General features: G+C 33.7%; 1 non-coding gene and 1 pseudogene across 1 annotated transcript; both read right to left on the bottom strand.

Annotated features, from left to right (window-relative positions):
• Positions 1-26,979: 26,979 nt before the first annotated feature.
• LOC116421285 lies at positions 26,980-37,934 on the bottom strand (annotated as a pseudogene).
• A 33,760-nt stretch (positions 37,935-71,694) lies between these two features.
• On the bottom strand, positions 71,695-71,799 carry LOC111719007. The gene has a single exon (XR_002769333.1). It is a non-coding gene; the product is annotated as a U6 spliceosomal RNA (small nuclear RNA).
• Between the last annotated feature and the right edge of the window lie 290 nt (positions 71,800-72,089).

Here is a 72,089-nt window from a genome sequence, read left to right as displayed (position 1 = left end):
ATTGGCTCAGGAAAAAAAAAAAAGAAAAGAAATATTCATTAGTGAGAATCAGTGAGAAAGAATACTGACACAGAATCAGAGGGGTTTGAATTTGAATCCTAGGCTTCACTTGCTATCTGTTGGAGCCTGGGCAAAGACTCAGTTCTCATTTATATAAAATGAAAAGGGTAGAATTAACCTATAAAGTCCCTTACTAGAATCCCATGAACCAATAAGGATCAGAGAAACACCAGGCTGTGGCTAGTATCTTCAAATCTTTGAAGTTTAATTAATTAGTTGGCAACAGTTCCTATGGTCCATGCTCTGCTATGAAACATTCACTGAACAAATCAGATTGCAATCAATAATCACATTCTCCAGGTGTAAGATGAATTTTCAAAGGGGTGAATAATAGTGTGCAGAGTTCAAAGCTGGCTCTGCTATTATGGATAGATTGCTTTTTAGACTTTGTCAGCAAACAGGTGACTGAGTCATGTCTAACCAGATTTATGATTGTGAAAGCCTCACTGGGGAAGAGTTAACTACAGAGTCTGGAAGCTGGGATGGTGACAAGGGACAGAGTCATCAGGGTAGAAGTAAAGAAATATCCCTAGTCTTTCTGGGCCAGGGCCTGTCTGGAAGGCAAGTCAAAGGTGTTTTTTCACCTCAGTTGCTCACCTGCAGAAGTGAGATAAATGGTATAGCAGAAATAATTTATCAAGGACACTCCATGGTGCCTTCTACAATCCACTTAAACGAGTCATTCCACTAAACAGATGGCTTGAAGATTGCTGAAAGACCTCCCTTCTTCTTGAAAGTAAGGCATTATGTCAGAACACCTCAGTAAAAGGGTTAATATTATCTGGGAAATAGGACATATTAATATACATCAGTTTATCAGATTAGCAAACCACAGCAATTTTTAATGCAGGAAGAAACAGGTTTGATCAAGTTGCATAGGCTGCTATAGGGCGCGCCTGAGGAGCACACCATTACAGTCGTGGAGCAAAGGAAACCTGGGTTAGATCAGTAGCCTACCTTGTTCCCTCCATCATTTGGTCTAATAAAGCTGGACTAGAAAAACAAAAGTTTGATACCATGCCTGAGGAAACTGAATAGATTCTTTTTGATTGTTGTTCTTATGGAGAACAAGCATTTATTAAATACTATGTGCCAAGCATTATGCTAAATATTTTATAAATATTATCTTATTTCATACTGCCATCTAGATAATGATCTCACCCAGTAGGTTCTCTCTTAGTAATCTCACAAATTGCAAGGTCTAAAGGTTCAGATCTGTGACTGGGCTGGTTCCCATATATGTCTGTGGCTTGAAGAACTCCAGTCTGCTAGCTGAAGTCTCTCTTGATTACTTCACAGGAATCTCTCTGCCCACATTTATTTCTGGTAAATACGTGGAACAAAAGAAAGTAAATATCTTGCAGGGGCTGGAAAGAAAGAATAAAAATGTCATGCTCAATGTTCTCTGGGTCTCTCAGAAGTCATGTTTTTATCTACATCTGCAGCCAAAAACTACAAGAAATAGAGCAAAGGGCTTGGAATTCAGAAAACTCATCTTCATGAGTTCAAGTCTAGCCTCAAGTGCTTTTTAGCTGTGCAATCCTGGACAAGTCTCTTTCCCCTATTTAGCTTGGTTTCTCAACTGTAAAATGAACTGGAAGATTTAGCAAACCACTCTATTATCTTTGCCAAGAAAACCCTAAATGGTATCCGAAAGAATCAGACATAATTTAAACAAAATTTCTAATATGTACTTAAATTTAGGTTAAGGTCAGATTACATATGGGTCACTGAAGGAATAAAAATATATTATCTGTGGACTTGGATTATAAAAAATAAATGACCCAGAGAAGAAGAAAAAGAGACTTGGCATCTCTTCAAATCAGTCTATTTCAAGTGATGATCATTAAAACAAAGAAATAAGAAAACAAGAGGAGGGATTTTTGAATCACAGAGTAAAGTGATCAGAAATATAGGCAAGAGTTTGAGAGGAAGTATGTCTCAAAGAGGGAATTGCTTCAAGTTAAAATAGGTAACAAACAGCAGGAGGCTGAGAAAATCCAAGATATGATAACATAGATTGTAGAAGACCAGGGAAAAAGGATTTTATGAGACAAAAATAGATAGATATTAAATTGTTTCAAGAAAAAGAAAAAGTTGCTGCTGCCTGGTGCTTAAAAAGAGAAATGATAGAATTTGATAGTATAGGGGGAATTAGTAATTATAACTTTGAATGTTAATGAGTTGCTCAAATCAACAAGTGATCAACACAAATCTCTCAGATTAAGAGACATTCCCTGATGGATACTTAAAAGATAGAAATAGTTTTCAAAGAAAAATATAAACTTCCAACAACCATCTTAAAAAATGTTTAAAATCATTAATAATCCAGTCAATTTAAATTAAAACAATCCTGAGCTATCACTTCAGATCCCCCAAATAAACAAAACTGAGAAAAATTGTTAGAGAAGCTTTTGAAAGACAAGTACATTAATTTCACTGCTATTGAAGTTGTGAATTATTTTAACTGTTCTAGGAAAAATTTATTAAGAAAAGTTATTAAAGAAAACTAAGAAAAGTTATTAAAATGGTCCTGCCCTTTAATCCAGAGAGCTCATGTTTGGAACCATGCTCTCAAGAAGGTTATTGAGATAGAGTTTTTAAATGTACAAAAATTCTCAGAGCAATGTTTTTTGTGATAATAAAACACTAGAAATTGGATATATGTGTGTGTATACACGTGTCACATATATGTATATACAGAAAGAGCAGAGAACAGCTGAAAAAAACCTATACAAATTTAATTGAATAGTATTGGTATGATGAATATGATGAGTTCATACAAGTTTTATTATTTTTCTCGGAAATGATGGGGGGGGTGAGGAAATCAGAAACATAAGGACAATATTTTCAATATTGGACCCTGGGCAAAATCTCAGTTCCCATTTCTGTATAAGTAAAACAAGACATCAAAACATGCAATAGGCAATATTGGTATCACACTATAAAGGTTATGCTTTTTTATTAATAATGAGTGAACTATAGCAGTTAAAGAAGTATGTACTCTTAATCACAATCACTCTATTTCAAATTTTATTGTAAGAGGGGTTGTTTGGGAAATTCCTATTGAAATATTTTCCTTAAAGGCCAAAATTCTGATGATAAGCACAAACATTTGAGGAGGAAAAATGACCACTATCTCCTAGATATAGAGCTGAAAGGGACCTCAGTAGGTGGGAAGCTCAAAAACTGCAGTGAAGGGAGAGCAGCAACTACAAGAGATCAGTAAAGGGGTTCTCCACAATAGGAAAAAGGAGAGAAAGGTCCCAGATGGAGCAGTCCCAGAACTCTCTGGCAAGGGTTAGCTTAGGACAACTTGTGGCAGATGGGATATTTGGACTGCTGGCTACAGCAAAATAAAGCACTAAATGAGGCAGCCCTGCCCCAATCTAGGACCCAAAAAAGCTGAGCCTGAGCTATAAAAGGACACAGGGCAAAATAATTCCTAAAAACGATGGCGCCTACTCTTAACCATCATACTCAGGACCAAGTGCAGCCTATCCACACCATCTAAGAATCCAGGGGCAGAATCTGACCCAGTCACAGGAGCCCAAGCCAGATATGGAACATGTAGCTATGAGCAAATCAAAGAAGATACGAAATATTACGAGGAAATACTTCAAATTGAGAGATGTCTAAAATGTAAACACCAAAGAAGAGACTTTATGAAAAGTTCTTAAAAAAAAAAAAAAAAAAAAGTTCATAGAGGAAAAAAATGTCCTGATGGTAAGATTCGCAAAAGTATCTGAAAAAAAATCCAAAATAGAAAAGCCAAGAAAGAATGTCAAGGAGAATTGATATTTTAAACTATATAATGGAAATTCTTACCTGAAATTAGAAATGGATCAAACAGAAAAAGACTCAATGAGACAATAGATATTAAAAACAAGATGGAAAAAAATAGTAGAAAGAAGAAAAGAATTCTTTAAATAAAAAAAAAAATTCACAACAGCTCTTTGTAATAGTGAAAAAATGAAACTAAAAGGATAGATAACTTTTGGAAAACAGTTAAAGAAATTATGACATATTCATGTAATAGAATGTTATTGTATCATAAGAAATGATGAAATAGACAATTTTGGAGGAAACTAAGGCAGGTTCTATGCTGATGCAAGTGAAATAAATAGAACTAGGGCAATAATCTATACAATAACAATATCTTAAAGAAAAAGAACTTTATTTTAAAAAAGAATAGAAAATTAAAAAAAAAAACTTTAAAAGACTTCAGAAATCTGATCAATGTAATGATAAACTCTATTTCCAGAGGACTAAAGAGAAAACATACTTTCCACCATCTGACAGAGAAGGGATAAACTAAGGATATAGCATGAGACACAATTTTGGCCATAGCCAATATGGGTATTTGTTTTACTAGACTTGTTACTAAGCTGTTCTTTTGCTTTTAATTTTTTTTTAATTGTTCAATGAAAAGGGAAAGTGAGAAGAAAAATAAATCCTCATTAATTAAAAAAAAAAAGAATGGTGTCAGGAGTATGACTCTTTAAATTTACTTGGGAAACATAACAACTAAAGTAGGAATAGGATTGTTGTTTAAATAGATTGAATAAGAACAGATAAAAGAAAGATTATTAATTAATTCAAAATTTCTTCCATTTTCTGTACCTTTCATTTGTATTGCATATTCATGTTGTTTTGTATTATATTTTGTATATCCAAAGATATTTATGTTGTCTCCCCCCACTAGAATGTGAGCCCTATGAAAATAAAGACCAGCTTTAGCTTTTCTTTTGCCACAGTGGGACAGAGTATCTTGTGTATGGTCATCACTTAAATGCTGGTTGAATGACTGAATATTTTTTCTGTAGGTAATAGGAAGCCATCGAAGGTCCTTCAGTAGAAGAATAACATGGTTAGAACTGTGCATTAGGAAGATATTTATATGGCAGGTATGTAGAATTGGAAATGGGAGAGACAAAGCAAGGATACCAATTTGCAGATAGCTCACCGGTTTAGCCGAGAGGTGACTAATGTGGAAAAATTTTGCCTGATATCATGCGTAAAGAAATCAAGGGCTAAATTTATACTTTGGGAAATGTCCTAATGACCTTGGAATTTTCCATTACTAAGATTAAAATCTGATATTACATAGAACTAATAAGAACTTGATTTGTAAAATTTAGAGTTATATAAATTTAATATATTTATTATTGCTTATGCTAGACTGGTAAATAAGAGAACCAATCATCAATCAACAAATATTTATTAAACTCCTACAAATAAAAAACATGGTAAATAAGGCCATAAACACAACATATATGCATTTTACCAATTCTGATAATTTTTTTCTCATACTAACCTTTTGGATAAAATTGAAAACTAGAATAAATGATAATAAATCATTTAAAAGTGTTGTTGACTTTTTGTTAAGTATTTTCCTCATAAACAGACCTTTGAGTTAGCTAAGACAAAGATCATGAAGTACTAATATCACTATATTGCAGAAGAGGGAACCAAGGCCCCTACAAACCAATTATTTTGCCTGTGGTCACCTAGCTAGACAGTACCTGAGAAAGGTTTGAAATTCACATCTCTTGACTTCAAGATAATCATTTTGTAAACTAATCTATGCTACCATTACAGTTAGGTGGATTGAAAACTTATTAAATAGCAAGGCCAAGAAGTGATGGCTAATTGATCTGCATCCACCTAGAGAGAGGCCTCTTTTAGAATATTTCAAGAAGCTGCTCTTGACTGAGTACTTTTAAAATTATTTTTCTTGACAGATTTTATTTGAAAACATTCATCATTTCCCAACAAGCAATACTCCCTCAATAGGATATTTCTTTGAAATAATAATTAAGCAAACACCTACTAGGGTAATTTGACTGACAGCATAAATAGTTTTCCATTTTTCTGTTTTATTGTTTGTTATGAAAAAGGATAGGTATGTATTTTAATCATAGAAATTTGGAAGCAACATTGCCCAACATTATCTGACTGGTTTTACTGCTGCCATTTTCATCATTGCATCATTGCAATGTTTATATTATTCTTTTGTTTCTATATTATTTTTTCCAAACTCATTCATATAATTGTTCCCATATTTCTCTGCATTCTCCATATTAATAATTATTTCTTACTGCAAAACTATATTCCAAAACATTCATGTATTTTAATATGGCTGTAAATCAAGGTAGCCAGAATAAGAAAAAAAAGATAGATTATAGAACATATCTTTTCAGCAAACATCTGATATTCAAAAATCTCTAAAACTGACAAAACTGACAGTTTTTAGCATTTTTTTTTAATTTTGAGTTCCAATTTTTTTTTCTCTCATTTTCCATCTCCCCCTGTCCTGAGATAGTAAGCAATCTGATATAGGTGATACATATATAAGCATGCAAAACATATTTCCACATTTAATAATATTGTGAAAGAAGAAACAAACCCAAAGGAGGAAAACAACCATGGAAACAAATAAAGTAAAAATGGTATGCTTCAATATACATTCTTTCTCTGGATGTGGATAGTATTTTTTATCAGGAATCCTTTAGAGTTGTCTTAGATCATTATATTGCTAAGAAGAGACAAGTTGTTCACAGGTGATGATCACACAATATTGTTGTTATTGTATAAAATGTTCTCCTGATTGTGCTTACTTTGTCATTGCATTAATTCATGTATGTCTTATCAGATTTTTGTGAAATCCATCTGCTTGTCATTTGTTATAATTCAATAATATTCCATTATAACTATATAGCACAACTTATTCAGCAATTTCCCAAATGATGAGCTTTCCCTTGATTTCCAATGAATAATCTATTTTCAAAGGAAAAATGGCAGTGTCAATAATTTTGAAAGGTGTTCCAATTACTAGAGAAATGAAAAAATAAAACCCTGAAGTATTCCTTCACACTCATCAAATTTACAAAGATGAGAAAAATCAGTAATAAAGGAGCTGTGGGGAAACAGAATATTAATGTACTGTTGGTTGAATTGTCAGGTGGCCCATCTGTTTTGTATAAACACTTGGAAATATGTGGGAAAAATTACTAAACTATTCATACCCTTTGACACAGAAATACTATTGTTGAGTCTATGTAATGGCAAAAGAGAAAGCTCTTTTAAAATTACTACTACTATCAAACCAAGAAAAAAAGAGAGGGAATTTAGAAAAAACCATATGCTCAAATTGGAAATGGTTCTTAATCTTAAAAGCTTGTGTCAATTAACTATAGACTTTGAATATAAAATTTCTGATAAAAAGACATTTTCCTAATCCATTTTTCCCTTGTCTGTCTCATTGGTTTCTGTTGAAATAAAAACTTTTAAATTTTATATAATATAAAATTTTATATGTCTCTTAAACTTTCCTTTTTCCCATGATGCGTTGAATTCTTTCCTTATTCTCAGTTATTAAAGATATAATAATCCTTTCCACTCTTGCCATTTTCACTGGCTGTCTTTCATGCCATGTACTCTCTTCTCATCTTTACCCCTTAGCTTTTCTGACTTCCTTCAAGTGCCAACTAAAATCCCATTTCTACAGGAAGTTTTTCTCTTAATTCTACTGCCTTCTCCAGTAATTATTTTCTATTTCTCCTGTACATAGCTTGCTTGTACATGTATGCTTACATGTTTTCTCTCCCACTCGATTGTAATTTCCTTTCTTCATATCCCCATTGTGCCTGGCATGGTGCCTGGCACTAATTGATACTTAATAATACTTATTGACTGATTGACTCTCTGAGCTAAGCTATAGAATGACAGGGTTGAATTTGAAAGCTTATAACATTCCTTATAGCTCTAAATGTATAATCCTTTGAAATATCTTAATTGTTCCATGAAACTTTTCCTGAACTCTCCTAGTAATAAAATTTCAGATGGCATTTGACTTGATACTTTATAAAACTGTTGTGATATATTAATATGTGTTATAGTTACCTCATACAGACACTAAATAACAAAACCAGCATTTGAACCTAGGTCCTCTGATCTGTATTCTATGACACTTCCCACTGTGTTGTATTTTTTAAAAATTACCCTGTTTCTGTGTTTTAATATTAAATTGTTTTACAGCTACCATTTGATTTCATATAATAGATATAAAAATTCAATCTTTTTTTAGAGTAAGTTCATAGTTAAAATGGTGACTCAGAGTATTAATTTTGGAAACCAGCCTGAAAGGACTGACCTAGAAAACACTACATGAATTTGTTTAGGATAGAGAATTTCTGAAAATTAAAGAATGAAAAAGTTCAGAGGAATATATTTTAAGGTAAAGGTAATTTTCTATCCTAAATTACATTGTTTGCTCAAAGTTGGTCCTAGGAAAAAATTATATGAGAGAGCAGATTTTGCTTTGATTGTTTCCTAGCTCTATTTTAGAGCCTTTTTCTCTGCTCTATCCTAGGAGCTCCTGCTCTCTCCTCTAAAGTCTATCCTATCATTCTACGAAGGAATTTGGTATTATCCTGATATAAAATTTGGGCTCTCTTCCAGGTCTCTTTCTATCTGCTCACTCCTTGTAACTCTCTTTTATTGGACAACTATTCATGTCCTATCTCCAAGATAGGTATAACCCTAAACTTTGTTTAGGTGCTGTATTCTCCCAACATTTTCTGAGGTCACATGGGTAAAGAAATAGTATCTTTATGCAGGTAACTCCCACCAGCATCTCTAGTGTCCCCTGAACTCTAATCTTGTATCACTATTTGTCTCTTAGATGTTTCCAATCAGATGCCTAGTGGACATATCATACTTAATATGGCCAAGAACTCCTTATCTTTCAAAAAATTTCTTTCTAATTTTACTATTTCTGTTGAAGATTAATCACCAATCTTCTAGTCACTCATATTCTCAACATTGGGGTCACCCTTTCTCTCTTCACTTCACTCTATACAATTGATGTCCAGTTCTTGGCATCTTTTGTATCCTTATCCCTCTCTCCAACCTCACAACTATCACCCAATTTCAAACCCTCGGGCCTAGACTATTGAAATAGTCTTCTTATAGTGCTCCATGTTTCAAGTCTCTCCCCAATTCAGTCTCTCCTTTACAAATCTATCAAAGTCATGGCCAAAGCAATAACCATGTTATTCTTCTACTCAATAAGCTCTTAGGGGTACAATTTGCTTTAGGGATAAAATGTAAAATCCTCCACTTAGCATTTAAATCCCTTTATAATATGACTCAAGCTTATTCTTCTAATTGAACATTACTCCACTTCATACACTCTAATGAAACCAAATACAAACAATGTTTTATCTCTAATATCAGAATTTTTATACAAACTATCATCCCCCCTTCCAGAAATGCATACTCCCTTAATATCTGCCTCAAAACTAATTTCATTAGGGCTTTCTTGATCTCTTAAGTTTCTAGTGCTTCACTTTCCCCCAAATTTATATTGACCTGTATTATGCATTGTTTTCCTGAATAGATTAGAAATTCCTTGATGGCAAGGATTTTCATTTTGTTGTTTACCCAGTGCTTAGCCAATAAACTTGGGGGTATTTGGAACTTAATGATTATTGACTGGTTGATTACAATGAAAGATATAGCACTCTATGATAGAAATGGAATCTAATGAGATCTTGACAAAATGGAATAATAGTCCAAATCTAAGCCATAATTAAATAAGGATAAAAGTGAAATTCAACATGTATGTTCAAAAATCAATTGCACAAGTAGATGAAGTACATATGGCTATTTAAGAGTTTATACACAAAGAAGTTCAGATTTATAATGAACCACAAGCTTCATAAACAGGATGGCACAGCAGCCAAAACTCTTAACTTGACATTAAGCTATGCTCATGTTAGGTTCCTCATCTGTGAAATGAGGGAGAGGAATACATTATTCTCACCTAGACTATTAACAATGACAAAATGTTTTAAACAGAGAAAGTAATGACCCTGTTGTCCACAGCCCTGGCAAACTATATGTGAAATGTTGTGCGTAGTTCTGGATCTCACATTGTATATTGATAAGCTAGAGTCTAGTCAGTGAAACACAAATTCACTGTTGAAATGACTCAAAACCCTGACACACAATACAAAGATGGACTGAAAGAATAGGAGATGTTTAGCCTGGAGTCCAGAAGGTTTTGTTGTCTTAAGGAAAAAAGGTAACAAGCATTTATTAAGCTTTTACTAAATAAATGCCAGGAGAGGGAAATGTCAAATCACTCTATTATCTTTGCCAAGAAAACCCCATCCAGGGTCATAAAAGAGTCAGACAAGGCTGAAACAATTGAACAACATGTGCCAGGCACTATTTAATGTTTTAAAGATATTATCTCATTTACTGGGAATTCTGGGAAGATAGCAGAGTAGGTCAGAAACTTGATCCTCACAACAACCCTGGGAAGTAGTTGTTATTACTATTCTCATTTTTTCAGATGAGGAAATTGAGGCAGATAGCATTTAAGTAACTTATCCAGGGTCATTACAGCTACTAAGTGTCTGAGACCTAATCTGAATTCAGGTCTCCCTGATTCCATATCTAATAGTCTATCCAATCTATTGTGCCAACCAGGTGTCTGTCTTAAAGGATTTGAAGGGGATTAGACATATTCTATTAGGTCTCAGACTACAGAAGAGAAAACAATGGATAGCACGTGGAAAGATTTCAATTTCATAATAAGAAAAACACGCCAAAAATAAAAAAAAATATTCAGAATTGGAATTTAGCTGCCTTGGAAGAGTGTGAGTTCCTGGTATTCAGGCAGAGAGAGTTGCTGTTTCATCCTCACATGGGTTTAAATGATTTCTGAAGTCCTTTTGAATCCCAAAATGTTGGGATTTATAGGATTAGAATCTTGAGTTGTTAGTGACCTCAGAGGTCATCAAGTCCAAAGCCCTCCTTTTGTAGATGGAACCAGAGGGATTAAGCAATCGCTTAAAATCACACAGTAGCACAGGGGTAGTAAGTAGCATAATCCCATAATTAAAACTGGGATTCTATGATTCCAAATCCTGCAACATACACAATTTAAGAAAAATTTAAGTGGCACTGCCACTTTCATGGTCCTTAAGAGAATCACACAAATCCTTTGTAAAGTACTACCTGATAACTTCTTAAAGTGTTATTCTTATAAGAATTATTTGCATTTTAACTTCTTCAAAATGAAAATCTTTAATGCTCAAAGAATTTCCACCCTTTAACAGAAGAGATCATTTTGGTGACAGAGTTATTTTTGCCTGTGAATAAAGGTAGTCCACTTTGTAAAAATTCTATTAAAAAAAAGATCATTTAAAATCAACCTAAAAAAAAGGAAGAAGAAATTTTATAATTTCTCTCTTCCTTGTTTTGGAAAGAAAAATAAAGTCATTGGGAATTTTTCGCTCTTCTTACTTTCACCCCCACTTTTAGACAAAATCATAGCAGCTGGTGTTTGTCATTTTGGGCAACTAGCAAAAAAAACTTTTTTGACTAAACACAGGGAAAAAGCAGGCCCCCCAAATGACAGTCCTGTTGGTTTAAAATCTAACTCTGGAAAAAAACAATACTAGGATAAATCATGAATAAGACAGGTATAATATAGAATACAAAGAAACCATTCTTGCCTTTCAAAGAAGAGGTTATCAAATCAATACACAACACTTTGATGATCACTTAATAACTTGAGAAGAAAAGAATATCTGTCAGTAGAAGGATACAAAGAGAGATGTGGTTTTGAGGTCATGCAGTATTAGTTATTACTTAACAAGAAACAATTTTAAAATTTGGCAGTCCCCCCATGAGGTAGGCAAAACCAAAAGACATGAATAGAGGTAGGTACTGCATACAAAAATCCATCTCCCTCCTCTTCTTCCCCCTTCTCCCAGCAATAATATCATACTAGCAGCAACTAGATGGTGAAGTGGTTAGAGCAGCAGCCCTGAAATCAGAAGGACCTGAGTTCAAATATGGCCTCAAATACTTAATACTTACTAGCTGTGTGACCTTGGGAAAGTCACTTAATCCCAATTGCCTCAATCCCATTCCCCTAAAAATAGTACCATACTAACTGAAAAGAGGACATAGGGGGGAAAAAAGGCAAGAAAATTATCTAATAATAAAGATATTCCAGGAAAAAAAATAAAAAAGGCATTGCTTAAGTTAGAATAAAATGGCAGTAATGCTTTTCTCTACATATAGCTCCACCTTACAGGAGAGAGTATGAAGTATTATTTTGTGTTTAATAAAGTCTGTGTCTTGCTTCCACTTGAAAACTACACCTTGAGCCCAGCATTGGAAAAGATCTTAACTAGAAAATTTCTCATATCAGAAAAGCAGAATAGAGATCCGGGAATGTGGGACTGTGAAATAACCTCTGCACAACCACCCAGCTGATATAGAGAGATAGAAAAGGAAGTGAATGCTACTAGAACATGCATCTGTGTATAACCAGTATCCATTAATGTATAACACACATTAAACATAATAGCATCACTCTCCATTTAAAGGAAATCTGTTAAGTTTTTTTGTTGTCATTTCAAAACATTTCCCACATTTTTCTGGATTTTTAAAAAATAATTTATTAAGGTAAAGTAATAATAATATCCACATTTATGTAGCATTCTAACTTGTGAAACCTGTTATGCATATTATTTCATTTGATTTTCACAAATACCTTGTGAAATTGATGTTATTGTTATCCTCATTTCATTGACATTAAGCTATAGTAATACCAGGTTTGTCAACTATAAAATGAAGGGAGGGCACATTATTCTCAACTAGACTATTAAGAATGGCAAGATGGTTCAAACAAGTAAGGTCATGGCCAAGTCCTCTGCCCTGGCAAACTATGTGTGAAATGTTGAGCTCAGTTCTGGGCCCCACATTATAAGATGCTGATAAGCTGGAGTATAACCAGATAATGACAAGCAAACTGTTGAAAAGACTCGAAACTATGACATGCCATTCAAGGATGAGTTGAAAGAATGTAGGATGTTTAGCCTAGAGTCCAGAAGGCTCTGTTATCTTAAGGAAAGGAGGTAACAAGCATTTATTAAGCCTTTACCATGTGCCGGGAAAAGGAAATGGCAAAGTACTCCAGTATCTTTGCCAAAAACAAAAACAAAAAACAAACAAACAAAAAAGGTCACGAAGAGTTGCACAAAACTGAAAAAAAAAAAAAAATGAACTACAGAAAAAAAAAAAAATTAAGTCTGAAAGAAACTGTTTTTTGACCAGGTTCATACAGCTAAGTTCAGTTATTCCTCAACATTCCTGTGTTTAAATTTAGGGACTTCAAACATTTTCATTAATTTATTAGTAACCACCTTCTTAGTCTCCCATTGGTAAAACACATTCATAGGTATGTACAGTAGAGGAAAAAAATAAGAGGTTCAATACACACAAGTTTATGTGTTGCTGGCATCCTACTGAAATGCTTCTTGTTCACCCCACATTGTAAAGAGGCCCTATGTATTTACTTTACATTTTCATTGTTTACTTTAAAACAAGTTCTCTGTTGCAATTATGTCCTGAAAGCACAGTGTATGTCCTTGGAGTTCTAAGCTCAAGCATGCAAAGTCAATCTTGTAGCTTAGTGAACAAAGTTGTTAGATATACTCCATGCTGGAATGTAGGCATCTACAATTCCTTTGATATTAAAGAATCAGTGATTCCTTATATACACCACAGGAATAAAAGTTTTTATTCATCTACTCCAGAAAGTGTCAAAGTAACTTATTAAGTGCCCAATGAAAGGAATGAAAAAAAAATGGAAAAGCAGCTAAGTTTGTGGATAAATGAAATGGTGATCACAGGGTTGGAGAGTCCTACATCTCCTACTGCCCATGTCTTCTGACACCCTATTGTCAGGTCAGAGAAGAGCTAGGTCGAACAGGACCAACCCCAAGTTGGAGTTCTGATTTCTGATTGACAGAGCCAGGGACTCCCTAACTGAGGCATGTACTTTTCAGTGGGGAACAGTTCAACCACAGGGCCAGAGGGGAGATGACATATTTCTCCTTTCCCTTTTTACCTCTGGATTCTTGTGACATTGCAGCCTTTGCCCTTTCCCTTTTTGTCTCATGTTGCCTCTCTTTTCCCCTGAATTGTATGGCTTATTTCATGGTTACTATGTTAGGAAAACTGATTATCAGAATTAACATTTTGTTATGAAGAATCATATGCTGAAAAGTGTATTTTCATCAGTCTCTCCAGAAAGAGAGACTAGTGGTCATGGAAATCCAATCACCTATTTACCACAGATTCTATGTGTCCGTATTCCTGCTTTTTTACTTTTATGATGCTTTTTAGGAATGTTACTCTGTGACAGTTGAGGACTCACTGTAAATCTTCCTCAAATTAGTCTTCATGACTCCAAGTCTAACACTCTTCAGTACTACTTGACTCATATTGTATACTACAAATCATTAGTTTCATAAATCATTTCTAAAACTGAGTGTATAATGTAATGGAATTTGAGCAATTCTTAGAGACCCGATCTAATTAAATATTCCTTCCTCTTAATTCCCAACTTACAAATAATTTATATTCTAAAACATTACAAAATTCTATATGTTCAATTTAATTCAATATTCATTTATTAAGGGCTTACCATGCACCAAAAACTGTGCTAAATATTAGAAACAAGAAGACAAAAACTAAAGTTCCTTACCTAATGACCATCTTTTGAGGGTGATAACCCCCAATTTTTGAGGGTAATGGTTCAGGAAAGCAATAAAAGAAGATAAGAAATATCTGTGGTAGAGACAGCTAGGTGATTTAATGGAGAGAGTGAGGCCTGAAGTCAGGAAGATATCTTCCTGAATTAAAATCCATTCTCAGACACTTAGTAGATGTGTGATCTTAAGCAAGTTAATAAACCCTGTATGCTTCAGTTTCCTCATCTGTAAAATGAGCTGGAGAGAAGGAAATAACAAACCACTCCAGTATCTTGCCAAGAACCCCACAAAAAGGGATCTCAAAAAAGACAGGACTGAAAATTAACTAAATAATAATAATATTGGAGTGGAAGACTATTTGGTATGGGAAAGATTAGGAAAGTGGTCATGTAGGAGATACTGGAAAGTATATTCCTAATTTTTAAAGATATAAATGGTACTTAGATTCCCAGGCCAGCCTAGAAAAACCCAATTAAACTATAATATGTCTGAAATAAAGCAAAATCACAGAATCTCAAAATATGAAAGAATCACAGAGGTTATATAGCTTATACCTGATAAAAGAATCTTCTTCAGAGTTATCTCTGAGTAGTTATGTAGCCTCTACTTGAGGATTTCCTATGGCAAGATACTCATCATCTTATGAAAAGGCATATAATAATATAATAATAACAAAGTTTCCATTATAATTGGACCAAAATCTTCCTTTCTATAATTTCTGACCATCATTCCTAGTTGAATGGGCCCAAGCAAAACATTTAAAGAAAGAAATAATGTCCTTACAAGCCTTTTTTCCAAGTTAAACATTACTAGTTCTTCTAATTAATATGTATGGAACAGTTCCAAATTTTCTCGTGATTAGTTAAGTAAAATCAATAAGCACTTATAAAGCACCTGTTATGACCCATGTACTATGCTAAATGTTATGGGAATACAAAGAATGCTTCTCCACTGCCAGGCCTGAAAACAAGCAAACAAAAAAGCAGGCTTTGATCTCAAGAAATTCACTACCTACTGAGAGGAAATAACATTAAAAAAATGTTAAAATACATATAGGATAAGTTGGAGATAATCAACAGAGGGAAGGCATGAACACTAAAGGAGATCTGCAAAGTCTTCTTGTAGACTGTGGGACTCCAGGCAGGAGATGGAGAGTAGGAGGTAAGAGTTCCAGGAATGGGAGACAGCCAAAGAAAATGCAGATTAGGTGGATGAATTTTTTTAAGAGAGGAACAGCTATTAGGCCAGTGTCACCAGACTCTACAATACCCGGAGAGAAATAAGGTAGAAAAAGACTGGAACGATAGGAAAGGACCAGCTCATGATATGCTTTGAAGTCAGAGAAATTTGTATTTTGGAGGCCAGAGGAAGCCATGGAAGTTTGTTGAATGGAAAGGGGCAGAAAAGCTATATGATCAGATTTGTGTTTTAGGAAGATCAATTTGACAATGAAATAGAGGATGTTCTGGCTTAGGGAGAGACTTGAGGCAAGCTAATGGAACAGTCCAAGCATAAGGTGATGAGTGGAAGAGGAAAGAAGAATAAATGAGAGATGTTTTGAAGATAGACCTTGATAACAGACTGACTATCAGGACTGAATAACGGGAAGTGTGTGAGAAGGAGTGAAGAGTCAAGGATGATACCCAAGTTTCAAGGCTAGGCAACTAAGAGGATGAGGGTACTCTTTATAAGAACAGAAAAGTCAGGAACAAGCTTCAGCTTGTTCACATGCTTCCTATAATATGATTCTCAGGACTTTTGTAAGTAGTTTTTAGTCTCTTTCTCAGGTTTATCTACATCCTCTCATTGTCTAAGAGGATGTTCCAAAAGAGTCTGCCACATATTCTCTTTTGGTGATGTGAACCATTTCTATTGGTTCAGATATTATCAATATTTAGATAGATGATTGCCAAATCTATATATGCACTCCTAGTCTCATTCCTTCCTATCTTGTATCTCCAGATGCCAACTATACATCTCCTCTTTGATGTCTAATAATCTAGTGCCCAGTAGGCATAGTATTGCTTGCTTGATGTAATTCTTGCCCTTCAAATATGTTCAAAACTGAACCCATTAGCACACCCAAAAACCTATCTGTACTCCTAACTTCCCCTATTTTTGTTTATCATACCACTTTCCTCCTTCAAGTTCAAGTTCAAAATAGTAGAATCATTTTTTAGTCTGACATTATATGCAATCTTATTGATTCTACTTTCACAATCTCCTTCTCTATGCTTACCCTATTACCTTAATTCAATCTTTCCTTACATCCTACCTTAACTCTTGTTCCGTTGTGTTCGACTTTTCATGGCCCCCTTTGGGGTTTGCCATCCTTCTCCAGCTCATTTTACAGATGAGAAAGCTGAGGCAAACAAGGTTAAGGGACTTGTCTAGGGTCACAAAGCTTGTATATTTCTGAGGTAAAATATGAACTCAGGAAAATGAGTCTTCCTGACTCCAGGCCTGGCACTCAAATCACTGTATCATCTAGTCTAGACTTCTAACTGGTTGCCCAGACTGCAGTCTTCCCCTTTTCTAATCCATCCTCTACCCACCACCAAAGTGATTTCTTAAGCCTTCTTAAGGTATTGGTCTGACAATGTCACTTTTCTTTGTATAAATCTCCAGTAGCTCCTTATTACTTTTTAGATAATACAAATTCTTTAGCCTGTCATTTCGGGTCCTCCATAATCTGGGTTCCATCTGACCTTTCCAGACCATTTTACATTCTGCATTCCAGTCAATCTGTTCTACAATCTTTTTCTCAAACCTGACCTGCCATTTCTTGCCTCTATTCATTCATTTAAGCAGGTCATTTACCTTACCTGGAATATAGTCTTCTGAACTCCTCCACAGCTAGCAGTGTTGACAGCCCAGCCCAAAGATTATAGATTGTATTCAGGCAGAAGTCATCTATCTTCTATATGGGGTAAAGAGACTGCATGGTGTTCAATCTTCCTATTGAGAAGAATGGAGGACATTCTAATGCAATAATAATCATGACTATAGCCTGCCTGCTAGCATTCCCTAGGACAGATCCAGTGGAAAGTGTGCTCACTTAGGGCCTTTACTAATCTGGATTCATATCCTTACTCCGCCATTGATTCTTCATGTGATCTTGCTCTCTACGTCACAGTATCTCATCTGCAAAGTAAGACAGTGGACCCAGATGACCTCCAAGAATGTCCCATGATTCTGGTTTAAAGATATTTTAGATGTATTTTAACTCCTTTGATCTTTACAATGTTCCTATGAGGATGAATTGGAAAGTATTATTGTTATTATCTTAGAAATGAGGAGGTTAAAACTAAGGAAAAAAATCAGTAATTTGCCTAGATTCAAATCCATCTCTTGACTCCAAATTCATTGCTTTTCCAAAGGTCATAAGGGATATATGCAGTTATATGAACATACATATATACATATATGTAAATATAACCATACATATAGGCAGTGAGGTGGTACACTGGGTCTAGAGTCAAGAAGACATGACACTTATTGGCTGTGTGATCTTGGGTGAGTCATTTAATTGCTGTCTGCCTCAGTTTCTTCATCTACTAAATAGAAATAATAATAATATCTACCTTCCAGGATTGTTATAAAGATCAAATGAGATAACTGTAAAGTGCAAACTGCCTGGCACAGAGTAAGCACTATTCAAATGTTAATTATTATCATCATTATTAAAGTGCTTAGCACAGTGCCTAGCACATAGAAAGTATTATGGAAATATTAGCTATTATTATAAACATCATTATTACTATCCATAAAATATATATTTCCTTCTGCATTTATATCACAGGTCTTTCAGCTGCATAGAGGATATTAATTTATTAATTTTTAAAGTACACTCAAATTCACAGTACTATGAAAATATTAGCTTTCAACTAAGAAGAAGAGCTGCTGTGAAAATAATACAACAATCACTCATTGTAGTTTTGAGATATTATGTAATTAATTTTACAATAGTTATTTTATGTTTTAACAGGATTTAGCATCATGAATATACCCTCATCTGATTTCAGGGAAAGATTATCCAAATGGATGTTGGGTGGCATAAGAGAGCTAGTTTAGGAGTAAAAAAAATTTTGTAAATTTAGTAAGTTATTCTCCATATATAGATAATGTGTGAGGGTAATTTCAGTCTGATGATACAATTTATCCTCAGTTTAGATATACCAAAAAAACTTTTTTGTCAGCTACCAATACATTTTGATAATGAAGCTAAAACTGAAGGTGATAAACATGGAATAATGTTTTGAAAGTCATGTTCAATTTATTTTATATCTAAAAAATACAATCTTTACAAAATTCTGATTTGCAACTTCATGAAAAAAAATCTTTGTTCTGCTTTTCTAAATTCATAATAGAAACAGAGGCATACCATCTTCCCATTTGTTTAGTAAGTACTAAGTTAAATTATCCATTAAAAATGTTTCATTTTCATTACCATATATAAAGAAAAAGCAAACAAACAAATGAGTTCACCTAAGTAGCTTTACAATTTTTGATCCCTGATCCCCTGAACCCCAATATACATTCTAGTTATAATAACTTCCAAGCTGAGAATGATATAAATTAGAAGATCACAAAATCTGAGTGAGGATTTGGGGGAATAGTACTTGGGAATCCTATTCCACTAACTGTCATAAGTAAGGATACGCTGGCAAAATATTTGGTAACCAGATCTCCAAAAAAGTCATGACATACTCTTTAATACTGTGATTTTAAATGAACTTTAAAAACATCACATGCCATTTAAGTGACAATGAAAAGCCACAAGTAACATCATATGATTTCTCAGTGTGGCAAATCTACAACTAAATTCTCAAAGAAAAACAGTGAAATATCAGTGAGGTGCTTTCAATTTTTGTTCAAGTATGTATGAAAAGAGGGCTAATAATCCTACAATCTAACACAGTACCCTTTATGTGCTTGATTTTAGAAAAGGCATTCAATGAAGAATTTACTGACCCATACTGTCAGCTACAAGAGGCATTCATCATCACTGGCATAATCAAAGTTTTGATATTGATTAATATGCTTTATTATTACATTGTGTTAAATCACAGTGCACTCAACCCTAAAACTCATAATGAGATTTTTCTAAAAATGAAATTATTTGAATGTGTGACATCTCTATCTTTATTGCTTTAGGAATATCTCAGAACTACTACAAGGGAGATGGCCTTTTCAAATCATTTAACATTGATACATAAAGCAGCAGTAAAAGTTATTCTCATTAGTCATCTGGATTTAATTAAATGTACAATATGCTTTTAGTAGCATCTTTTCACATTTTGATTAGAATTTGATTATAACAAAATCATACTTTTTTAAGGAAAAATGAAGTAAAAATAAAGAGAGAAGGTACCTTTATTAAGACTGAATGTGACATAAGCCACACTTGGTATGAAAATGTAGTTTGCCTAAAAATGCCATAATAATAATATTTATGGCAACATTAAAAAACCAGATAACTGCTAAGCTATTTAAAAAAATACAAAAGAGAACACAGGTTATTGAAGCTCATAAATGTGTCAATAAAACAAAATAATATTAAAGGAAGGCAAAAAGGTTAAAATACTATTATAAATGTGCTTTTAAAAAAGAAGTCAGATAGTAATAAAACAAATTCCAATTGAATATTCTATTATGAAAGAATACAATCTTTCCACCCATACTTTCTGTCATTCTAAGAATCCAAGATGCTGAATTTCTGGGGGAAGGTGACAATTGAGATTAAGTGACTTGCCAGGGTCACACAACTAGTAAATATAGAAATTTACTTTTATAAATAAAATGATAAAAGATGTGTTTTGCCAAAATTCTTGCTCAAGTACATTGTCAATGAAAAAATATAAAATAAATTCACAAAGCCATTTTAATATCTGAAGTCTAGAAGCATGAAAACTTGAAATGTCTATGAAGCTTACAAAAACAACAACAGTAAACTTTGTTATTAACTACCACACCATTATAGGCATATGTAATATTCCAATAGTATGTAATAATTGAAAGGATATTATTTACTGATTTTGTTACAGAGTCACTTATTTCCATTCAATAAAATTCAAAATAGGCTTTTAAAAAATTGTTTCCAAATGTAAACACTTATTCTCCCATGATTGGAAACAGTACCAACAACAAAATTCCAGGTCATTGTTACAAACCTGTTTATAGTTGGATGACTAAAAGCTAGATTAAAAAAAGAAAAAGACTTTATGTAAACTTCCTTCAAAAATATCAATACTAATGTAAACTTCTGTAGTGCTTATTAGCCTCACAGCATTACAGGTACAAGTAAAATTAATTTATCATGAATTCTTATTTGCTGACTTCCTTGGGAGATCTTTTTGGGGCTATATCCCTTTTATTCCTGCTGTTCCCTTTCTCAGTCCCTTATCTTCACAATATGGGTGACTGGTTAAAGTCCTCTCTGTGCACCATTAAATTCAAGCTAGTGATTGCATACTTCCAGCAAATACAACCTTCCTGGGAGTGTTTGACTTTATCCAGTTCATCAAATCTGATGGTTCTGCCATCATTCTTGACCAGAACTTAGAGCAAAGATGGATGAGAATTAATACTGATACTGAATACCTCATCACTTTTCTCCTCTTTGGTGTGTAGAGATGGACCAATTTTAAAAGTAACCTTCACATGTCATTGCTACAAAAACCAAATGATGAAAACACACACATATGTGACATATATTAAATGCTAAATATCCAAACAAAATAGAGTGCATTAAGCTATAGGCCATTCTGGGCTTTAGTACAATTGTGTGTTTTCCTTTATAACCCATGCATAGCACATTGGTAATGACAGGAAAAATTAATAACAAGTATATTTTTGTTAAATTTTTTGTCAAAAGGTCATCGTGACAGTGAGAGAAGTTTCCTCTTCCCTCTAAACAATCCTAGTGATATTTTTGCATTCCTATTCTTGAGGCTCAGTTAGGTTGTTTAGAGGACCCCAGATTGGAATCTCTTTTCCTCTAAACAGAAACTGTATTGGTCTAGCCACATCCACCAAATATTCTTGTCTCTTTCATTGAGATTAATGATGAGTTAGATCATGAAGAACAAAATAACTAGAATGAAGTGGCTTTTCTTGCTTGGATTGCTAAGGGCAGATGGAGCCTCATGACCAAATCTTGCTCCTCATATAATAAATACTCCCACATCTTCTTCTTCCTGAAAGTACAAAAGCTTTGCTCTATATTCACTTGATGAACATTCATGTACTCGGATATATGAGTGATTCAGGCTCTTATGACTCTGTCTCTATTAAAGATGCCTTTTTTCACTTATGAATTTGATTTATTTCAGGACTAACAATAATGGTAGTAGCAGTGGGGTTCATCAGAGATTACATCTTCCCTGATCCTGGGAAAGCTTCTAGATGTCCTCATACCAGCACTGGCTTCTTGTGTCCAATAAATATCTAGTCCCATTTGAATCCATATTCCCACCATTTTTGCTTGAGTTGCCTCTTTAATTGAGAATACCAGTAAGACCAATGGACAAATTCAGGTTCCACTTTATCAGGGCTCTTAAGGGCAATACAATTTAAATGCTTGCAAGTTCTAGGACTTGATTCTCCAAAACTGTTAACCAGAATGAGGATCCTTCGGTAAAGATAAAATTAACTATTTTAAAATGTCCTTCCATAAGGTAGGGCCAAAAATTCAAACACCCTGAATGGAAATACTATAATCAATGACTGCTAGAAACCATTAAGAGGGAAACAGAATCTATGCCTTCATCACTTAAGGAAAACATTTAAAAATATCAAAATTGGAAAGGAGGAGGAAGAATCTAAAATATTTCTCCTCCAGGGAGGATAAGGCCAATTAGAATCTGAAAAGATAGAAAATGAAACTAAAAAAGCATTTCTCAGAAAACATGAAAGACCTGAAGTAGAAACTCAAGAATTGGAATAATCTATATTTCTAAAGTATGTGGGTTCCAGAATTTTACCTAAAAAAAAAGATCTTTCTTGTGTACCCACTAAAGTATGTTTAAGGAAAATTTTATATGTGACTGAGAGAGGTAGTAACTCAAACTGAGAGTAGGACCATTTTCCCAAAGTCACTATCACGTTCCTCTGAATGTTTTCTATCTGTCCACTATTTCAAAACCATGGGTCTGTTCGTGTATTTAACTGTGCCTCTGTTTGTCAGTTCTCTGAATCTATATGAATGCAATCCTGTGCACAGTTTAAAATGAAAGGTTTGTCAGAGAATCTGTGTGTCTTGTTAACTGCTCTAGTAAACCTTTAAGTTTTCAAAATGACCTTTCTTTTCCTTTTACTTTCCTGACCTGTGGCCAGGTTGGGGAATGTAAGGATTAACTTTCTTTAAAAATGTTTTAAGGGTGATAAGAGCACCCTTCCCAGAATAATTGGCTCGTGGTTTTACTTTTAGAAGAGAAAAGCAATCCTACTGATATAAGCCTTAGAAAATGTAATTGTATAGATTGGAGTTTTGAAAATTAAAGTGAAGTAGAAATCAATTTAGTATAACTTTTGAGCTAATGTGTATTTTAAACTTAAAAATTTTGCTGTGCATTATATAAAACTCCTCATTTTTATAATAGAGTCAGATTATTTTACAGATAAGAAGAAAGGTGATCGCTAGCTATAACTCCCCCCTCCCCCCATTCCTGCCTTTCATTAGCTTTTAAACTGGGGAGGTTTATTATGTGTTCTGTATCTTTAATTCTTTAGAGTGCAGACCACCCATGTCTCAAATGAGATAAATTCATAGCCCATATAACACCAAGCCAAAGTGGCCTCTTGGGATGGAATTTTGACCACTGTAGAGACCAAGTTAGAAATTAAGCTGAAAGATTTAACCAAGGTCAACTAAAAAGTTGGGAACTAAGAATAGCAAGTATTATCTATACCTATCACCTACCACCTATACCTGTCTCTATCTATCACCAATATCCTAGATGGTATAGTATGCTTATTGAGCACATCAACTATGTTGCTTTATACATTTTCTATGAGAAAAGGAAAGACAAGAGAAAGGATGCAAGAACTAGAAATGGAAAAACAGGGGCAGGAACTAGAGAAAAATCAGCCTTTAAAATCCCAGCCCCAACCTTTCTTCAAGTATTTGCTCTCTTTACACTCTTTTTCCATCAATTTTAAAAGATTGAGTAACTACTCCTTTTTATCAGTAAGGTATGTAGTAGAAACAAATGCTAACGAATTGAATCTGAGTGAGGAACAAAATTTTGTTTTAACTCAGAAAAGCAGCAGCTAAGCGAATGTTTTCTTACTGCTTAAGGCTAAAACTGATTGAAAAAATGATCTTGAATCATGAAAGTTTGTAAATCCAGGTTTAATTGGATCCCCCAAACAAAAGTTTGTAGATCATATTCATTTTAAATTTGGAGAACCATCTAGCTATAGGATTCTGCTTCCTAACATTGCCCATTCTGATATCTGTCATCATGGAAATATGTTTAAAACTGCTACTCAGGTTCAATTCTGTACCCATTACTTGGATTGTTCAGATAATTTATTATCCTGTTCTATAAAGTAGGGGGGGAAGTCTTGGGGTGGAGGGCAATCACTCATCTGGTGATAAGAAAAAGTAATACAAGGACACTTTGAAGATCTTTCTTAACAACTTTAGAACTGATTACATAACATGGAGTACACTGGCATAGGACCACCCAATATGGTATGACCTCATCACAGAAGGTGTTGTGCTCTAAGAGTAAAGCTGAATTGAAGTAACTCAGAAAAAATGTAAAATGCATAAAATTAGAGAATCCACTTCAAATGTTCATAGAGACGATCTGTGCCTGTTCTATGAAAAAGTATTCTAAGTTCCTATAGGACTGATCAGACCTATACTTCACCATAGTGAGACATACTATAACTTGACTCTAACACAGTGATGTCATTTTGTCCTCTTTGAAAATGAAAGCCAACAATAATAGAATGGGAAAAACACAGGTCTTGAAATCAAAAGAAGTAAATTCCAGTTCTGCCTTCTATTCTTCCTAACTTTGTAAGCCTGAAGAAGTTGCTCAGTCTTAGAACAGTGAAAAAATTTGATGATCTTGTACTCAGAAGACCTGGATTTGCTCACAGTTCTGCCATTTGATAGCTATGAAACCACAGACAAATTACTATAATTCTCTGGGATTCCATTTCATCATATATGGACAAATTTTAAAATTTAAGCATTTAAGCCCTTTCTTTGTGCCAAGCACTGTACTAAGTACTAGGAATACAAAGACAAAAATAAAAAACATTACCATCCTCAAGGAATTTACATTCTCAGGAGGGAAACAAGTGGTGTTTTCTGAATCAGCTCAAATCAATTTAAATGTTCAGGAATTTTCTGAGCAGTAATGCTATTTATTGGTTTAAAAGAATCTGTGTCAACCACAGTAGATTGTATCTTTTTATATATTCTTGTCTTTTAAATAATTGTGGTCTTAATAATGAATATTTGAAAATGAACTTAATTTCTTTTTTTTATTTATGAAAATATAATTCTGGAAAGAAAGTTTAGAATAGCTATAATATTGTTAGAAAATTTCCCTAAAAATAGTCATTTGGCACTGTTTTAAAAAATTGGGTGGCAATTATTCTTTGATGATTCCACAACCAAAATCAAACAAGTTAATCATTTAAAATATTTCCAAATAAAATTTATTCTACTAATCACGTAGATTGCAGACAAAATGAAGGGAGACAATAGACATTGAGAATGGTAAATATGAAAGAGAGTAGAAGAGCATATGAAAGACAAATTCTTCAATGGAACTCACAATTACTCAGTAGAAAGAGAGCACCCTATGAAGTTGGGGGCATGATCTTGACTGGCAGACTAAACCCTGAAAGGGACTTAGCACCCTAAAAGAGTTAGTTAGCTGTAAGGAGGAGAAGTGGAGTTAAGAAGCATAGCGGAGTTAAAAAAGATACCATGTGGCTTAGGGGAGAAGAGGTAAGGAGAAAAACCTCTCAAGGTATTGTGCTGTGGGGGATTACCCAAAGGAGGGTAGCAGCTATGGAATGGCCCCCAAGTAGATTGTATAGGGAAAATTTAACTTCAGGAACATGACTGGGATTTCTACAGAGGGTGGATCTCAGGAGTTTGATATAATTTGGATTTCAGACTGGACCACCTTTCCAAAGGAGCTGAAGGAGTTAAACTGATCTCTATCAGAGCCTTCTGCCTGCTTGTTTCAGGGATCAATTCTTTAGTTTCTCTTAGTCCAAAACACCATTCAGGACCTCATCATTCTAAGGATACTGAATTACCCTGAGAGTAAAATGTAATAAAAAGCAACATACCTGGACTTTTGGCAATGAGGGCCAAGGTCATCACTGCTACATATGGGATTTGTAATTCTCCCCAGTTTCAGAAAAGAAGAAACTACCTTAAGCTGGCTCCAGCCCAAGGATAGAAAAGCAGAGGTTTATTTCACATAAAGACTATCACAGGAGTTTGGGGGACTCCCAAGAACTAGGAGAGGAGGAAGAGAAGAAGAAGAGAATGGTAAAAACATTACTGTTATGATAAGGTGACCATGACAGACACCAGTGGCTACCATGTCTGTAGTGTCTTTCCTTAAGATCATGAAGATGATTCTAAATTGACAAGTTGAAAGGTATGTGACTTTTTATAGAGAATATTGACTCCAAGAGCAGAAGCTCCCACTACTCAACTATTCTCCACCCTGGCCTTATTTCTGGTTAATTGTATCTAATTATGAAATTATGATGACTTCCGATGATATTTTTATATCAACATTTTATATGTTAAACATGTTTATGTTTATGTTAAATGTTAGAATTTATGTTAAATGTGTTAGAATTAATATTATTTTTCATAAATTGTTGTGTCATTTGTCTGTGACATGAATGCTCAATGAGAGTCACATAGTAAAAGGCTATTAAATAAAAAAAAAAAAAAAAAAAAAAAAAAAAAAGAGAGTCACATAGAAGAGGAAGAACTTTCTTAGTTTCTGGCTGGAAGCATAACTTCCAGTTAATTCATTTTAAGAAAATCATGTTCTCTACCAAGGCCATAAGCATGTCATTTCATAACTACTCTTCTAGGAGCACAATTATTATAAATGTAGGCTCTACTTCATAAATCTACCCTATAGACAAAAGTCAATGTTACATGTATAAGAAAACAACCTACTACAAATTTTATACAGTCACCTAATTTTATGTTAGCATTTTAGGAATGAAGGGTTTGATATACTTGATCTTGAAAGTTATTTCTGTATATAAAATACTACTTTTTAAAAAATATAATAAAAAACCAAAGTTCTCTGTTCCTTTGTTAGCTTTTATTATTCACTGTTATTTTTTTCCCTAAAACTTTCTTGGATCATGTTTAACTATGAGTCCATGGGTATAATTCTGAAAATATTCCTTTCTTCCCCTCACCTTCTCCTTGAAGTCTGTGTCTTTACTTGTTTAAAAAGAAATCGACATTACTTTTCCATTCTGCCAAAGATTGTATTGAATTTTCCTGGCTGACAAAGGATCCCTTTAGAAAACATTCTGCTTCCCCCAAGTGATCAAAGTGATCAAAGTTGAAATTAATCAAGAACAATGTTTTTTCATCAGTCCTGATATGAAGGAAATTATAGCAGTCTGCTTTATTTATAACCATTTAAAATACTTCCTTGACTACAGGGAAATCTGACATGATAACCAAAGTTGTTGACTTTTGTTCAGAGTTTAAGAGTTTTCACTGTCATAGCATTCTGCTTTGGAGTTTTATTGAATGTCCTCAGAAGTATGGATACCATTGTTTGATGTTAAATGTGGCTTAAGACTGAGTTTCTTCACATTTTTTTTCAACTATTCAAGTGCAAGTAACATCATTCATGGCACTTTCCTAAAAAAAAAAAAAAAAAAAAAAAAAGATACTAAATATCTACATGTATTTTCATATATAAATACGTATTTATATTTGAAAAAATTACAACTATAATTTAGGAAAGGCAACTCCTCTGCAATTTAGAGTGTTTGCCTTGGGGCAACTGATATTAAGGCTGATAATTTTCTAAGGGTCACAGAAACACTGTTGCAGAGACAAGACTTGAATCCATTAAGTAGTTATCTCACATACATATACAACATTGCTATGTATAATAGACACATATACTTAGATATATGTATATATCATATATGTGTGTATATATATTTTTATATGTACATGTATAAACACACCACATTACTATGTTTACTAGACACATATATACACATATGTGCAGATATATGTTATAGGTTATGTTTTATATATACATATAGATATATAATATAGACACACATCCTACATTGGCAGATGTGTACATGGTTAGGCAGCCTGGTGACATAGTGGATAGAATGTTGGACCAGGTGTCAGAAAAATGTGATTCTAAATTCTTAGACATTTACTAGCTATGGAATCCTGGAAAAAGCATCTGCCTCGGTTCCTTCATCAGCAAAATTGAGATAATAAAATTTCTATTGTACCTCTCATAGTCACATGCCCCACTTTCCCCCGTCCCAGAATCTTTGAAAATAAAGTGTTTAGTCTCTTTTGCTCTTCAAACTATGCAATTATATCAGGTTTGAGCTCTCCCACATTTAAGCTTTGCTACATTTAAGTCCTATTGTTATTGATACATGTTATAATTTCATATTAAGTATTAAATAATAATATAACATATTATATAATATACATATATCTCAGAGAATACTGTTCCACAACCTTGTACCTTCAACCAAGGTTATTTGTTAACTCATTCTACTCAATATAATTCCAAGAATAGAAAGATGGTACAAAGTAGAAGATAAAAGAATATAAAAACAATTATCTTGGAATTATAATCTTGACCATTTTTTTAGAATGGTAGTCTTAAAAATTTTTACACTACTTAATATTAATAGTTTGTCTTCTTTATTGACTGCTTAACTGTTCACTTAATAGACTATTGTATATTTTTTTAATATTTGCCCAAGAGTCTTCAAGAAGAAAGTTTTTGACCTCACCTTGGTTTTTTGGTCATCTGTTGTCGGTTCTTCAAACTCCTCTCCCAGCTTAAAAGAGATTTCATTATTTTTAAAGATGTTTTTGGTCTTGATGGTAAATTAAATCCCCTTCCGTACTGATGGTCATAACAAGTTTTGTTAGATTACTCAGTTTCCTGGTAGCTAATTCCACTCCTAGAAAACAAATAATATTGTTTTTTAATATTGTTGACAAGTAAGAATTTCTTTGAACTGTTAAACAGTGTTATGCTTTAAATAGCTAAATTTCATTGGTTAATGCCTAAAGAGATTTGATATTACTGGAATGTAGTATAGGAAATAATAAGTCTCTGACTTGAGAAAACTATCAATTGGCTCCCAAACCCCTAAGATACTCATACACATCCTTATGATGGAAAAATTATGTATGATTCATATACATCTCTCACATCCTGAACTTAAATATTTGACTTTTTGAAAGTAAATATAGAATCCTCCATAAAGACCCTTGTCCAATTTCATTGTAACCTATAAGTGACCTTTTGGTTTCAAAGGATATATGCCAATAAAGCATAAGCTCAAGCAGATTCTGCCAAGCAGGAAAGGCTTAGAATAATATCTTGGCAACAGGATATGTGTTCTGCTCAAAAACTTGTCCAGTTAAATTTAAAGAGATTCTCTACCATGAGCTCAGTCAGTTGTTTTTTGATCATTAAATAAATAAAAATCCAAAGGGGTCCTCACTTCTGTGTAATACCCCTTCCTTATCTATAGTGATATGGAAACGACCAAGAATTCTGTAATTTTCAGATTATTTACAAATGCTAATTTAACTATTAATACATGCTATTTTGATTATTTCATCCTTAAAAAGTACAGAGGAAAATGGGCAGGACAGAATAGCAGGAAGCAATATAAAATACTCCCACTCAAAATACTCCCCCAAACAGATTTGCAAAATGTACCAGATGTAATCTTGATAGCGAAATTGAGGAAAAAGTCACAATTTGTCAGCCCTAGTTACCCCAGAGAGAAGGACAGAGGTCTTTATACACTAGAAATAGAGCTGGTACAGAGTCTACAATGTGAATAGTAGCCCAATGCCCAAGGAAAATTATGAACCAAGGCAAGAACAGGTCCCAAACCTATATAGGGTTCTATCAGATCCATATTAGGGCATCACCACTCCTATGCTGGGGCACCAGTTGAGGGTCAAGTTCTAAATGATAGCTTTGTTCTATAAAGATAAAAGATCTAGAACAGCTGGTACCTGTATCCTATCCGTTCCCAAGAATAGCTGTTGCTAGGTAGAGAGACCCCAGGACAGTGGGTCTAAAAAGGAAGAAGTCCAAATTCAAATAGTAGCAGTGGCATATATACTGGTAACATAGTGGGATATTAGTTCCAGCAGGTAAAGGTAACCCAGTTTACAGAAGAATAATCAGGACATAAATCCCAGACCAATGAGGAACCTGAAATTCTGTTGCTCTCAATCAGCAGTGCTTTCAAATTAATAAGAACTGAATCCAGTTGCAATCAGGAATTGCACAGACCCAAACTCAGTTCAGAAATTTGAAGAGTTCTGGCCAGGGAGGCAGCTATCAAACTTTGCCCTTTAGCATGCCATTTTGAAAACATGGAAAGAGATTGCTCTATGCTCAATTTCTGCCAGATTGATTTCCAGTTTTCCAGTAATTTTTACCAAATTATGAATTTTTATGCCAAATCTTGTCTTTACATTTATAAAATACAAGGTTACTATATTTGCTGCTGTAAATTGTATGTTTATTCTGTTCTATTCATCTTTGTTTCTATTTCTTATCCAATATCAAATAGTTGTGATAATTGCTGTCTTATAATATAGTTTAAGATCTGGTACTGCTGAATGTTCCTTTACATTTTTTTTCATTGGTTCCTTTAATATTCTTGATTTTTTTTTGTTTTTTTCAAATGAATTTTGCTATTTTTTTCTAATTTAGTATAAAAAATTGATTATTTAATTGGATTGACACTGAATATTGGTTTAGTAAAATTGACATTTTTATTATATTGGCTTTGCCTATCTATGAACAATTAAAATTTTTCCAATTATTTAAAACTGATTTCATTTGTATAATTTTTTTTATAATTTTGTTTATATAGTTCTTGGGTTTGTTTTAGCAGGTATACTCCCAGTTATTCTAGACTGTCCAGAGTATTTTAAATGAGATAGTTCTTATCATCTCTTCTTGCTAGGTTTTGTTTACAATATATTGGAATGCTGATGATTTGTGTGAATATACTTTATACTCTGCTAAAAATTAATAGTTTCAACTGACTTTTTAATTGAGTCTTTGCAATTTTCCAAGTATATCATCATACCGTCTGCAAATACAGATAGTTTTATTACTTTGTTTCCGATTCTGATTACTTCTATTTTGTTTTATTCTCTTTTTTGCCATTGTTAGGATTTCCAATACAAAATTAAATAATATTGTCTGAACAAGTTGTGGTATATAATTATGATAGAATACTACTGTGCTATAAGAAATGGTGAGCTCAATGACTTTAGAAAAAGATGGATTATGGGGGCAGCTAGGTGGAGCAGTGGATAGAGCACCAGCCCTGCAGTCAGGAGGACCTTAGTTTAAGTCTAGTCTCAGACATTTAACTCTTCCTAGCTGTGTGACCCTGGACAAATCACTTAACCCCAATTGCTGAAGGGGAAAAAAAAGAAATAAAGAAAAGAAAAAGAAAAGAACAAAACATGGTTTGACTTGCACAAAAGTGAAAATGAAATGAACAAAATAAAAAAAATGCTGTAGACAATAATAGCAATATTGTTTTAAAAACAACTTTGAGTGATTAATTCATTTTGATTAGTATAAATACCCTAATTAACTATTAGTTAACTAATTACTAGAGGAAGATGCTATCTGCATATGCAGAAAGAACTGATAAATAGAAAAAGAATGATTTTACATATTTATTTACATATTTGGATCTGATAGTAGCCACTTCTATGGGTAGGAGGTATGAAAGAAAAAAAAGAAAGAAATTCATGTGTAACTTAATTATGTTTTAAAAGCAATAGCAAGTTTTATGTAATAGATTTGCAGTTTCATGTGCAATATTATTTAAATTATACTATTATGAAAATGCTTGGTTTTATTATATAAATTAAAAAATAAAATTTTTTTAAGTTTAATTTTAATTTATGGGATAAAACAAGAATTTCTATAACATAGTACAATAAAAAGATGATAGTACATGAAAGTAAAAATGTCCTATATACAATTTGCTATTTCTTTCAAATATACAACAAAATTATAATATAAATTTCTTTTTTTTCCCTAACTCCTCATCCTAGATATAGCTAAAATTAGATCCAAACAGGTATGTGTGTGTAAGATAAAATTATTCTTTTCTATTTCTATTTATCAGTTCTTTCTCTGGATGAAAATAGCATCTTCCATCATATGTTCATTATAGTTAATTTGGGTATTTATAATATTTAAAATAACATTCACTCAAACTCATTTCAGAATATTACTGTGACTGTATAAAATGTTTTCTTGGTTCTGCTATTTTGTTCTTTCTCATTACATGCAACTTCCATATTTTTCTAAAATCATTGAGCTCATCATTTCTTATAGCACAGTAGTATTCTATCACAATCATATACCACAACTGGTTCAGTCATTCACCAATCAATAGGTATCCCTGAAATTTCCAGTTCATTGCTACCACAAAGAGAGTTGCTATGAACAATTTAGAACATATAGTTTTTTCCCTTTTTTCCTAATTATCTTTATAAGTAGACTGAGTAATGGTACTGAATGAAGTTAAATTTTAGAGAAAAGAAAGCACTGAAAGTTCTCAGATGTCCAGTCTGTTCCTGGATCATGGGATAAGGCAATATTCAATACCCATAAAAAAAAAATACCCACTCAGACCTTCCTTCCAGAAGTGAGGCAGAGTCAAGTATTAACATCAAGTCTGAAATCAGGAAGTAAGATAGAAGAATCATTAAATTAAAAAAAAGAAGAAGAAGAAATGCACCCTAAAGAATTATCATGGTGGCAAAGAAGTTTAAGATAGAAAACTTAAAAAAAAAAAAAAAAAAAGAGAGAGAGAGAGAATGACTCCAAAACATCTATAAGCAAAAACATCAGATTAAAACAAAGATTAGGCACAAACATAAATGGAATTTCCTGAAGAAATAAAGAGGTTTTTAGGAGCTTAAAATATTTTTTATAAATGAAATGAAAGCTGTTGAAGAAAAAAATGAAAAAGATTAAAAGGGGGATTAGAAGCTAAGTATATGAGTTACAAAGCCCTGTTCAAGCAATAAACACAGAAAATAAAAAAGGAATCTAACAGAAGCCAATGATTCAAACAAGGAATATTTGTTAAAGTCAAGAGTGAAAAGACAGAAGAAAATATAAAGTGTCTGATATCAAAAACAATTTATCTAAAAATATATATAAAGAAGAAAAATTTAAGAATATTGTACTATCTAAATTCCATGACCAAAAATAAGAGCCTAGATATCTTAGAAAGAATGCACTAATCATCTCCTAAAAAAATCCCAAAATGAAAATTCCTAGAAACATATACATAAATATATATATAATATATACGCATATATATGTATGGGTATATACATATATATGCGTATATATTATATATATATATATATATGTTGCTAGCAACTTGAAAAATAAAATTTAAGTACCAAGGTACTACAATCAGAATCAAACAAATGTCATCTTCCAAAGATAAAGAATTTGCAGCTAAGAATAATTTGGGGGGAAAGATAATTAATTCAGTTTTGGACATGCTGAGTTTAAGATGTCTAGAGGGCATGATATCTAATAGACAAGTGCATCTGTGAGACTGAACCAAATATACTGAGAGGACAAACGTGTTTGAGAAGATGCAATTATGAGAGTGCTAAAGGATCAACATGCAAGGTACTTAAGGAGAGAAAGATAGCAAAGATTTGGGGGAAAATTCAGACCATATTAATAATGACAAACAAATTAGTTTTTAAAAAAACTGCTAACCTATATGCTTACTCTTTCACCTATAAAAAAGCTTTGAGGGAATCATCTGTTGTAATGGGTGTTGTTTGCTCTTCATTCTCAAAGAAGAAACATCAGGGAAGAGATGCTGTGACCTGAAAGTGAATTGGATTAAAGTGAAGGAGGGTTGTTCAGGGTCACCAATCTTACTTTTTTCTGTGAATCCCTCTGGGTCCAGTGGCAAGATTTAGATCAGGATGACTGGGGTGGGACCTGGATATAGTGAGAGACCTTGACCTTTTTGAGCTGAAATCTTAAATTTGATTCGATTTGACTGAGGCAATGCCCAATCAGTGTGATTAAGGATAAGTAAGAAATGAGGCAGAGAATGGACTTTTTGACCTAATCAAAAAGTTAAAAAAAAAAATGGGAAGGGCAGAATCTACAGGGTTTCTGACCAAAACAGAAATAATGTCTATTGACATTCACTCCAAGCCAATCAAGCCCCAAATAATGACCCAGGCTCTGCCTGGGACCTGTTGTTAGCCAGTCATTGAGAGATGGAGTGATTTGGTTTTAAGGCATGATCCTTAAGAAAGAAATGTAGCCTATAAACCCTAAGATATTTTGAGAGATTTGAGCAATAAAAATTTATATCCCTTTGGGCAAAGCACCCACAGGTAATGATATGACACCTTATGTGAACAGGAAGAAGGGAAGAGAAGGAAGAAAAAAAGGAAAGAAGGGAAGATTAGAAAGAAACAAAAGGAAGGTGGGAAGAGAGGGAGAGAAGGAGGGATAGAGAAAAAGAAGGAGGAAAGAGGGAGGGAGGGAGGGAAAAAAGGATGAGGAAGGAAAGAAGGAAAGAAGGAAAGAAGGAAGGGAGGGAAGGAGGAAGGAAGGAAGGAGAAAAGAAAGAAGGAATCATCTATATATAAATTGAAGACATCTTTAGTGAATGTGTAAGTAGGGAATACTCAACTATGAATGCACTTTTGCCATTTTCCTGAAATGACTGAAAGATTTAGAGATTATAAGGTCCCATTGTTGTGCAACAATTCCCTTTTATTATCCAGCCTCAGTTTCCCTAAATTGTTATGTCTCAGTTTCCCTGGTTGCAACCCCCCTTTTCTGCTCATTAGAACTGAGATAATTAGGGCTGTGGAGATCTGGCACTCCAGAAAATAAGACTCCAGATGTTCTAGCTCAGATACCTAATTGGCATTATTTGTAACTCTAAGTTTCAGACTTCCTGGCTCTAGTTGGACATCTCCTTAACTCCCAATTTGTTTGAATTTATGTTCCTACTCCCAACCTGTCAGAACTAGATTGATGGTCCCTACCTGGAGATTCCCGCTCACCAGAGTTTGGACTTCACCTCCTGCCTTTGTTTAGCTACCTGAACTTGGAGTTAGGTGTGTGTATTTATGTGTGATTTTATATATATATATATATATATATATATATATATATATATATGAGTTCTCATGTGACATATGTCACATGTCATGAGTGAGTTCTCAATGATAATAAATGAGTACAATAATCCACTCGCTGCTGGATTCTTTGAGACGAAAATTTCATTCAGCTCTGGGATCAAAAATGGATTCTTTTGATCCCAGCACAATCTCTCCCTCTAAGAAATCCAAATAAAATAGTAAAAACTCTCTAATCTCTATCTTGCCTCAGTTTCTCCAGCATTATACAATCATACTCATTGTTTGTTGATTATGAAAAAGCATTTCATTCAATACAGCAAAAATATTACAAATGACTCTTTTTCAACAAGATGTTTCCTATTCACACATTGAGATCATTCAAGAATCTTTGAGAAACATGAAAAACACTCCTTTTCAACAACATCTTGATTATAAATATTAGGAAAAGAATAAAACAGGAAGATAAATGATTGTGACGAGACATTCATAAATGTGATAAAAGAGACCCAGCACAGACCTCTTTGGATAATGAGGTCCTATAAATGTTCTTTGTGGGTGACATTGTGTTGGTTACATCACATTGGAATTCTACTAAATTCTGGAAAAATATCAGAGACTTCCTGAAGTGATTAGTAATCACTCAAAAGAGTGACCACACAGTAAACACCAAGTGAATGAAGAATATTCATTGCCCAGGTTTTGAAAAGCCTATAGACAGCCATAGAACCCAGTATAAATATCTTGGACAAATAGTACAGACAGACAATGAGTTAAACAGAAATAGTAGAACAGACAATATCATTTTCCACAAATTGCAAATTTTTTATTGAGTCCAAGATCACCATGGAAACAAAGACTAGGTTTGGCCCTGTATACAGTGGGCCTTTTTTGAGCTGAGATCTTAAACTTGATCTAATTTGACTGAGGCAACAGTCTTTTTAAAGTCAATATTCTACCGGTGTTGTTATATAAAGCACAACAGTATCGGAAGAATTAAATATGAATATAGTTTGAGAATACTATAGTGGTGGTTCTTAGATTAAGCAGACTACAATAGAAGAGGAACAAAAGATGCTAGCCACACAAAAAGAGCAAGGGATGATGGGTGTACAGCCAGAATATTCCACTGTTAATGATGGGAGAGAGCAAGGAATACTTCCAGAACATTTGTTGGACTTTTTGTGTTGGTGACCTTATGGGAAAATAAAGTCAGAAGTTTCATAAGATGAGAAGACGTGTATAAATTGTGGCCAGTATTGTTGGTGGGGACTCCCAAAACAAGGAAATCACAGATAAGTGTGAGTATTAATCAACCTGATTATTTATTTAGTAAAAGGAATAATTAACTTATTTGATAGTATTATTATTATAGATTCTTTAGGTGTCATCTCTATATTAAACAGTAATGCCATAACGAGATATGAATGGATACTTGCATTCCAAAATATTCACAGAAAATTCTAAAGAAGAGAGCCAGCTCATAGTTGAAAAGCAAAAGCTTATTGGAAGTCAGAATAACTCTTAAAGTCAAGCTTGGATTACTTCCTCTTGGTCTCTGGGGAAGACAAAATGGTCCTCTCCAGACATTTCAGATGATTATTAACTCTCTTTCTGGAATAAAATCTTATTACATTGACACATCCTTTTCATTTGCAAGCACACATACCACACCTTGCTCAATATAGCCAGGCCTAAAACTGAAACATATAGTGTTCCAAGAATTATCTAGGATTTCTTTTCTGTTATCACTCATCAACCTAATGTCATTCCATATTCTTCCCATGGCACTACACTACACAGTTGTGTCCAACTCTTTGTTATCCCATGTGGGCTTCTGTTGACAAATATACAGAAGTGGTTTGGCATTTCCTTCTCCAGCTTGTTTTACAAATGAAGAAACTGAGGTAAAAGGGGTTAACTGACTTATCCAGGGTCCAACTGTAAATGTCTTAGGTCAGATTTGAGCTCAGGAAGGTGAGTCTTTCTTGGTATTCTATCCACTGAACCAACTAGATGCTCAATTTGATTTTTATTTTAAAGTATTTCAAGAAGAAAAAGGGAGTAAGTGGACAAAAAAATTTCTTTAGAAAAAAAATTCATTTTGTTGTATATTAATATAAATGAGGTCACTTACAGCTCAGAAGTAATGATGGTTCCAAATTAGATATACCATTCTTGATTAAACTTAAACTTTTATGTTAAAAAAAAAAAGATGAAAAGGTCATCTCTCTTAAGATTTGTTTAAGAATTAGAATGCCTCTTCTTGCTATTATACGTGTCCACTAAAAAAACCTGGGCAAAATCTGTGAGAATAGATAAGCAGGAAAATTGCTATTACATGGTCCACATTTGACACCACATTATCACAAGATCCATTTAAAGGTCTAAATTATTTCTGCCTTCTCTGAACTCCAATATAATTATTGTCTGTATGGTTAATTTAAAAATTAATCATTCAGTGTCATGTGAAATCTCTTCTATTATTGTTTCAGTTCTTTAAATCCTTTATTTTTATTCAATTTCCTCTTTTCTTTATTCCCCAGTAAAGATAGTTCAGGGCAAGGAACTTTACTTCTTGGTAATGCCAACAGGGCCCAGGACAGTGTTTTATAATAATAAATATTCAATAATATTTAGTTATTACTAAAAATGAGAATTTAGGAATTCAAGATGAATCCAAATTTTGAGTAGTCTTAGCACTATGCTATAATGAATCCCACCTCCAATAAATTTGATATAAGTATAACAAAATTTGGTTCACCCAGTTGTTTCATATATTTATCAAAATTTTCACAAGAAGCTTATTTCCATCTTCCTAAGAGGTTATCAACCATTTTGTCAGAAAGTAAGTTGATTCTTAAAAGGAAAAAAAAAAAGTATTAAACTTTATGATGCTAATAGAATAATCATTACCAAAAGATACTTTCAGATCTGTTATGATCCTGCTTTGAATTAATGCTACCATGGAGAAAGTGGGGCAAACCTCACTGTATACATATTTGATTTTTCTCATACCATCTAAAACAGATAAACAGGAAATAATTATGAAACTGATAGCCAGACTAATGTAGGAACAAGTCTTTCCAAGAACAAACACCACTTTTTCACAAATCTCAAGGACTAATATTGTAAATATCACACATTGTCTTGTACTTAAGGATATGTGACAAAATACCACAGCCAAAACCATAGAAAGCCAGGAGGAAGTTCCAGGACTATTTAATGCTGCAGCAGATGGTCTTATATACATCCCTAAATAAAATACCCTCTGAAATCATCAGTTGGTAGTTAGAAGTGAAGGTGGATGGGAGAGGAAGAATACAATAGTGTGGGAAAATTCTATAATATGAGGTAGATAGATACATGGTAACAACATTTTCCAAACCAAAAATCAGGAAATAGTTTCACAAAGTATGCTTAAAAAAAAAAAAAAAAGCTTTATTATAACCAATTTCTTTTCCAAATTGGGACTTTTCCAGGAAATCTGGGACATAGGGTCGCTGTACCTCCTACAGGGTATCATTTTATTACAGTTTAACATAATGTGATGTTCTTAATGGCCTTGAGTTGGGAAAAAAAAAAAAAAAGATAATATTCAGCATACTCTAAATTGAGTCAGGACAATATTTAAAACCATCCAAAATATTTGTAATAGCATTTTTATGCTAAAGGGCCAATCTTCATTTTTATAAAAAAATTTTACTTAAGAGAACTTCACTTTCCAGTTATGCTAGATAAATGCAGTATTATTATACTGAGTGTCTTTGATCTGTCTATCAGATTGATTTTTGCCATGGCATATTTTGTTTTCCTTTTGGAAGGAAATTAGCAAATTCTAATTATCTAATGGAAATTATCTATGAAACATACAGCAACTGATGACATTTAGAAGACTGTTCTATAGTCATATTGCTGAAAAGGGAGAGATTCAATACTGACAATCTACATTTGATTATTGCAAGAACTGGTGGCAGCTTGTCAAATCTTCTGATTTCTCTTTGTTTTTCTCAAGGTTTTCTATCTTTAATCCATTTCACTTCTTATTAACACCTCTGCCAGAGGACAGGCAGAGGGTTGAATCAACTTAAATACTCATTAGCAACTCTGACTGAAGATTGAAGGGAGAAGAAATGTAAAACTATTTATTAAAATGAGGTTTATGGATTATCTTCAGAATCACTGTATCCCAATCATTCTAAAATAATGGAAGATGACTGTTTTATGTAAAGCTCTCAATGTTGAACAATTCATCATCATATTTTCAGCTGTTTCATTAAACTCTTTCAGCTTGATTTTACTAGAAATTATTTTAACACAAAGAAATAGGAACCCTTACCTAAAAATAATCTAGGAGTTGTAGGATTCTGATTTCCCTCCTCTATTAGAAAGCAAATCACAAAAGTGGGTAGAATGTGAGGAAACATTGCAAAGAATTATTAGAAGAGGAATGTAAAACAGTGATGATGCTCTTTGTTAAAAGTCAATTAACTACAACTTTGTTAATCTCTGCAACATAATTTACCGAGTGCTTCACTCCATTTCAGTGTTCAAAGGGACTTCAAAGGTCTCTTTACCTGAGATATTTACCTATGTATTTTAACAGCTGGTGTTGGCTGAGCATTCCCCTCCTCCCCCCATACTTTTAGGTATCATACTTTTCATCAACAAAAATATTTTCTATAAGATGAAAAAATTTTCTCTTTAGTAGAAATATTTTTCTATCCCTTTCAGCACTAAACTGTAACATGTGGAGAAGTCAAAACCTCAAAGGGACAATATTCATTATTATTCCATAGGAAATAGTTGCTTTAAATATGCTTTTCCCTACTAAACTTTGATTTAAGGATGCCAGTAAGACTCTTGAAAATTGCAATAGTTTCATATTTTATGCATTTATTTTTTATGTTTCTTCCCAGGAGAGAACCAAGATATTTATAAATATCCTATTTAAACATTGATTCAGTATGTCTTTCACATTCAAGCTTGAAAATTGTCTACCTTGACCTACCTTATGAATTTTATATTTATCAAATCCTAATTATAATTTAAATATCATTAAAGATAGAATCTATAAGATGCAAAAACTTCTAAATATTTTTTCCAGTGGAGCCACTTAACCTGTTATTCAAATGCATCAAGTGATTAATAAGATGCTTTAGTATGACTTTCTCTTTAATAAGAAATAGAAGTCTCTATTTAAGAAAAGTGATGTTGGTTCAAAGCTAGGTGAAACCATAAGAGATAAACTGTCTCCCTGAAAGATATCATCTTGATATTGCATTAGTAATGCATTTAAACAGAAACAGTTCTTATGTATCAAATATTCTGTAACTCTTACTCTGCTTGAGTCTATTTTATATATTTGAAGTAAATTAATAAACCATGACTGGGGGTACCGAATCAAGGACCTTTTAATAATCAATAAGGGCAATATACATGATGTGTTGCTTTCAAGCAGTTTGTTCAATACCAAATCAATGATAAATATCTTCTTATAACCCTGGGTATTTCTGGTACACTATTTTTGCTCTTTGGTCAATATGTAGTTTTGCATCTTAATAATAGGGATTGAGGAGATATAAGATGTCAGTGCTTTGTATAAAGTACATAAACATTATGAAAGGGTCACTGATGTTCTTATCTTTTGTTAAAAGATGAGATCTTATACCTTCTTTTAAGAAAAGATTAACGTTATGTCTGAGAGGAAGGTATTAAATTAGGGTGGTTTTGCTAGAAATTCATGTACCACTATGAAATATTTGAGTCAATAACCATGGATTTTATACAACCCTAGAGTTTTAGTCATTAATAGTTGTTATGCTCTTACTGTGGCTGCTGCTGCTGCTGCTGCTGCTACTCCTACCACTATTACTATGCTACTACTATTACTTTTAGATCAACTCATCTTCTTGAGTTCAAATCTGGCCTCAGAGACTTACTAGCTGTGTGACTGTGGGCAAATCATTTAGCCTATTTACCTCAGTTTCCTCATCTGCAAAATGAGCTAAATAAGGAAATGGCAAATCACTACAATATCTTTGGTAAGAAAACCTCACATGGTGTCACAAAGAGTCAGACATGACTGAAAATGACTAAACAATGATGACTTTTTATCACATTTTACAATGTTACTCTACAATTATTATTATTTCTGCTACTACTGCCCCCATCACTACTACTGCTACTGCTACTGCTGCTGCTCCTACTACTTCTACTTCTACTCCTACTGAAGAAGGGACTCAGAAACTCTACACTACCACTCCTACTCCTACTACTTGGAAATAACATATAATAGAGAACCAGCCTTGTGACCAGAAAGATCCAAATTCCTGTACTACCTCAGACACATAATGACTGTTACCCTCCCTCACTCAGATTCAAATGGCTTTCATGTCATGGCATCACCTCCCTGAGTTATGGTTATCTTCGATGGTGAAGGATCAACTGCCTTTCTCCCTTCCTTCTTTCCTTCCTTTCTTTGTTCCTTGCTTGTTTGCTTTCTTTCTTAATTCTTATGGGCTAGATTTCTTTCTTAAGGATCATGCCTTAAACCCAAAACACTTATTCTTTATTTCATCCCAATTGCCTCAGAATGAATTGTTGGTTTTGACCAGAAACCCTGAGGGTCTTCCCCTCCTGGGTTGATTCTTTTTTTTTTTTCCCTTGGGGTAAAAAAAGGCTATTTTTTTTGCCTCATTTCTTTCTTACCCAGCCTTAATCGCTGCTGAGACATATTAAAGATCTTAGCTTAAAAGGGCCAAGGTCTCCCACAGCATCTGCAGACATCTGCAGTCATTCTGGTCTATATCTTATCTTTGGGCCTGGATGGCCCTGGAGGAGAAAGTGAGACAAGTGACCTTGCACAGCCCTCTCCCACTTAAATCCAATTCATTTACAGATTAAGGCATAATCTCCCTGATGTCAGGGTCATTTTTGAGAACTGAGGACTGAACAATAATGACCTATTACCCAGGGAAATCACTTAAACTCACCAGATGGTTGTGATGTTGTGAAGAACAACTGAGATAATTTGATAAGGCACTTTGCAAACTAAAATGCTTTGTAATGCCAGCCATTTTTTATTAATTTGTCAGTGTTCTAGGCAACTCTATAAAAGTGCAAGTGAGGTGATGGTAACCTGCTGTGGGAGAGGAAATTGCATTTTAAGAGAGTTCTCTATATAAGAAAAATTGCAGATTCCAGTCTTAGTCACTATTTTTCTGCTTATTATAAAAAACAAAAACAAAACAAAACAAAAAAAACCACACAAGTCCTTTCCAGATCTGAAACTGTGATTCTAATTCAATTTGTCAATATTTTGCCTAAAATGTGGTAATCAGCATTAAACACCATATTGCAGACATGATCTAACATGGAGAAAAAGAATGAAGTTATCTACTTCAAACTAAACACTTTATAAGTACTAATGTTATCTATGAGAAGAAAAAGGGAAGGAAATTAACATTTATATAGGGTCTACTATGTGTCTGATACTCTACTAAGTGCTTTTTACAGATCTCATTTGATCCTCATAATAATCTTTCAAGCTAAGTGCACTTATTATCTCCATATTACCACCATGGAAATTGAGGGAAATAGAGGTTAAATATCTTGCCCAGGATCATACAGAGACAAGTGTTTGAGGCTGGATTTGAATTCATATCTTGTGATGACCACGTATTTTAAATCAGCCGGAGTCAGGAATTCAGGTTAAGGGAAAATTCTCGATCTTTATTATTTGCGGAGGTGAAGGGGGATGGCAATAAGATGTATGACCAGCCGTGACACGAAGTCGACCAGCAGTCTCTCTGCCTCTCTCTCTCCACCCACCAAAATCGTCTCTATGTTATTTCCTATGCAACACATCAAGACTTGCACAAAGAGTGGGCGGGGGCCATTCTTTCTCCAAGCATATATGAATAGAATATTGTCCAATTGCTATTTAGCCTCACCTGCTTGGGACCTCAGTGCATCAACTCAAGCCTCAGCCCATTACAAAACCTCTAGGTTGAAAGGTCTATTAACTGCATTATCTAGCTGCCTTTGTGCCTAAGATCATGTAAGCCTTTTTCTGGCAGGCAAGTAAAACTATTGACTCTTACTGACCTTCCAGACAGTTATCCCATTCCTAAGAAATCATTTTCACATGACTAGCTCACATGACTATCCTGTATGTGATTTTTGAATACTTAAAAAAAATATATAAAAAAGTAAAAAATTCTGAGATACCTTTTCTAAGTTATCAATAAGAGATGAACAAAAGATTGCTGAACTAAAGGTAAAGATAAAGGTTGAAGTAAAGTTCAATTGAAACAATAATTTTGGCTAGGTTTTAGTAAAATGTAGATAGCAGCTTACCTATAAACATATACCCATTTTTGGATTTTTGTTTATCTGAATGTAGCATGATCATCTTAGTTTCTTAATAAACATAACTTTTGCAAACTTCTAACCTCCTATAAGAAAAGGAAAAAGTATTTTGTTCCTACTTTTATCAAGATCAAGGTGGAATCAATATTTTGCAAGAGATATAATATTATAATAATAGTATCAAAGCTGTGAAGACAGAGGAAACTAAGGAAAGCATTTAACAGAAATCCAGTAGGGATAGGGTCCACACTCCTCTCATTTTATAGCATTCCCTTGTATTAAGCACCACATATAAAAAAAGTAAACTAAAACCTGTAAAAAGCAGAATCAAAGTCCATTATCCTTCACTGTCCAGTACCAAAAATTATTTCAGTCATATTTTTAAACTAAGTTGAAGGATTGGAAGTAAAAAGGTTGAGAAAATTACAAAAACTTCAGGAAAACCTCACCAGCATTTGACATGAAAGTAAAATGAAAGGCACACCCAATGCTATTGGTATTCTGTTTCATCTCACCAGAGGTCCAAGAGATCCCAGGATCTCTCTCTATAATTCTGTAATCATTCCAGGGATGGTTATCTGCTCCTTCATTTAGGCAGAATGTAATAAATTCAAATGTACTCCCTTTCGGCTATATTCCTTTAACTGATATATTGAAAAGCGAATTTTGACATTGCATAAATTATTCCAGGAACAATTAAATATAGTTGTTCTTCAACATGTTTGGGCAATATGCTGTCCTGCTAGAATATTTCACCTCACACTGATTTTGTGATAATGGCTCCCATGGATAAAAATTGTTTAATCTCATGTAGGTATTAGGGCTAGGGGATAATGAACTGTAGTAACCCCAATAGGCTGTAAGGAATTTAGTAGTAGTACTCTTAATAAAAGTAAGAGCACTAAGTACTAAGGAGGTGCTTTTAAAAAATGATAGCCAATATTTAGCATTGTCAGGAGTTGCTGAGAGTTTGGATTTTAGAAAATAAATATGTATAAAATCTCATATTCCATGCTCAAAGTGAAAAAAATCTTAGATGTAGAGCTATAAGGCATTTCATAGATCTTCTAAACTTATCCCTTAATTTTTAGATTAGGACACCTGGGCCTGAGAATATTAAGAGATTTCCTCAAAAATCACACAAGTAGTATTTATCAGAAGCAAGCAGTGATATCATTCATATGCTATATTCATGTAAAATTAACTCCTCTGCCACTCCCTCTAGCAAGACTTCCCTGATTAACTTCTCAACTCTCCACCTCTTCTATTAGCAATGATCCCTTGTTTTATATTCTTGCCCTTGCTAATCTCATACTATTCATTTTATGTAGGCATTGAATAAATATTTGTTTAATTGAATTTTTCCCAACTATAAATCCAGCTCTAATTTTTCTCCTGAGCTCCTATTATATCCACCCATATATCCTGTTAATACCTCAAATAAAGCATGTCCAAAACTGTATTTATTATCTTTTCTCCAAAAACAGTCTTTCCCACAAACTCCCTTAATCCTACTGAATACAATAACACCAACTAATCTTGTTAAATTAGAGGGTTGTTACAAAACAACCCAAATCTGAAACTTCAAAGTCATTTTTTAACTCTTTTCTCTCCCTAATCCTCCGTAATATGCAATTAGTTACAAAGCCCTGTCAATTTTATCTCCATAACATCTTTCACCTTTGTCCCTTTCACTCAATTCACACAGTTGCCTTACTAGTTCTAAACTTAATCACCTCTTGCTTATTTAGCATCATAATAATCTTATTTTGAGTGAATTTCTTTGTTTTTCATATTTCTTTTAAAAAATAATCAAGCATTTACTTTCTTCTTCCTTTCTTCTTAAAAAAGAAAAAAGAAAAGTAGACTACCTAACAAAAAAAAAAAAAAAAAAAAAAAAAAGCTTAGCCAAATAAAAATCATTTCTCATATTGGTCCAAAAATCTGTATCCCACTATGCATGTTATTTCATCACCTTTATGTCAAGAGGTAGATATCATTGTTTGTCAGTGTTCTGGAAATATGACTGATTATTATGTTGATTACAGTTCTTGAGCCTTTCAAAATCATTCATTTTTATAATGTTGATGTTACAGTAGAAATTCTTTATCAGGATCTACTCACTTCGTTTGGCATCAGTTCCTACAAGCCTTCACAGGCTTATCTGAAACTGCTTCTTCTCCATATCTCTTTCAACACAAGATGTATTTCATTACATTAATAGCCATAATTTGTCCAGCCATTCCCTAGCTGATAGGCAACCCTTTAGCTCCTAACTCTTTGTCATACAAAAAGAACTAGTTAAAATGGGGTATATGGCAGAGTATAATGGTTAAGGCTATTTGGTTATTTTGTATAACAGAGTTAAATCGGATTAGTAGGAAGATATCTGCAACAACTATGGTGCTAGAGTGGAGTAATGCTGAGACAGGGTTGGGTCCTTCTATGGCTGAAGGTAGTCATAGATGTAGGCCGAATTGAGCTGTGTGTGCATGTACTTACACACCCATATAGGACATTAATTACTTTTTAAATTTTTTTTTGTGTGTGTGTGTGTGTGTGTGTGGAACAGGTTTAGTAGTGGATCAAAGACTTTATTAACTTTTGGGCATAGTTCCAAATTGCTTTCCAATATCTCCTCACAAATTCACAAATTCACAACACATTCACCAACATTGAATCAATAAGCTAATTTTCCAAATGCCCCTCCAACATTTGTCATTTCCTCATTTTGTCCATTTTTCCAGTTTTAATATGTATTCCTCTAATTCTTAGTGGTTTGATTTTTTTTTTCATTTTTCATCCTTTTCCTTTCCTTTCCTTTCTTTCTTTCTAGAATTTTTTTTTTAACATAACTATTGATGGCTTAGATTCTTTCTCTTAAAAGCTACTCATCTTATGAACTTGTTCAACCATTCTGGAGAACGATTTGAAACTATGTCTAAAGGGCTATAAAACTATCCATTCCCTTCTATCCAGCAACACCACTACTAGGTCTGTATTCTAAAGAAATAAAAGGAAAAGAAAAAAAAAACTATTTATACAAAAATATTGATAACAATTCTTTTTGTGATGGCAAAGAATTGGAAACTAAGGGGATGCCCATCAATTAGGGGAAAGCTGAATGAGTTGAGGCATATGATTGTAATAGAATACTATTGTGCTATAAGAAATGATGAGCAATATAATTTAAGAAATACCTAGGAAATATTAAATGAGAGTAAAGTGAGCAAAATTAGGAGAACAAGGTACATAGTAATAACAATGTTGTAACAATGATAAACTTCTCTGATTAGCTGCTTTAGAGACAGTGATCCAAGACAATTCCAAAGGCCTTATAATGAAAAATGCAATCTACCTCCAAAGGGAGAACTGATGAATTCTGAATACAGGTTGAAGCACATTTTTTAAAATTTCTTTATTTTTCTTAGGATTTTTTGTCTATGTCTTCTTTTACATCATGGCTAATATGTAAATACATTTTTCATGACTTCACATGTATAATTAATACCAAAGTGCTTGCCTTCTCAGGGAGGGGAGAAGGACAGGAAGGAGAAAGAATTTGGAATTAAAAATAAATTTTTACAAGTTATTAGAAAATATTTAACAAAATAAATAAAAATATATTGTGGGGGAAAAAGAGCTACCTCATATCCTTTGATCATTTGTCAATTAGGAATTTAGAATAACATCTAGTAGCTCATTCTCTTTGTGATCAGCAATTTCTCCTTTCTCATAATTCTCTCATTAATTCCCTGTTCTAACTTCATTCACTCTTTCATAACCTCAACCTTTTAGTTAAGCATTTAAAAGATGCTCCCACAATAATTTAAATCTCACAGTCCATATTCCTTCTCTGTCTCCTTCAGAAAAAAAATTCCTGCATTTTGTCTTGTTGTTCTACCACTTCATTGGGCTATCATGAGGCTCATCTATGATAATGATTGGGAAGATGCTTTGACAAATATTAAAATATTATATAAAAAAAGATTTCTAATTATTTTAATCTCTGTCTTCAATATGTTGGTCAATTTCATTATCAACTAAATTAAACAAATGTTCATTGGGTAAGTAAATATGTTAAGCACTGGAGGTTCAAAAGCAAATATAAAATAGTTCCTAATTTTCAAAGGAAAATAATAGCTCATATTTGAAAACAATGCCATGTGATTTCATAAATATCATATCCTTACACCAGTAAAATCATACATCTACACCAAAAATAAAACAATTGCAACAATAATAATTCATCTATATAACACTTTAAGGCTTATAAATTACTTTACCTACAGAATCTAGATCTTCCCATCATTCAAATCAACCTTCTATCTACCACTCTCTGCTGCTCCTAAATTTTTGCCCCTCCTCATGCCATAGAATCTGAGGGAAAGAAGATGAACTGGTTTTCCATCAGTACCTTAGTAATTGAATTGCTTGTCCTCAAACAATTTGATTGCAATCTTCAAACATTTAGTGCATTCACCTGTGGAAATTAGTCTTATTATTCTTGGCTCCCATGAGTAGGACTAGAACCAGTAGGTGGAAATGTCAGGAGGCAGATATCAGCTCAAGATAGGAAAAGGTTTCTTAATAATTATAGTTATCCAAATATGCAATGAGTTGTATATAAAACTCTAGTAAGAACGTAAGATTATTTAGTATTTTCTATGAGGTCATCATCAAAATTTTCCTGATGTTCATGGTGAAGCCAGATAGTTTGTTGGAAATAATGCAGAAAGGATCCTTGATGTTTATAAAGAGTGAAATTACTTTGGTTTCTTCTAAGTGAACAGAACATTCTATGAAGCTAGACCTAGATCAAGCACTAACATTAGCCCCAAAATAGGATCTGGTAAATCACTAACACCAAAGTGTTAACCCATGTTTTTATTGATCTTTTGTTCTTATATCACCTTTTCTAACAGATATATTTTTCCTTAATTCCCTATCTAGAATATCATCTCCTGTAACAAAGATTTAAGAGGAAGAAGGAAAAAACACAATTTACCAAAATCAACCAACATAGCAGTCATTTGTGACCGACTGCAATATTCCACAGTCATTTCCTCCTTTTTCTAAAAAAGGAGAAGGGCATTTTTCCTCCTCTTCTGTGGGATATGTTACAATTTTAAAGAGAATCAGCAGGAATAAAAACCCAAAGAAAAGCATATGTGGAGCTTCAGGTGCTTTGGTACATGGGGTAGAGAGAGGATTTCTGGGAACAGGGTTTTTCTGAGTTTTTCTCAGTTCATATGCATAGGTACCTGCTTACTCTGCTAGCATAAAACCAACTCAGATTGCCCAACCAGTTTTATTTTCCCTGTGACAAACTGAAAAATTAGATGATTTGGGGGTATATTGTGAGTTTGTTCTTAGTCATGATCCTAAACTTTCTTTCTTTCTTTCTTTTAATTTAATAGCCTTTTATTTATAGGTTATATGTATGGGTAACTTTACAGCATTAACAATTTCCAAACCTCTTGTTCCAATTTTTCCCCTCTTACCCCCCACCCCCTCCTCCAGATGGCAGGATGACCAGTAGATGTTAAATATATTTAAAATATAAATTAGATACACAATAAGTATACATGACCAAACCGTTATTTTGCTGTACAAAAAGAATCAGACTCTGAAATATTGTACAATTAGCTTGTGAAGGAAATCAAAAATGCAGGTGGGCAAAGATATAGAGACTGGGAATTCAATGTAATGGTTTTTAGTCATCTCCCAGAGTTCTTTACTTTCAGAGAGAAGACCTCTCAATTCTAGAAGGGAAAATATTTGAAAGGAAAGTTTAAATTGAATAGTTAAGCTACATCCCTATTCCTCTATTATTGCAAAAAATTCCCTCAACAAACTCTGCCCAAAATTAGGATCCTCAATTGAGGTCCTCTCCTGCCAAAGATTTTAGATTTGAGATCTGGCAGAATCTGACCTACTTTTATCGTCATTCCTGTTATATAGACAAGGAAGCAGAGAAATATAAAGATGTCAGAAGGAACACCTGAAAATTTCAGCATAATTCATGAGGTAGGGTTTCAGTGAAGTGAGTTAATTACTAGGCAGTACCACCTTCACTTTACCAGTTCCTGTTCTTAGTGGCAGAGGACTACTCATTGAGAGGTTACTTTTGCAATTCAGATTCCCACAAGGACCTTAATTAGGTTAACTGGGAATTGATGCCAACCTGAAGTCATACCTAGGTGTGTCAATATTACAGTGCAAAGTCAGCCTTTTCCAACCATTTGACAAAAATAGCAATGAGAACATGAAAAAATAGAATTTATGAGTTCTTTTTTTCTTGATAATAGAAAAGGATGCACTGACATTCACATTCTTCTTGTGGTTAACAATACAGTGATGCTTTCATTGAGTTATATAATTTAAAATGTTTTGCTTATTAACTTTTGAGATCTATTTAGTTAATGTTCCAAAGGACTCCTGCATGTCACTGCATCCCTGTTTGCTCTGGAGACATTGGAAGAATTTTCTAAGACAATTTGGCAATTCCTTATTTCAAACTTTACGAATGTGCCTCTGGAGGTTGGGGGAAAAGGAAGGGCATCCAGATTGCACAGTGAATAGAGCATCAGCCTTGGAGTCAGGACTGCCAAGTTTAAATCCCACCTCATATACTTATCACTTACTAGCTATGTGACCTTGAACAAGTCACTTAATCCAATTGCCTTTCAAAAAAAAAGTGTGTGGAATTGATCATTTCAGCAAAAATTTATTAAGTCTCTGCTATTTATTTCAACATTATAATCAGGATGTGGAGATTCTAAAGGAAATGTCTTGGAGACCATGACCATCATTTGCTGGACCTGGAATCAAGAAGAGCAGGGTTCAAACTTTGTTTTTGATACTTACTATTTGCATGACTGAGATAATCTCTCCAAATCTTAGTTTTCTCATCTATAAAATGAGAGTAATAGTCAATCTGTCAGTCAATATGTATTTATTAAGCATCGATCCTGTGCCAAGAACTAGATTAAGTACAAGGGATTAAAAGACAGTCCCTGTCATCAAGGAATTCACAATCTAAGAGGGAGAAAACATACAAACAAATAAGCTATATACAAAATAAATTAGATATAAATAACGGGGAAAAAACACAAGAACTAAGGGATTTAGACAGGCTTCCTGTAGAAGGTGGGATTTTCTCTGAGACTTGAAAGAATGGGAAAGAGAGATAAGAAAGTAAAGCTTTTCAGACAGCTATCTATCTTTCAGGGATTATCATGAGGCTCAAATGAGATTCTACATACAAAGAGCTTTTCAAATTTCAAAGTACTTTATAAATTCCAGTTATTATAATGACTCCTCTCCCTAAAAGAGTGGTTTTTGTCCATTTTGGGGAGACAAAGTATACACACTTGGAAACATTAGAGAATAATTATTGTATGGTACTGCCAATAAATGCAATTCAAATTTCTAAAAGGTCAGTGGTCAGATTTATTAAATGGACCAAGCTTCATGGAGGAAATAAAATTTGAACTGACTTTTGAAGGGTAAGTAGCATTTGAATTAGCAGAGGAGATAAAGCCATGAAAAAGCATGGAAGTAAGAATGAGTAGGATTTACACATAATAAAATATGAAGACTGAATTAAATGGCACCTTCAACTATTTGAAGGATTATAAAAGAGACACTAATGTCCTATTGGTCCCAAAGGGCAGTTAAATGATATAGTGGAAAGAGTACTAGGCCTGGAATCAGAAAAACAAGTTCAGATCAGATGTCAGACACTTTCTGATCTTGGGCAAGCTACTTAACCTCACTGTGCCTCTGTTTCTTCATCTATAAAACAAGGATAATAATTTCAACTATCTTTTAGGATTATTGTGAAGATAAAATGAGTTAAAACTATAAAGTGCATTATACATCTCAAAGGACTACATAAATATTAGACATTATTTTTATTAGGAATAATAGGTGGAATCAAAAAACAGATTTACATTCTATATCAAAAACAAAAACAAATACACAAAAAAACTTTCTAACAATTAGAATTATGCAAAAGCATAACTTTTCATTATTCCCCTTCATTAACAATGTATAAACTAAGGCTAGATGACAACTTATCTGTTATATTATAGAAAGGATTCTTTTTGAGATATAGGTTAAATTACATGGTTGCTAAAGCAGATTCCTGTAAGATAGCTAGGGGACATAGTGATTAGAGTGCTAGGTCTGAAGTCAAGAAGACTCATCTTCCTGAGTTCAAATTTGGCCTCAGACACTTACAAGCTGTATGACCCTGAACAAATCAATTAACCTATTTGCCTTAATTCCCTATCTATAAAATGTACTGGAGAAGGAAATAGCAAACCATTCCAGTATCTTTGCCAAGAAAACCTTAAATGGGATCATAGAGAGTCAGACATGACTGCAAAGACTAAACAACATTACAACATGGTTCCAGCTACCAGTTATTCCCTGAGGAGAGCAGGAAAGAAGTGAGAAATTACATGGCATAGAGTCAGATTAGGGAGGACAGGCAGAAGAGTTTGGCCTTACTAGCCTAGGAAAAGGAAATCTAATTTATGTTCCCTAGGTAGAACAATAAACAAACTATATATTTGAAAGGAGAATATTCAGGAGGTTGTTATTTTCATCCAGGAATAATAAAGATATAAATGAGAGACTTTTCACAGGAAGAAATGACAAGATTTGGTGAGATTATATATATGCAAAATGGTAAAGGAAAGCTAAGGGAGATTAAAAAAATTTCAAGATTTATAGTCTGGAAGACAGAAACAACATGTTTTGAGCATACTGAGTTTGAGATGATGGTAAGACTTCCAAGGAAAGCATCATATAGTTAGCTGGAAAATAGAGAAAGGCATTCATCCCAGACATCTGCCAGGTGCCAAATCATCATTCTCCAATGACCTTATATTAATTCTTTATATAGAAAATCTCAAAATATATCAGAAAAAATCTAACTCCTAAAAATATAGCTTTCTAAAGCAAAAGTCTGATTTTGAAAAGCTGTTTCTTGGAAATAAGTGCTTAGACTAGCACCTTACTCCATATTTCACAAAATTTTCCTCTAAATAGATAGATGACCTTAAAAATCAAGAGAAGTAGATCATAAATCTCTCATAGGTGTAGGAAGAAGATATAGTCTTAATCAAATAAGAAATAGAGGCAATAACAAAGATTAAATAGATAACTTGGATTATATGAAATTGAAAAGCTTCATGGACAAAATTAATGTATCTAAGACAAGAAAAGAAGTGGATAAATGAGAAAAATAATCTTTGTATCAAATTTTGTATCAAGATATATAAGCAATTAACATGTATATGTAAAGCTAATAATCATTCCCCAAAAGATAATTAGTCAAAGAATATTTTCAAAAGGACTGCAAAGTATTTACAACCACATGAAAAAATGCTCCAAAACACTGATAATAGAAAAACACAAATCAAAATAACCATGAGGTTTCACTCTTGTCCACCAAAAAATGGCAATAGTAAGTTTTTTGATGGCTTAGGGGATGGTAGACACACTAATGCATCATTGGTGGAGCTATGAAATGGTATAATCATTTCATAAAGCAATTTGGAACCAAGCAAGTTAACTAAAATGTCCATACCCTTTGAACTAGACACTCCATCACTGGGCTAATAATCCAAGGAAGTCATTGTAAAGAAGAAAGTTCCTATATATGCCAAAATATTTATAACAGAATCTTTTATGAGAGCAAAGAATCAAAACAAAGTATTTTCCTTTTGAGTAGGGAAAGGCCAAACAGTGATATATCAATTAATCAATCAATAAACATTTATTAATATGTGTCAGGTTCTCTGTTAAGTGTTAGGGACACACAAAAAAAAATGACCAAAGATAGTCTCTGGCTTTCAGGAGTCTAATGAGGAAGTCAACATATAAACAAAAACATACACACAAAACAATCCATATACAGAATAAAAAGGAAATAATTAATTGAGGGAAGGCACCAGAATTAAGAGCGTTTAGGAAAGTCTTCCTAAAAAAAAAAAAAAGATTTTAGTTGGGACTTAAAGGAAGGCAGAGAAATCAATAGAAGGGATGGAAAAGAGAGAGCATTCCAGGAATTGGGGTAGCCAGAAAAAATTTCTGAAGCTGAGAATTGAAGTGTCTTGCTCATGAAACAATCAGGAGGCTAGTATCATTGGATTGAAGGGTACATATTGGGAGGTAGGATGTAAGAAGACTGAAAAGGAAGGAAATAGTTAGGTTATGAAGGACTTTGAAGGCTAAACAGAATATTGTACCTACTTTATAATGTGCTTTAGGCAGATTAAATTGTAGCATTTTCATTTATAGTATTTTCCATCATAGGAATTCAACCAGAGATTGTGGGATTGGTATCCTCCATGTCCTATCTTTCTGTTTTTGAGTATCATTAATTCTATAAACCACATACCACTATCTACCTATATTCACAGATCACTACTTGATTGACAGGACTTTCACAGTCCTCTTGTAACCCATTCAACTAAGGCTATATATATATATACATTTTTGAAATAAAATCAAAATGGCATCCAAAAAACATTTGTACTTAGGCCATCTTTACTTATTCATACAATCATTCTTTTCAGGCCTTTCATTTAAAAAGCAACTATCTTATTTTCCAAGATTTCCTAATGAAAGGTATAAAAAACTTTCTCCTTCTTGCTACTACTCTAAATAATGGGACAAAGGGATAAGACAAAGAGATCAAAATCAGAAAGCACTAGATTCAGGTTCCACATGCTCCAGTGGTTCATTCTAAAAACATGGAGGAATATAAACCAAATATGAGAAGTCATTTAGGAACAAAAAGAATCAAATCTTTCTCAGATGACATCTTGGCCAGTTGACTGCATTTCTTTTTGTGATCAGTCAAAGGCCTGTTTCATCATGACAAATGCACAAGAAATATTAAATAGTGGAAACAAAAAAAAAATTCAAAGGTATCTTTTCATAGGCATACGTTCTAAGAAAGTATACATCATTACCTAGAGCAGGATGTTACAAGCAAGGCCTAAGGCCAAATGGCTTCATTTGACTTCCTACCAGTTTCATCAGGTACTCCACATTTATTTTATTGAGTGTGATAGTTTCAGTTCTTTTTATCCTCAGTAGTTACTGTCAGACACATTGTACATTGTCAATTATTGCTTCATATTTGGCTCTGTTCTATGGCTTTCACATTAGAACAATGTGGGGAGAGTACACAGTGAGACAGAACTCAAAATTAAATCCAAACGATCCCATCAAAATTAGACATTGTAAATATTTTTCCTCTACTAAAATCTTGCTCCTATATCTTTTAGTGACTTGGAAGTGAACATACATTGTGCCAAAGGAACAGAAACTCTAAGATGTTCTGCCAAAATGAAAAGATTTATGCAGAAGTCTAACAATGAAGAGCTATCATCATCCCATGATCATGAAGAGACTTATCACCCAGAAGGTTCACCACCAAGAAATGAATATTTTTGACTATTGTCACCTATGAAAGCACATAGTAGAACACAGAGAGATGGGAATGTGTATCTACTCACATGGATGAAGTCACAGACCTTTCACTATACTGCAATATCAACATTTCAAGGATGTTAAGTCCTAACAGATTTGAGAATGTGAAAGCCTTTAAGGATTCAAGGTCTACTTTATTCTATTGTGCTTATATGAAATCCTACAGAATTGTTAGCACAAAATCACAAACTATCAAAATAAAGAGATAGAGATCATCCAGTCCTACTGATATCTGAGCATAAATCCCTTCAACAATAACCCAGACAGATGGTCACATACCCTATGCTTACAGAGCTCCCATGATGAATATCCAAGATTAGCCAAGGCAGTCTATTGCATTTTGGGGCAATTCTAACTGGGGAGAAATATTTTCTTATATCGACATAATCTTCCCATCTTTAGTTTGAATCCATTACTTCATAGTTCTGCTCTCTGGGAGAAGCAAATCAAAATTTATACCTCTTTTAAATGATAGCTCCTCAAATAAATGTTTATTAAGCACTTACTGGTGGCACTGTGCTAGATATAATGTGGTGGGAGCGGGGGTGTGTGTGAAGGAAGAAATGGAATAAAACTTCTCTGTCTTCCAAGATAATCCAGTTGCAGAAACAAAATACAACTAAAGTAAAAATCAAGAAATGTGACACAATTGGATTTCAGAATTGATGTAATACATATATGTATACATATATATACATTCTATTGTGAGATTGTGTGGGAAAGATGATAAGATCTAAAATGATTCAAAGAAGGAAGTGCACATCATAGAATAAGAAATTATCTTATCTAAATTAGTATCTGAGGAGGAACAATGACAAGCTATTACACATAAAGACTTCTAGTGATGGGAAACCCATTGTTTTATAAAACAGTTCACATACATTTGAATAGATTCTATATAATGCTAGCAAGTTTTTCCTTCTAATGAATCAGACTTCACTCTAATTTCCATCCAACATTCTTAGTTCTTTCCCCTTCTAAGGACAAGCTAAACAAATCATATCCCTTCTCTAAATGATTCAATACTCAAATGGATTTTGTGATTTCATCAATTCAGGGGTTTCTTCCAACAAGGTTGATTGCCATCCATCCATGCCTTTCCTTCTTTTATGTCTCTCATCCATATCCTGAAATTTTGCTACCCAAAGTACTGAAAACCTTTCTTTCTCTCAAAATGAAGAGAGTACTAGTATAGAATCCCAGTTATCCATATTTTGCTCTTGCCATGTGACAAGTCCATCTTCTCTTTCTGTCATATAATTTTTTTATAGTACACTTTATTCCTGTTCTTCTGAACTACTTGTTAGTTCTGTTGTACTTCATTCACATCTATCATAACTATATTCAAATGAGAATCTTTCAAATACTTGAAGACAGTTAACATAACCCTATTTTCTTTTATTCTCCAGGCTTAACCTTCCTAGTTTTTTCATCGTTACTCAACACAATTTCAAATCCTTTTAAAATCCTGATCCTCTTCCTAGAAGGACTTGAGTGGTCAATATCCTTCCTAGCAGCATATTATTTCATTTCCTATTATGATCAGAAGGAATATAAACTGTCTGGTCCTTAATTCTATGATTCTATTTTTGGAACTGAAAATTTCATTAACTTTTTTGGTTCTCATAAAATACTGTTGACTCCTTTTGAGTTTAAAGTAGAGCTAAAAATTTATTTAAAAGCTTCTAATCTTTTTTTACACACATTATTGTCTAGCTATCTTCAACCTGCACTTGTATAGTTGATTTTTTGAACCAAAGTATAAGACTTTATATTTTTCTTCACTGAATTTCATCTTATTAAATTTAGCCTATTGTTCAAACCTGTTGAATACTTTTTGGATTTTGACTTTGTCATCTAAGGGGTTGGATACTTTTCTCAGTTTTGTATCATGAAATGATTTGGCAAGGCATGTACTATATATACCTTCATACAAATAATTCATAGTGATATAGACTAAAATAAGGCCAAAGATAGATCACTAGTACATTCTATTAAAGATCTCCCTACTGAGTGACATTTATCTCCTGATTTTTATTCTTTGGGTCTGGTCATTTACCTAAATTTACTATTATCTTGGCCACAACTCTCTATCTTGTTCCCAAAGGTATGAGAAGAGGTTTTTGTCTTTCTGAAATCCAGGAACACCTCTATGTCTACATCATTTCCAACTCTATTAATCTAATATTATAATTATATATTTGTATGTAGTTCTATATAATTATATTATATTACAACATAAAAATAATAGTTATATTAAATAAATAATAATAATCAACTAATGGACATACACTTAATTTCTACTTTCTTGCCACTATAAAAAGGGCTGCTACAAACATTTTTTGCATATGTAGGTCCTATTCCCTCTTTCACGATCTCTTTGGGATAAAGACCCAGAAGAATTACTGCTGGATCAAAGGGTTTGCACAATTTTATAACCTTTTGGGCGTAGTTCTAAATTGCTCTCCAGAATAATTGGATCAATATGACCTGTTCTTGAACTCATACTAGTTCTTCCTGATTATTATTTAACTAAGTATTAACAAACTATTTCTTTGGTGATGCATTCTGTTTTCCCCTCAGTAATTGAAGACTTCCTTTAAGATACTATGCTGACAAGGTAGAATTATTTCTGGGAAGCATTCAAAGATACTCACTTGAAAAGAGACCACTGTTGAAATATCTTGTTTCCAAAAAGTAAACTATCTCCTGACTCGTCACCTTGACTCATCACCTTAACTCATCACTTTCTCTTAGAACTTCCATTACTAAATTTTGTCACATTCATCTATTTTGTCTATCTGCTTTTCTTCTTTCTTTGACCAACTAACATGTAATCTCTTTAAGAATCCTGCCTCTGTTAACTATATCTTCTACCTATCATCATCAATTTCTACTATAAGTCAAATATCATTCTTTAAGCCATTTGCTAAATGATGCTGCAGCATACCTATTGACCAAAATCTGCTTAGCTAGTGAGTTTCTCAGGATCCTAGACAAAACAACAATAAGAATAAAATTGGCATTTACACAGAACTTTAAAGTTTGCAAAGCACTTTATAAACTTATTTTATCCTCAAAGCAATCCTGGTAGGTAGGTGGTATGATTTCCCCTCTTTTACAGTTGAAACACCCAAGACACAGAAAAGTTAAATGATTTGTCCAGGGTTACATGGCTTATAAGATCTAAAGCAGGATTAGAACTCAGGTCTTCCTGTCTGTATCCACTGTACCAAGCTACCACCATATTATCATGGTAAAGCAGGTGAAAATCAGATGTAAAGGACCAAAAATACCAGGCTAGGAAGATCAATGATATTCTTATCAGAAAAGGACTAACAGAGCTGGCAAAGAAGAAATGAAAATATTTGATAGATGACGAGATGGTCAGAGAGAACATGGCTTATTTAAATGTATTCAATCTCAAGAATGAAGATTTTAAAAGATAGGAATTATATGCCAGGATACTAAAATGACTTTAGGGTATGATTATACAGTATTGATAATCTTTTTTAAAAATCATAGAACTCTTAAGAATTCCCAGCAGACTAGAGATGAGCATATTGCTCAACTTTCATAAAAGGGAAACTAGCTTTCACAAGCTATAACCTAATGAACTCAGTGTCAACACCTTTAAAAAGAAAAAAAAAAAAAAAAAAGAATGAAATAAGGGGCAGCTAGATGGTACAGTGGATAGAGCACCAGCCCTGAAGTCAGGAAGACCTGAGTTAAAATCCAGCCTCAGACACCTAATACATCTTAGCTGTGTGACCCTGAGCAAGTCACTTACCCCAAATTGCCTCAGCAAAAAAAAAAAAAAAAAAAAAAAGAATGAATTATTAAACAGATAATTTATGAACACTGAGAAAGTGAAATGGCAATTACTTGGAGCTAACATAATGCTAAGACTTTGCCAAATTCCCTTTTGTTCCCTAATAGTGCTACCATTAAAATTCCCTTTATCTTTGTGAATAATATGGAGACTATTAGATGGCATGTAAGTATATTTGTAATAATAACTAACAAATGGTACTTTGGGTTTTGCACAGTTCTCTATGTATTTTATTTCATTAGATCTTCACAGTTCTGTAGGATCTGTATTACAGCCATTGTTATTATCATTTTCACAGAATAGGGGAAGAAGATTAGACTGGAACTTAGTGGACATCAAGTCTAGCCTCTGAAAAAATACTTCAGAGGACATCACTCCCCCATACACCCGTCCTATATATATATTTACATACATATAACTAGATGTTATGGAGATGTAGCTAGACTGCAGGACATGGAAAAATGACAGAGACTTTAGATAACTGCAAGCTAAAGGGGAGCCATTGATATGTAATGACAGCCACAAAAGTCAATACAAACTTAGGCTACATCAATAAATACTATAAAGAGGGAGAGGAAGGAGAGGGGAGAAAGTTGGCTACAGAGATAGTAAAGGATCTAGAAACTATATATGAAGAATAATAAACCAAAATACTGGTTTAGTTTAAAAAAGAGGTTTGGTCTTAGGTGATCTGGTTTTGAATTTGGATTCATACTTATTAATGTCTATGTGATATATTGTATTTAACTTATACTTTAATATATTTAACATATATTGGTCAACCTGACATCTGGGGGAGGAGTGGGGGGAAGGAGGGGAAAAATTGGAACAAAAGGTTTTGCAATTGTCAATGCTGAAAAATTACCCATGCATATATCTTGTAAATAAAAAGCTATAATAAAAAATTTTTTTAAAATAAATTAAAAAAAAGAGAGATAGGAAAGTTTAATTTGTCTATATGGGACCTCAAATTGAAAGTAAGTCTGCATTCTGAGACTATATACATGATACTAAACAATTCTTAAAGTGGAAAAATTAATGTCTATGTGACCCTGTGAAGGTTATTTCCTCATGTTGGGCCTCAGTTTCCTATCTGTAAAATGATATTTTACAAGGTTAGCCCTAGACTCACTTGCATTTTTAAAACCCCATGATTCTAGGTAAACAAGTAAAGTTTCATTACATCCATCTTGCAAAGGAAAAAACTGAGGCTTCAGGATGCTAACTTACCTCAAATCACCCAACTAGTTGGTACCAGAGCCATTGAATTGATCATTTTGTTCGTAGTAAACTCTTGGTTTTCCTTACCAATAAATGGAGAAAAAGAGATTGATTATAGCTAGAGTAGATACTTAAATTATAAACAAATGTTAAAATTTTAAAATAGTAGATATTTAAAAGATCATTTGTATTTAATTCTGGAATTGGGCATAATCAGATACATGCTAAGCTCTTTCCCTTTCTGTTCAGCCCTGATCTCTGACCACATGGCCCAGGCTGATGATAACCTAAGGTTTGACCACATAAAAGGTATAGAAGGCTCTGATTAATGTAGATAATTAGAAGTTGGTTCTAGGTAAGAGAGATTTTTAAATGCCAAATAGAAGCCATTGGGACACAGCAGGTTGGGATTGCAAAGTTTCCCTTTAGGCCAAATGGACATAAAGATTATATGAGAGCTGCCTCTATCAAACTGGGAAAAAAAATATTTTTATGACACATAGCCTACTGGTTTTCCCTGGTGTCATTTCCCAACTAAGGAAGGAAGATAAATTAATACCTGTGATTAACTGGCATCTGATCTTTCTCAAGGAAAGACTAACAAAAATTTTCCCTTCATTTAAATCCTACTCCTGCATAGATAGTGGTATTAATATGTAAGACTGGTCGGAGGAGAGAAGTAAGTGTTCCCAATTATCCCACAAGGATATAAAAAGTTCTTAAAAATTTAGAGATAAATTAATTCTTAGATTTAATTAATCAATAAAATAATTACTTGAATTTTGACATAGTTTTGCCCATAGTGGCCACTTTACTAAAAACTACTCATTTGTGCCTTTGTATCACAAGAATATAATCCATATTTCCTTAATTCACACTTTTTTCCTAGGCAGTTCTCTTGTGGACATCAGCTCAAATGGCAATAGACATGTGACAAGAAGGGACTCTCTCTGTGTTTTCCTTGCTGTATGGTTTCATTCCTACTTTTCAATCTAGCTCCAATTTCTCTTTCAATTCAATAAGCACTGATTAAGTACCTGTTTTGTGGAAGGTCTATACTGCTAAGGTTCTGGGGATACAAAGGCAAAAAAATGAAAGTGACTTTCTCAAAGAGGAAGTGAATCAATGCTCTTAAATTTCTCTTTTACTATTTTTTCCTCCCTTGTTTTCTCCTACCACATTCTCAAAAGCTGAATAAACAAATTCTTGATTTACCCTTTCCTGGAGTTTGAGGATTAAGACTTGCTCTAAGTGATACTGACTTTATTCTACTTGGAAACGAAGGAAGTTGTAGTCTGGAATCTGAGTTAGGGTAAGGTAAGGCTAAACAAAAACTACCAACGCAGTTAGCATGAGCCAATAAAGATTGTCTGATAGAGAGGGACTTCTGGAGTAATATTTAAGGGTTATCTAACCTGCTCCTCAGAAATTTCTAAGACCTTTGAAAATTTAGTTTCATGAAGGCTTCCTCTACCCATCATCAGGATTACTTCCAACAGTAATTGTTTTCTCCTTAAGTCATCTTCACTCATATCACCAAGTATTCTTCATAAGAGAACAGAAAAATCGGAGGAAACTGTACTCACTGGCCATCTATGTGTCTGAGTTGGTTGTCATTTGCCTTCTAGTACTTGAAAGTATGAAGCACTAAGCTTTTGAAATTTCTTCTGCAATAGACTTATCATAAAAATCATAATCAAACAAATCCTTAAACCATTAATGGCTATAGAGAAAGAAAAAAAAAAAAGGTTGTCCATATGTGAAGAACTTCCTGAACCTCCCAGAAGCTGAACAAGAAGATAATGTTTTTTTTTTTTTTTTAGTTTTTTAAAAATGTAAATAATATTCTATTTTTTCCAATTACATGTAAAGACATTTTTCAAGATTCATTTTTATAAGATTTTGAGTTCCATTTTTCTCCTTTATTCTTCTATTCCCTCTCAAAGATAAAAAGAAATCTAAGTTATACACGTGCAATCATGTTAAAGATATTTCTACATTACTCATATTGTGAAGGAAACTATGATGACTGCGTATTTTAAAATCAGCTGGAGTCAGGAATTCAGGTTAGGGGAAAATCATCAATCTTTATTCTTAGCAGAGATGAAGAAAGGTCGGAGGTAGATGGGAATCGGGAATAGCAATGTCAGCAGCTAAGTCAAGAAGCTAACTAGACCAGAAGCCACACGACCAGCAGCTAGGAGTATGGAACCCAGGCTCAATCTCTCCCAGCTTCTCTTCCTGTCTCTCTCTGCCTCCACCCACCGAAATCGTCATTTCCTATACATCACATCAGGACTTGCATGGAGAGTGGGCGGGGGTCATTCTTTATCCAATCATGTATATTAATAGAGTATAGCCCAATTACTATTTAGCCTCACGTGCTTGGGACCTCAATGCATCAACTCAAGCCTCAGCCCTTTACAGGAAACAATATGAAAGAAAGGGGGAAACTATGAAAAAAATTGAAAATAATATGTTTCAATCACATACTCTGCATGTGGATAGTATGTCTCATCATTAGTCTTTTGTAATTATCTTGGATCATTATATTGCTGACAAGAGTCTATCACAGTTGATCATAATGTGTCTTTTTTAAGAGCAGGGCATGTATAGGACCTTATGAATCAAAAACATGAATATTAAGGAAAGTATTCCAAGGAATCTCCATTGTATTTCTTTAGAGCTGTACTGTTTGTACTTGCTGGTCTATTTTCTTTGTGCTTATTCTCTGTACTTATTCCCAACTATGTCTGTCAATAATACTAAGTGCTCACTACATGCAAAGGACTATGCTAGGTGCTAAAGACATTTTTTTAAAATGGTTCTTCTCTTCACCCATATTTTCTCTAAATTATACATCCTTCAAAGACAAAAATTAATAGGATGTAGACTAGTTGAGAATTGGCCTCTTGGCCTATCTAGCTTTGTACTAGTGTGTTCTCAATGACACAAAAATGACATTAAGGGAAATTAGATGATAAATTATCATCAGCTTGTTAATAATCATGGGAGAATGTAAACCCAAACCCTAATATCTACCTTTGCCGCCAACAGGACTGAAAAACTCTACTCCCAGCCAAACTATGGCATAGGAACAGGCATCTTCCAAATGACTGAGAACCTAATAGAATTTGGAATTAATGCTTTGAAAAGAAAATGAAAACAGACAACCCAGAGAGGAAAGCAGAAGGAAATTTTTCCCCTCGTCTTGGAATCATATTGTCTCTGATATTGTCAAGACTTAGATTTAGAGTTGTCTGTGTTTGGACCTTTGGCCATCAAATTGAACTACCTTGTTTTATAGGTAAGAAACCTGAGGCCCAGCAAGGAAAAGAGATTTACTCTATGTGCCAAAGGTAATAATTATTAAAAGCTGGATTTGAATAAAAATCTCTGATTCCATTTCTCTCAATAGCATTGATATGAGATGAGACCAAAATTTCCCATGAGACTTGAGGAACTTTGTTGAGAAAGGTATGGTATTCCTTGTGTGCCAAAATGTTTGAGGCAGCCCTGTTTGTAGTGGCTAGAAACTGGAAAATGAATGGATGCCCATCAATTGGAGAATGGTTGAGTAAATTGTGGTATATGAATGTTATGGAATATTATTGTTCTGTAAGAAATGACCAGCAAGATGAACACAGAGAGACTTATATGAACGGTGAAATGAACAGAACCAGGAGATCATTATATACATCAACAACGATACTGTATGAGGATGTATTCTGATGGAAGTGAATTTCTTCGACAAAGATAAGATCTAACTCAGTTTCAACTGATCAATGATGGACAGAAGCAGCTACACCCAGAGAAGGAACACTGGGAAATGAATGTAAGCTGCTTGTATTTTTGTTCTTCTTCCCGGGTTATTTTTACCTTATGAATCCAATTCTTCCTGTGCAACAAGAGAACTGTTCAGTTCTGCACACATATATTGTATCTAGGATATCACATATATTGTATCTAGGATATACTGTGACATATCTAACATGTATAGGACTGCTTGCCATCTGGGGGAGGGGATAGAGGGAGAAAAGTGAACAGAAGTGAATGCAAGGGATAATGGTGTAAAAAATTACCCAGGTATGAGTTCTGTCAATAAAAAATTATAAAAAAGAGAGAAAGAGAGAGAAAGACAGAGAGAGAGACAGAGACAGAGACAGAGACAGAAAGAAAGGTAGGGTATTCCTAATGCTTAGCACAGTGTTTTGCCATAAGTACTTAATAAGTTCATTCATACATGCATATCCAGGAAGATATTACAATTAGTAAGCCAGTAATTTCATAATCAAAAAACATTTTTATAATTCTTACTCAAATCCAATAGATTTAAAATAAGGTTAAAAACACAGAAAGACACACACCATCAATACTACAAGGACATGAAATGTCATCATGCTACCCATGCAGATCATGATTGTCTGTAAAATAATTTTATAAAATTGCCTGAGACTCAGAAAAGTTAAATTATTTGCCTGTGTTCACACAGTCCTCCTGGCTCAAAGTCCAGTGCTCTATTACTCCCACTTCTTATTTTACTAAGTTAAGTCCTCCATATTGTGTGAATCCTCTAATGAGAGTTTATTTTGTCTTTTTCAAATTTCTCTATTTGGTATATAGCTGGCACTTACAAAGGTGTAGACAATAATATTTAAGTTGCAAGAGACCTCAGAGTTCAACCTGACCAAGAATCCTTTCTATCCAGGACAAGTGGTTACACAGCCTTTATTTGAAAATCTTATTTAGCAAGGAAGAACACATCCTACTTCTTGAAGCAACAGATTCCATTTTTTTTGCATAGCACCAATTTTTAGGATGGTCAATTAACTAGGTGGCACTGTGGATAGGGTGCCAGGTTGGGAGTCAGGAAAACATCTTCCTGAGTTTAGATTTGGCATCAGACACTTACTAGCTGTGTGATCCTGGGCAAGTCACTTAATCCTGTTTGCCTCAATTACTCCTCTATAAAATAAGGTGGAGAAAAAAAATGACAAAAGGTTACAGCATCTTTGCCATGAAAACCCCAAATTAGGGTTACCAAGAGTCATACATGACTGAAATCACTGAACAACAAGAACAAAATTATGAGGATTCTTTTCCTCACATGGAGCCAAAGTTTGTCTCTCTAAAAATTGTCCCATTGCTCCTACTACACCCTCTAGAGAAAAAAAAGCTAAACAAATCTGGTCTCCTTTGCTCCCTTCCACATGGCAGCTTTTCAAATATTTCAAGAAATATTCTTCCCAAAATCATATTCCCTCTGAGCTTTTTCTACTGGAAGATAAATAACCCTTGTCCCTTCAGTTTATCTTGTAGGATATGATCTCCAATCCCCTTGTCAGTATGATTCCTCCTCGGGTCACATTTAACTTTATCAGTGCTTTTCCTAAGAAATAGCAGTCAAAAACATGTGTGGACTGTGGCAAAATAGCTAAAATTCATGTTGTAGATTTGCCAGAAGTTGTTCTAGGCTTTCTGCAGAGTGTCTCCCACAGATGAGGATTTGGGGCTTCCATTATTTATGTCTCTCTCTACAAAACATAAACATTCTTTTTGCCTCTTGATGAGGATTTTGTTTTAGCCTTATGTCTATTTGTTGAGATCCAAAACATTTGTCACAATTAGGATTATTAGCTGAGCTATGATCATTTCATGTACTTGGGTTGCACCTTTAGACATGGTCTTTAAAAATGAGAGCAGAAACAGAGATTTCATGAAAACAAGAGCTAGAAGGTCAAATTAAGAGAACTTAGTCAGATTTATACTGCTTCATTTACCTGAAAGGAAGTATTCAAAACCATAAATCACAGGCAATAAGCAATCAGTAAGGTATTCTGGTGTAAGAAAAGGATCATGCAGAAGGGAGGTCCCTTCATCTCTAAACAGTCTTGGAATGATTTTGGTTCATCTGGATAGGTTATACTATGGATTGTTGGCAGGGATATGCATATCAAAAAGGTCGCAGATCCATTAAGTGTCTAAACTGGATCTCAGACCAAATTTTCTGCAAATTAATTTTCTTCTTGACTTCTTTTCACAATCTTCTTCTTCACTTATTTTCACAATAATGCTGAGTATTATTGTGCAAAATATCTTCTCCTTTCCTTCTGCATCGTCTATAAATAAACTTAGACACAACAAAGAGAGCACTGGTAAAGACCACATCTAAATCCTGGCATCCTAACTGTGGCAGTTATTTTGGATGGGTTAAACTCCTCTAGAAAATTATTATGATCAAAATCAATATCTTTGTGCTTATTCATTAGCTATTTTCAAAGTTGGGCCAGTTAGGTAGAGGACAGAGCATTAGACTTGGCATCAGTATGACCTGAAGCCCAAATTCAGCCTCAGATGCTACCAGCTGTGTGATCTTGGACAAATCACTTACCTTTGTTTGCCTCAGTTTCCTTGTCTACAAAATGAGCTGGAAAAGGAAATGTCAAACCACTCCAGTATTGTTGCCTAGAAAACCCCAGATGAAGTCATGAAGAGTAGGATACAACTGAAATGACTGAACAACCACAATAATGCTTTCAAAGTTGACAGATTCTTTTAAAAGGTCGGGCTGTAATTAAATATATACATCATATACACACAGATGTGTGTATGTATATTTATATACACACATATATATACATACATTCTCTCTCTCTCTAGAGAATACTTTCTATAGTGTGTGTATATGTGTATGACACACACATATACATATACACTTATATGTGTAGTACTTTCTGATCTTTAGCTTTTTCTCTAATTTAGTGTTTATGTTCAGCAATTAACAAACATATACTTTGATCTATGCATGCACTAACCAATTGTTAACCTAACTGCGTATATACGTGGAGTGTATTCTGAAGTGACCAAATCAACTTTTTATTGTCTATTAGAGAATAGTCCATTCATTATTGCTTCTTGTTCAGTGTTTGTCACATTCAGTGCTAGCCTTGAATGAATAAATCAGTCATCAAGCATTTCTAGCATCTACTATTTGTCGGGCACTCTTCTGGATACTGAAAAAAGTATTCATGATATAATTATGAAATTTGTGAGTAATCTGATTTTTTAACTTTTGGTTCTTTCATTTTTTTGATTTTGAACTTTATTTTTCAACATAGTTTTCATTGCTCCTTTCAATCTCATTTTCCTATCAAAATCATTGAATACCAAAGTGTACTTTGACTTTGGAGTTTCTTTTCAACTTGAACTCTTATACTTCTTTATCTGTTCAAGTAGATAGGCTCATAGGATTGAGAATTAGAAAGAGGCTTATGAATAAATCAAGTCCAGGGCTTCTTAAACTTTTTCCACTTGATGGAGGCGGAGCCAAGATGGCAGAGTAAGTAAAGGCAGGAACTTTTTCCCTTTGCAATCTCTTTTTGCCTAAGAAATTTCTACATGGTCCAGATATATATGACTCGGATATATAGGTATACAAATCAAATACTTACTGATAATAAATCATAACTTAATGATCCCCATATTTAATTATGATACCTTTATTGGGTCACAAACCACAGTTTAAGAAGCTGGAATCTAGTACATCTTTAGATGTTTAGAAACTAAGACTCAGAAATATTAAAAGACTGAAAGTAGAAAAACTCAGAAATGTTAAATGACTAAAAATAGAAGAAAGGTAGAAACTTAAATTGAGACCAAATGAATTACCTTGCTACCTTCTATTAACTTAGGTATCTACCTACTAGAAAAAAAAATGTTAGATTGAGTAGACTAAAGTAACCTTTTGCTTTTGTCAACACTATTAACGTTCTTGCCTATGTGTCAGTTTTTAAAATGCTGTTTTAACAAGACAGAACTTTAGCAGAAACTAAGATGATCATCAAACAGGTTCTTGTTAGTGTGGCTTACTAATTGGATTGTGCCCAGCACTAAACTAATCATATCACATTGATGACAGTTAGATGAGACGTTGATCTTAGTTCATACTTAACTATGACATTGCATCATGAAGCAAGTTGGAAAATTCTGATTCTATAGGTAGAAGAGTCCACATAGTGCCTTCCCCTATCTGCTCAAACTATCTGTCTGTGACCTGGAAAAAAGAGGAAAATAAAGAATTGAGGAATACACCTTTTCATTCAAAACTCCTCCAAAAGGAAGAAGGCAAAAATGACCCAAAAAGCAAGGGAAATGCTTACCTCAGCATAATGTTATCAATCAATTATTAAGCACCTATCCTTTGCAAGGCACTATATTAGATTCTGGAGATACAAAGACAAAAATAAACTAGCCTCTGTCCTTAGGCAGATAATATTTTACTGGAAGAAAACTCTAAAGTGAAAGCTTTTGATTTGGGGATCCAATTTATGAGCCTTGGAATGAGAAATATATATATTTTTAAAAGAGTCTTGAATTGAGAAATGCTTTTTTCCCCCCTTCTCAGATGAAGAATAAAAGTAGCATATAAAGCAGAGAAAATTTCCCTTATATTTGTTGTCTAGTAATAAAGATAGAATCCTTACATTTGTACCATTGAAAATGGCTGTTCTAGCAGAATGCTGTCATGGCTCAAAACAGCAAGCAATAAGTAGATTATCATTTCTTGGCTTTTAAATGTACCTAAGTCTTCTTCAGGTAAGCATATATTTTATCTCCAGCTAGATTATGGGCTCCTTAGGTATAGTCATCTCTTATCTTTACCATTTAGCTTCTTTGGTGAGGACACATAATAACAAAGCAAAGATCTGATTCTTTGTGGGCTTGTTAGCTTAACACAGAGAAAAATTGTTCTATGATTATAGATTGAATCAATATCTTCCATAGCTGTCCTGAAGTAGTAACAAGGGAGCAGAATGGGAGAATGGAAATTTTTTTTTGGAAATGTTCACAAATATTGGTTCCATTGCAACCATGGACAATGTCAACTCCTACAGAGCTTTCTAAGAGTTCCACAGGGATCTATTATGTACCTGTTCTATTCAAAATTTTATCATGCTTTGAAAAAAAAACATAGAAAGATAAGGGAGGATATTATTTGAGAATGGGAGTAACATTATGAAGAGATTATGGTCTTTTTTAAAAGGAGCATAAACAAAATGTTTTTAACATGGCCAAAAAACATATATGGCATGTTTATCCAAGCTACAAAGTTGGGAGGAATAGGCAATATATCAGACAATAGAAACTGTATCCAAAAAGATTTCAGCAGGCTAAGAGAACAGCTAATATAAAAATTAAAAAGATAAATAATCTACACAAGTATAGGATTGAATTATTTTGTCTAGAGAGTATTTCATGTGAAAAAATATCCAAGTATTCTAACTCCATTCTCAATTTGAGGCAACAATGGGATATGGTAGCTAAAAAATGCTAATATGATTTTAGGTTGAGTTTAGCCAAAGTACCCAGAAGCAGTAAGACTGATTAACTCAGTAGATAAGGTGGTGGACCTGGAATCAGGAAGACCTCAGTTCAAATCTTGCCTCAGATACTGTTGTGACTCTTGTCAGGTCATTTAACATATGCTCACTTTAATCTCCTGGAGAAGGAAATGACAAACTATGGCAGTGTTCAGTAGAGTCATCAAGGCCATGAAGGGTCAAAAATTACTGACTGATGGAACAGCTCCAAGAAAGGGAAATAATATTCCTGCTATATTCAAGCCCTACTCAAACCAAAACCAAAATATTTGATTCCCATTCCAGGTACTACATTTTAGGAAAAACACTGGCCAATTAGTATATAACCAGAGAAGAGAACCCAAGGATGATTAAGAAAATAGAAGTCATATCTAAAAGATTTGGTGATTTTTACCTTGGAGAAAAAAATACTGACTTCTCTGAGTCTCAGTTTCTCACTCTGGGATTAAAGGGGGAGACGGTTTTCCTTTCCAGGTCCAAATTAGGAATACAACAATAGCATTTTTCATTTATCTAAGGATATGGAAAAAGGAACAGATTCATTCTTTTTGGTACCATAAGGTAAAACTAGAAGCAGTGGGAGGGAAATGTCAAAGAGGAATAATTAGATTCCATAAAAGAAAAACCTTCCTAACCATTAGTGGAATGAATTGCCGCACAACGCAAAAATTGCCCAAGTGGGGGCTTCGTTAGTACTTACCAAAGATTTTGTAGTCTACCAAATATTATACTATACTGCTTCTGAGGTTCTTCCAAAACCCGAGAGCTTTTGATGTGATTATGCAGATAAAACAAAACAAATCTCTCTTCATATATCTTATATTAAAGTATTCTTCTTAAATCCATCTATAAAAAGTAAACACCATGAGGGAGACTATAGTCCTTTAGAAGGGCTGGCTGACTGATTAACAGTCTAGGGAATATCTTGATTTAAGAGTTGCTGAAAGAAATGGCTTCTCTAAGACCTCTAGAAGTATACAGGTAACTAAAAAGAAATAGCATAAAACAGAGACATTCTCAAATCTTCACAATCTTGACTACCAGCCAGGAAGAAAGGATTATGTAAGTATGATATGCAATGTCATATATTGTATATAATGTGGGATAGTCTTGAACAGTATAGAGACTAAATATTAATAGTTCAGTCTTAAAAAAATTTAATTTTTTCATAAAGTCCAAATCTTTTAGGAAACAAATTAATAAAAACTCCTGAATCTCCTCTAAAACATTTTTATAATCTGCATTTTGCTTCAATGAAGCTTTCAAGTATTTATGAATTGTCTACTATGTACCAAGCACTGTGCTAGGCATAAAGATACAAAGGCAAAAATGAAATAGTCTCCATCTAAAGGAGCCTACATTCTATTGCAGAGAAGCACTTAGATATGCAAATAAATAAATGGAAAATATAAACAAAGTAAATACTAATTACTGGCAAATGGATCATTCACTGCTTAATAAGGGTAGTCAGTTCAACTGGGAAGCTTTTATTGTTTGAAAATACTTTTTTTCCTCTTTATGTTAAATTAAAATTCATGTCATAATTTCCTTCCATATGTGTAAAGGTCTGAAACTCTTGAGTCCATGCACTGATCTTGAGTCGATAACCAAGAACTTAAGGCTAATTATCGATTGGACAATACTCTATAAGCATATGCTTGGAAAATGGCCCTTCCCACTCTTCTGTGCTGGCTTGATAATTAGTGTATACAGAGAATTGTAGGAGGGACTGGGGGGTGGAGTAAGACTAGCCAGGGTCACTTCTGGGCAGGAGACAAAGAGGAGAGGTCATGGAGATTCTGCATCCATCCAATTCAATTCTATCCCTAAAGACCAAGAATAAAGAGCAAGGACTTTTGCTTATCCTGACTCTGGCTGATTCTAAGGTATCCAGGGTGCTAAAGCGGTCATCACACATGTTCCTAATTCAATCTCTGTAGCTTCCTAGAATGTGTCTTCTAACTTCATCCTAAATATTTGAAGTCACCTATAATAGTCTTCTGGCTAAACATTCCCAATTTATTCAACCATTCCTTAGATGATGACATGGTTTTGAGTCATTTTCATCCTCATTGTCTTCTTTTGACAAAATTCTAGTTTTTTAATTTATGCCTTGAAATAGGGAACTCATAACTAAATAAAATAAACCAAATGTTGTATGAATAGTGTTCTAATACTTCTCTTGATTTAGAACCTATCCTATCAATATAGCCCAAATTGCATTAGCTTTTTAAGTATATAATAAATTCTACACATTCTTTGTGAGATTTTTTTTTTTTTAAAGAACACTTTATAAATGTGAATGTCATCCTTGTGCTGGGGCCATGTTAATCTTCTCTATGCTGCTCCATTTTTAGTATGTGTTACCAAAGTGATCACTGTATTTTGGGGTCTTTTTATATTAAACTGGTCTTGTTTGGTATTACTTTTGCTAACCCCTTCCCGATCTATAATCTCCTTTCCTCCACTAATGGGGAGTAAAAAGAAAAAAAAGTCCTCATTATAAATAATAATAGTCAAGTAAAATGAATCTACATAATGACCATAACCAAAAATATTTGTACTCCTCTATATCCATCCTATCTTTTTCAAGAAGTGGGCTACATACTTCCTCATAAGATCTCTGAAATCTTATGTTTATATTCCAAAATTCCTACTTAGCTCTGTTT

Source organism: Sarcophilus harrisii, chromosome 1 (genome assembly GCF_902635505.1).
Source record: "Sarcophilus harrisii chromosome 1, mSarHar1.11, whole genome shotgun sequence".
Lineage (NCBI taxonomy): Eukaryota > Metazoa > Chordata > Mammalia > Dasyuromorphia > Dasyuridae > Sarcophilus > Sarcophilus harrisii.
The sequence above is the reverse complement of the archived record's forward strand: the minus strand, read 5'-3'. Positions and strand labels throughout refer to the sequence as shown.